Consider the following 72,089-nt stretch of genomic DNA (forward strand, 5'->3'; position numbering starts at 1 on the left):
CTGTAACCCGGAATTGTTTGCTCTTAATCGATTTATGACATTCGAACAGCGGTATACTACTGTTGCCTATCTGTTTTGGATTCTGGTCCTGAGATTACTTCTTTGTCAAACTCGGAGTACATGTATGACAAAATTAGGCGGAGGAATTCCTAATTGTGGAGGTTATATAAATGAAACCTAACAAGAAAACTTATCAATATATTTTAATGTCAAATTGATCTGGTTTATTTGATATTGTTGCTGTGACAAGTGTGTGAAGGAATGCCTACTCATTTGAAGTTCAAAAAGGAGAGCCCCCCTGTTCTTTCCCATAGAAATGCCGATAATTTGTTTGAAAACTATACCCCCTAATTCAACAACTATGTTGTCAATCAGACAATCAAGCATACTGATCACCTCTTTCTCGTTGTAGTATATTTTACATTTTTGTTCGCTATTAAGTTAAGGTGGCACGGTAGTATTTCCTGGCCCATAAGGGATAATGATAGCCTTTTTAGAATTTTCACCACTTTCTAACACTGCAAAAAATTCTACATTCACAGTTAACTGAAGTACTTTCATTTTACTATTCAGAAATGAATTTGAATATGTATCATGACCGTTTACTTTTTTTGCTATTTTTAAAAACCTAAGGCCACTAGTACTTTTAAGTCGTTTACGGTGCAGTGATTACAAAATTTAAAAAAATTCTCAAAAATTCATTTTCATCTGTATGTAAAATTATTTCATATTTTTCTACACCTGATTCATCCCTCAGTTTGGGAAAGTATGTTCAGTTGATACTGTATTTTTTGTCCAATCACACTGTTTAGATACATTTACCTAAGTAGGGTACATAAAAGAGCAACCTAAATTCTGGAAAGCAAATACTACCGTGCCACCTTAACCAAGACATAACAAACTTGAAAACAGTCATGACACCTATGATGCATAGACTTCTTACTTTGGAACATATTACAATAAAGAATACTAGTCTGCACTCATTTGTTACCAAAAAAAAAATGAAACATTACATCCCTACCCCATCTGGCAGATTTTCACTTTTTTTTCATCTTACCATTTTTACTTAAGGAGTGAACAAAACCCAAATATATGATGTTTCAAATCAACACAGAAGTCAAACATGGTGATTCAGGAGGAATTGTTGGATTGCCAACTCTGTTTATGGTTAATCTGACTGAAAGAAACAGTTTAAGCACCAAATCATGAAAACTGATATTAAAGTCCATTCCACATTTTACAGCATGCCTTATATTACTTTAAACATTTCCAGATTATGAGGGCAATACAACAAGAGTCTTTAGATTACAGTTAACTACTATTCCAAAATCTGTTTGACAATACATGTACTAGAATACATCTCTAAGTTGACTGTTTGTCTATTTCTCATGTATGCATTAAGTTAAATTATGTCCCCTTACATAATCAATTTGCCTTTATTGTGCTTTTCACTGTCAGAAAATCTTAACAACTAATGGTATTTGCATGGAAAATGAATAAACCATTTAATCTTGCTGATATAACATAATAAATACATTCTTTGTCAAAAATAATGTCTAGTCATTGTATAGAAACCCCTATTTCTATCTCTATTTCAGACCAATATGAGAGCTAAATGAATAAGTAAGGACCCCTTAACCACTCACTGGTTCCCCAAAAGCTCATACTGGTGTCATGTTACATCAGAACTACAAATTAAACCTCAAGAAAACTAGTACAGCTGTACTTGTGTTGAAAAAAAATAAGAAATTATGCAATTTATTTATTTCGGTGAAAATAATAGGATGTACATGCAACCGAAGAATGTCGCGTCTCAAATTTCAGTGGTTGCACATGTGTCAGACACTGCGAAAAGTTAAAGCGAGCATATATAAATAAAAATGTATTGCAAGTTACATAAAAATAATGAAGTTCTACTTTCTAGGTAAATTTTTACATTATTACCTACAGATCAGGCAAAATTTGCTGAATCAGCAATTTTTACTCTAAGGGGTGGAATTTAAGGCTTGTTTTTATCATAGTTGCCCTTAATCAACTTTTTATTGATAAACTTACAAATTGCATAGGTAAAAAAAGTTCCTTTATTGATTTAGTGTAAAAATATATATCCCCCTTAAGGTGGCACGGTAGTATTTCCTGGCCCATAAGGGATAATGATAGCCTTTTTAGAATTTTCACCACTTTCTAACACTGCAAAAAATTCTACATTCACAGTTAACTGAAGTACTTTCATTTTACTATTCAGAAATGAATTTGAATATGTATCATGACCGTTTACTTTTTTTGCTATTTTTAAAAACCTAAGGCCACTAGTACTTTTAAGTCGTTTACGGTGCAGTGAATACAAAATTTAAAAAAATTCTCAAAAATTCATTTTCATCTGTATGTAAAATTATTTCATATTTTTCTACACCTGATTCATCCCTCAGTTTGGGAAAGTATGTTCAGTTGATACTGTATTTTTTGTCCAATCACACTGTTTAGATACATTTACCTAAGTAGGGTACACAAAAGAGCAACCTAAATTCTGGAATGCAAATACTACCGTGCCACCTTAACAGTTTCACAGTATTTCATAAGACCCGCTTTAATTTCGGAAACACATTTTGGCAATCTTATAAATAATTCCTTCCTAGAACATGTACATGAGCCGGCAATGTACCGTTCTTTGAACGGAATTTTGCGAAGCTTAGGTATTCATTATCAATAAGGTTAGTCCTCAGATTTCAGCTTATTTACCTGACGATATCAGGATATAGGTATTTAGTCGGATCTTAACATGTATTTGTGATTTGTTTATAAATAAAGGCAACAGTAGTATATCGCTAGTATTAATAAAGGTAAACAAACTATGTCGAAGTGTTCATGACTTAATTAAATCTTTGTTTGGGTAAGTTGATGCAAGCATACGATTTTTATTGCGTCTTACACTGTTAGAAGCAAATAATCTTTAACTACTTTAATAAAATACTGTGTCAAAACGAAAATTATGAGCTATGAAAGTCAAGTGGCTCGAGCATTTTTCTGAGTAAGTTTTAAAAAGTTTCAAAGAAATATATTTTACATTGCGTTAGCTTAAATTAGTCTTCACTATCTATAGATTACCAACTTTTGGTTATAATAATAATAAGGAAACTTTATTGAAGGTGGAGCACGAATGCACAGTCAATTAAACATATGTATGTGCCATTTGTATGCAAGAGTGACATTCCTTTGTATTATGCTTAGATTCGAATAAGTCAATGTGGGATTGTCTCCCTTTAACAGGTTCATTATTTTATAATTAAGTATCGGTTTCTGATTTAATTTTGGAATAATTACGAAATGTATCAATTCAATAGATTTCAAGTTTTGTTATTGGTCTATCAAAGACATTGCTGTACGAATATAGTTTATTAAATACCAAAAAAAGATCCGTTCATCATTCTTCAAAAAGACTATAAATGAAAGTGGAAATATTTATCTCCCTTTCATGATAGATTGATTGGAAAATTAACCAGAGTTATCTGGTATTAACCACAGGGAGTGACTAACAATCATTTTATAATTTAGCTTATCTAACGTTAAAACAATATTCCAAAATAAACGAATGTTACTTTATACAAATATAAGGACTTTGTTAGCTAAATCTACAAATTTTATTAGATATTATGATTTTGTTTTTTACAATAGATAAACATGCTAAATTTGCTGTCCAATGTCATGTCCATTGGAGCCATGAAGGACCTATGATATCATTGACAAACCATTTGTATTTGTTACGTGGGATTTCATGACTTTTCGTTTATCACTGAAACAATAAATATCGAAAACTTTAAAATTTCAAAAGGCTTTACAGTATTTAGTATCATTTATTTTTTTATGAGAACTTTTTCAAGATCAAAAGAATCTAATTAAATTGATGATATAAAATGAGTTACAAAACCATAACAACCATCGAAATATGTTTTTTTTTTTATATTTAAGAACTGTCTTAACCATTAACTGGTAACAAATATAAAATACTAACTTTCATAATTTTTTGCGTTGGTAAAAACAAATCGTCAAGATCATTAAGTATTATTTAAAGTCATATGAAACCTCAATTTAAAACGAATGATGTATATGTTTTTTATAACTAAATGAATAGCTTTCATAATAAAACCCATGTACATATACTTTTTTCGGAAGAACATTCTTTGTCCACATTTAGATAAAGTTGACTTTTTTAAATTGCTTGCTTCGAGGAAGCAATTCGCCGACAAATTTTCCGTATGCACAGTGACCTTAAAGTGGCCCGTCTCGTTAAACTCCGGTGATCGCAATACCCATGAATATGTCATTTAAATAAACTATTATTTGATTGTACATGCTATACACGTTTTCAATATCCATACTTCTTTGTTGATTGTTTACTATAAGGTGACAATCGGTAAACTTCGACTTCAAAACACGATAAATAATATGCCTCCATATTTTCACATCATAACGGACAGAGAGAAAAAAAATTGACGATTGAACGATATGTTTGTGTAAAAAATGATAAAATCGTGCACAGAAGACTTAGTTTACGATAAATACATGCATTGGTTCAAGAATTGAATAAACATTATTTTTCACCAGTCACTTTATTTCGTTAAATCTTCTTCTTTTCAATTCAATAAAAATACCAAGTTGGAGATGCACGGTACGGTTTTTGATCTCCGTTCTTCTTAGTTACAGATAATTAATAAATCAAATCGAAACCGATTTCATAAACACATATTACTGGCATTGATAGCATCGTAACCCGGAAGTTTTCTTTTATTGGTTTCATTGGACATTGAATTTCAAATCCAATGAATTTGAATGAATATTCTAAAGATAAAGATAATGAATTTCAAATCCACGTTTCAAACCTCGTATTTTAAATCTGGTATTTCCGATTTGACTTAAGAATGATCCTTTTGGACTTATGTAAAAAAGGAAAAAGGAAAGAAAAGATCTTGAAAAAACAATAATCACTAAATCATAAAAGTGAAAATGAATAAGATACATTAATAAAGTCTTACAAAGAGCGATAACTGTGGAAATTAAGCAGCGATAGCGAATTTATTATAATAGCCTACTGTTTCGAATGGGACAACACAATACGACTGTACGAGGACATAATACAGGATTAAAACAACCAACCTATTTGATAGGACCTTTATTAACTAATGACTCAAAATAACCACTAAAAACTGGTCGAGGACAAACAAAAAATCTATCATATTTACATCTACTGTAAACCGCTATATAAACATATTTCTCCATACAAACCTAAAATTGCAGTATGATAAAACGTTTAATAAATTAAAATACAAAATTCAAAACGGAAAATGTCTTTTCAAATACCAAAATCAAAAGCTCAAAAACATCAAACGAATGGAAAACAAGTGTCAAACTCCTGCCTTGGTACAGTCATTTCTCTTTGATATGGAAAACACCGTTTTGTGTTGATCGGCAATTTCCATGACCTTCTATAAATAAGTGTCTTAAATTCGTGTTGTGATAATACTAATAATAACATATACAAATGTAAATATTTCTGACTGATTTAGAGATTACAATTCAACAAATGTTCGATAAACTATGTATAACGGGGAGTCACTCTTGCGTACCATTCTGCAAGTTAACCAAAAGTAAAAATGTATTTATCTTTATTTTAATGTATATTTGTTTCTTCTTAATTTGTTCCATTTTGTCCAAACGATGTTAACTGACTCTTAAGTTTTGCAGCATTAGATAGGTCTATAAATTCCTTGCCAGTCATATCGGTTATGTTTGTACAGTTAAATAAATCTTCATTTGCTACCTAATAATATACGAAAATGTTGTACAATTAATTACATGTTATATAATTACTGACCAAGTGTGTTTAAAGGTGAATAAATGTATGAATTTGTCAAAAGTGGACGAGACCATACTATACACAAAAGAGGTGGGTGAATACTTAAATGTTCAAAACGATAACAAAAAAAAAATAAATAAATAAAAACAAAAAATAAAAAAACCATCAATGCAAAGCAAAAATAGTAAAATGAACTTTCCTCGCTTCTACTCATGTTTTAGTGCTCCAACAAGTTGCATGTCCTGCGTGCATAGTACAGCCGTTAATACATGTTAAAATTTATCAAGTGGTTATGGTCAAAATGACGTGAAGTTTTTGAGTCGTTAAAAGTTTGCGACATGCTAATTGAACACGACTGACTATTTTCTGAGTTTCCACTACTCTTAGGGATGACATCAGTTGAGGTTATTAGAACTATGATTGTTCAATGAGAGTCACTTAAATGGACAGCTGTGATAAAATTAGTTTACTGACATGGAAATGTCAAAGTCTTCAGCAGGATCTTTTTTTATCTTTTATATTTATCATAGGTTTACAGAAAGAACAACAAAATACAGTCAAACCTGCTTAAGAGACCATCTGTATTAAGTAAAACCTGAATTAAAATACCACTAATATAAGATTCCTCTGTAGTGCATTTCTAATGGATAGAAACTGCCATAAAAAAAAGAAAAGAAAAAGACCACCTGTCTTATGAGAAGACTATTTTGCTCTCCCATGAGTGGTCTCTTAGAACAGGTTTAGCTGTATATAAGAATAAGGCATTTTAACCAGACGTTATATTACAATATATTGCTCAGATGTAGACTATTGGTCATCATCACGAAGAATTGGTCACATTTAAAAACTACAATTAAGAGCTTACTAGTCTGTAACGAGCATACAGTATGTCTATGCATTCTAAAAGACAACGGGTATATATTTCTTTAAGAATCGACAGTTTTAGTATTAATAGATTGTTACATTATTACCTTGCTAATCGGAGAGTAAGGCGGGTGGTGGTGTTTCTTCGTTGGGCTGTTACTTGCCCTGTTGTAACATATTGGAAACCCAATGCGGCGTTTGTCACTTGTGTTAATTTCACTCATATGCAAGACATTGCAATGGAAGAAAACGGCATCACCTATAGACAGAGATTTTTTTTTAAATGACAAGACTATAAAACCATAATGCACTATCAAGTCGTGGTTAAACAGATGATAACAACATTTATGAAATTGTGTGCGTCCGTAGGGCTCTCGTGCATTTACTTTCATCAATAACACTCAAAACCAAAAATCAACTGACAAAAACTTGAATGAGTGGGGAGCTATATGAACAAAGTGGACCTGAAACAGCAAGATTTATCTAAATTCAACTGCGCAGAAGGTTATCTTAATGTTATATATTTTTTTTAATTTATACGGTAATCAGCTGTTGTGTATCCGAGTGTTCCTTTTTATTGAGGGAGTTGGAACCTTAGTTTTATTATAAGAAATTAACAATTTATCAACCGGTGAGTTAAAGTACAATAAGCGTATCGGTACCAAAGAACTCACTCCTGAGTTGATGATTCCCTGGGTACTAACAAACCCCCTGGGTACTAACAATCCCCCTGGGTACTAACAATCCCCCCGGGTTCTAACAATCCAACAATAGTAGTATCGATCAATTGCTAAGTAACGAATTTACCACTTCCTAAGCGCAAGTCTGAATATACCTTCATCAGTAACAATCAAACACAAAAATTTGAAAGTCCCTTTGGTATCTACCGTCCTTGTGTCCCACATGGTTTTTAAAATATCATCCACATATTACGTTTGTTACAAAAAAAGGCATCGATTGTGTTTTATAGAAATAGATAAGTTGTTTTTATTCTGCTTCTTTTACAAATTCTTATAATCACATAATGATTTACCCGGTTTCATTTCTACAACATCTAGTGGAAGTATCTTTTTTAAAAATTCCAATCTTTCATTCGAAGGAGAGAATTGTCCGTCATCTTTAGTGTGATCCAGTCGTCCACATTTGTGAGATCCACGGAGAAGCTGTAAATATATAGTATGACAAGTGTGTATATAAAATTGTTTTCTTCCTTCTGTGCTTTGTCATGCAGAAATGTAGTCAAATTGATTATTTCTGTCTGGCAGTTATATTTACAAGGGTCGGAGGTCTGTTTGATTGTGTTAAATGTATCAGTTATCACAATGACTAGACATTACAAAATATACCTCATAAAGAGAGAGTAACTAGCTCTTTGTACGTTTATGGAACTATTGCAACAACTTTCTGAAAAGTCCACCATTATTTCTTAGAATGTCATGTACCAAGTCAGGAAACAGACAGTTATTATCTAAAGTCCGTTTCTATGTTTGTTGTATTCAGTGTTTCTGTTGTTCCGTTATTTACCTCTTATAGTTACTGTGTTTACCTCGGTTTTAGTGTGTTACCCTGGTTTGTCTTTGCCTTGTCGAATAATGACTTTTGAACAGCGGTTTACTTCTATTGCCTTAATTGTTCAAGACAAAATTTATTAACCATTCCCTTCTTTTCCAGTAGGGTACAATTTTCATGTCGATGTACTTAGCAGAAACTTTCCCTTAATTGAATATGATCATGTATTACGTATGCCCAATGATGACAAGAACGCTAGATTAATCAAAGAACACGAAAACTATTTTGAAAACATGTGAAAAAAATAAGAAAAAATAACAATTATAGCCTTATATGCATGTTTCATAAGAATGCGTACTTTCAATTGGCTGACAAAATTGGACAGCCATTTAAAAATTATAATATAACTCGTTAGTTTACGGTTGTTTTAAAACTGCATTATAAGAATTGAATACTTTTGTAATTATAAACGGTTATGAAGGTGATAATCGTACTACTTTTTTTGTATGAAGCGTTTCCATCCCAAAGAAATTACAAAAAAGAGCATGTAATTCTTTACAAAAACAAATACTTAAGCTCTGCACAGTAGGTAAGACTAGAATTGTGTCAAATCATGACGATCATTTGGGGAAGCATTGTACTTAACAAGTGATAGAAAACTTCGTTTGAAACAAATTATCTACGGACACTTAAATACAAGAAGTTGTTACTAGTGTTTCTTTTCATACAGAAATTGGGACATTCTCTGTAAATAGTTATCAAAGGTACCAGGTATATACTTGTTAGAGAGGCATCTGCTGTATTGTCCCATTCTTACTGGGTGTATATTCATGAATGCGTTCAACATGATCCAAGTTTGATGTCGATCTAGTCATTTCATTCCTTTTGGAGTTATTGTGTTTTCCATGGTAAACATAATGATATCTTTGATGAGTTTTACTTCAATATTCTTTATCTGGATTGTGGAAATTCAGTAATAGATTGATTACTACTTGTATACAACCATCATATTAAACAAACCTCTCGTGAGGTTTCAAATGCCTTACCTGTAAGCATCCGTTTTCGACTGTACACTCATCGATTGCAACAAAGAATGTACCCATATCAGGATAAAGATTTCCATAATCATACCAATATCTGACATAAAATAATTAGAGGATAATAAAAATCGTAAATTGTGAATATTCTAGCGTATTCAGTTAAATAATGTCCTCTTTAGCACAGCATCGATTACCTTAATGCAAATCAAAATATTGTAAACATTGATCTTATGATACGTTTTTTGGTTGTTCCATGTATACATTCGATCTATAGATCCGAATCCTTGATGACGACTCCCGACAGATTCTACATGCGTGGAAACCTCAGACGAAATATACAGACTATATTCATTAATTTTTAAACTTGATCATTGATTATTTGTTTTATTAAAAGCTAGAATCAGGTTGTGCATCCTAAAAAAAAACCCGATCGTCTCGTTTTATTTGCATAAGTTTCGTCAATCATCTATTGCGTTTCTGCCTTTGATATTTGTAAGTATCTTAATTATACTGTATAGAGGGATAGAATGACAAATATAGACCAGCAGAATACACTTCCGGAGCTTTCGGAATCGCCCCTAGTTCTGATTTAAAGGGGTTCTGGTTGCTTTTTATTTTAGGTGTGTTTTTGTGTTTGTTTTTTATTTCCAATGTCTGTGTGATTTATGATAGTAAAAGAGGAACGAAAGATCCCAAAGAGACAGTCAAACTCATAAATCTAAAACAAACTGACAACGCCATGGCTAAAAATGAAAAGAACAAACAAACAACAGCACACACGACACAACATAGAAAACTAAAGAATAAACAACACGAACCCCACCAAAAAACTAGGGGTGATCTCAGGTGCTCCGGAAGGGTAAGCAGATCCTGCGCCAAATGTGGCACCCGTCGTGTTGCTTATGTAATAACAGTAACACTTTAGTCTATTCTTTGTCATGCCAACGTGTTTCTATTTCAAGTTCTAAGATTTTGGGTAAGTACATATGTTTTACACAGTTTAGGATCCTTATTATTGTCATATTAATCTTTTATGTCTGTTGGTAAAATTGTAATACTAGTACTTTTAAGTGCATTTGCCTGACTGATGGTTTATTGATTTGGTGATGTCTTAATCACTCAATATAAATTTTCAGTGTTTTTGCGAGTATGTTCTTCATTTGCGAGTATGGTCTTTAGAAACGACAATAGTCCGTCAAAAGGGGACGATAAATGGCTGACCCGTGTTAAGAGAGAGCCATATCTCTTACACGTAAAAGACATCCTTATAGATTTCTAAAACGAATCGGCTAATGCCGCTACAAGGCAGCACTCGCACCCGCAAAGTGGAAAGGGATTAATATAAGTTGCAATAACGTGTTAAGCAATCCAATATAAATTAAAAACCAATTGTTCAGAGAACAATTGAAGGTCTTTCCACTAGTAAAGATCTATTTTGATATTGAAATATGAAAAATCAGTTTAAAATGTTAGTTCCTATGGCTTTATGATGTATTAATATCAATTTAAAGCAAAGGTCAAAATCTAGAACGTCCTATTAACCTATGACCTTGACCTCAATTTCAAGGTCACAAACCAAGGATCTTAAATCAAAAGACCCTAGGTCTTTAATATGTTTGGTTCAAGAGTAATATCACTTTACGGGTAAACCTAAATATAAGATGGGCAAAAACTCCCATTTATTGTCTGCGCACCCTTTCACCCAAAATATACAAGTAAGGATATGTCGCAACTAACAATTTATGAAAAATTATTTGTCGATATGTCATATGGTATTTGAAAATCAGTGAAAATAAGCAAAAATCAAAATTTAGAACATGACCTTGACCTTTGACCTTGACCTCATTTTCATTTTTTTTGGACCAAGGACCTCAAATCTGAAGACCCTAGGTCTCTATCACTTATGGTTTAGCAGTTAGAAATGCATAATACTTATATCATTTACATAAGGGGAAATAACTCTCATATGGAGTCTCTGGAAAGCTTCGGTCCAAATGAATTGCATAATCCTGAAGATGTAACGAGCAATTTGGTAAAATAAATTTGTCGTAATCTTTTACGGTTGTGAAGGAGTAGTGGCCACAAGAAAAACAGTGTTTGGGGAGATAACTCTTACAACGTAAAGTATTTTGTTACACGGTTGAAAAATTTTAAAGCGTATAAACTATACGATATCATATTCCAAATATCTAAGCGACATCTTTTGAAACATCAACAATACGCAAGAAAAAATTTTGGCGGAAGAAAAAAAAAAAAATTAAAAACCAATTGTTCAGAGAACAATTGTAGGTCTTTCCACTAGAAAAGATCTTTTTTGATATTGAAATATTAAAAATCAGTTTAAAATGTTAGTTCCTATGGCTGTATGATGTATTTATATGAATTTAAAGCAAAGGTCAAAATCTAGAACGTCATATTAACCTATGACCTTGACCTCAATTTCAAGTTCACAAACCAAGGACCTTAAATCAAAAGACCCAAGGTCTTTAATATGTTTGGTTTATTAGTAATATCACTTTACGCGTAATTCTAAATGTAAGATGGGCAAAAACTCCTATTTATTGTCTGTGCACCCTTTCAATCAAAATATACAAGTAAGGACATGTCGCAATTGACAATTTATGAAAAATTATTTGTCGATATGTCATAAGGTATTTGAAAATAAATGAAAATAAGCCAAAATCAAAATTTAGAATATGACCTTGACCTTTGACCTTGACCTCATTTTTATTATTTTCGACCAAGGACCCCAAATCTAAAGACCCTATGTCTTTATCACTTATGGTTTACCATTTAGAAATGCATATCACTTAATTTAAGGGAAAAGTGGGAATAACTCTCATATGGAGTCTCCGTAAAGCTTCGGTCCAAATGAATATCCTAATCCTGAAGATGTAACGAGCAATTTGGTAAAATAAATTTGTCGTAATCTTTAACGGTTGCGAAGGAGTAGTGGCCACAAGAAAAACAGTGTTTGGGGAGATAACTCTTACAACGTAAAGTATTTTGTTACACAGTTGTAAATTTTTAAAGCGTATAAACTATACGATACCATATTCCAAATATCTAAGCAACATCTTTTGAAACATCAATAATACGCAAGAAAAAAAATTAGGCGGAAGAAAAAAAAAAAAAAATAATAATAATTAAAAACCAATTGTTCAGAGAACAATTGAAGGTCTTTCCACCAATAAGGATCTATTTTGATATGAAAATATTAAAATTCAGTTGAAAATGTCAGTTCCTATGGCTTAATGATGTATAAATATGAATTTTGAGCAAAGGTCAAAATCTAGAACGTCAAATTTACTGATGACCTTGACCTATATTTCAAGGTCATAAACCAGGGACCCCAAATAAAAAGACCCTAGGTCTGTAATATGTATAGGTAATGAGTTATATCACTTTACGTTTAATTCTTAATATAGGAGGGGCAAAAATTCCCATTTTATGTCTACACACCCTTTTAACCAAAATATATCAGTTACGACATGTCGCAACTAACAATTTAGTAAAAATAATTTGTCGGTATCTTATAAGGTTAATGAAAGTTAGTGAAAATAGGCCAAAATCAAAATTTAGAATATGACCTTGACCTTTGACCTTTACCTAATTTTCATTTTTTTGGACCAATGATCTCAAAACAAAAGACCCTAGGTCTCTATCACTTATGGTTTTCCAGTTTAAAATACATTTCAAAATTTCAAATACAAAAGGGGAACTAACTCTCATATGGAGTCTCTATACGGCTTCGGTCAAAATAAAACAGAACATCCTGAGGATGTAACAAGCAATTTGGTAAAATAAATTTGTCGTAATCTTTTATGGTTGCGAAGGAGTAGTGGCCACAAGAAAAACAGTGTTTGGGGAGATAACTCTTACAACGTAAAGTATTTGGTTACGCAGTGGTTAGTTTTAAAAGTGCATACGCTTTACGATATCATATTCCAAATATCTAAGCGACATCTTTTGAAACATCAATACTACGCAAGAAAAGAATTAGGCGGAAGAATAAAAAAAAAATAATAATAATAATCAGAAGAAATCCAATAGGTCTTTCCACGGAAAGGTGGAAAGACCTAATTAAAATGTTCAGTGTTTTTTTTTTTCAGTAGTAACAAAACGGATGCCGCATTTGAAGCCGGATTTGTTTTTCTCTCCGGAACACATGATGTCTACTCCGACTTTTTTGGGGGCTTGTGTTTATTTTAGTTTTCTTTTTGATGTTTTGAATATTATTGTTTGTCTTCTGTTCGGTTTTTTTTGTTTTAAGCCTTGGCATTGGTAGTTTGTTTTTTACTTGTGGTAGTTTGTTTTTTACTTGTGGTAGTTTGTTTTGAACTTGTGAGTGAATATACCGTTGGTATCTTTCCCCTCTCTGTTATTCATGTGTAATTTGTAAATGAATATATAAATAATGGTCAATAGGAGCCACGATTTAAAGGTATTTCAAATTCCTTTTTATGACATCTATAAGATATGTGTGCTCTAGTTTTATTATTTACGAATGGTCTCTGCAACGATACCCTCAATAAAATTTAACTGCATACAGTGGGGCAAACTGAGTGCAGTCATAATGAATTTCATATTCAGAATAACAATTCATTCACTGCTTGCTTATTTCACTTACCCATAGTCCTGATGCCAGCGAAAACCTGCTCCATTCTTTGGCCACTTCATGGTGAACTTCGAATGGTATAAGTACACTTCTCCACCGAGACACTAAAAGAAAAACAAATCTATTGTTATATCGACGCAGATAATTTATTCAAAATTTAATGATCTTTAGTAACACAAATTTATAACAATGAAAGCTGTCATAATGATGTTTTCATTGACGCAGACATCTGCTATTGTAAAAATAAGGAGATGTGGTACAATGGCCAATGAGACAACTGTCCACCAAAGTTCAACTGAAGTGGTCTAGTTATTTATAAGCAACTGTGTAGCCTTCAACAACGCATACTGTGTGGTCGTAAATATAACCGACATATCAAACAACTCAGTTGCGAAAATTAGAAGCCTTTGTTATAACAAAACAATTAGACATGCAAGACATGAACCAACAACAAATACTGAACTACAGGCTACTGAATAACATGTGGCGGGGTTTAAATTGTTTGCTGGCGCCAAACCCTTCCCATAATATTTAGGAGATAACTGTATTGTATTTTAATCTCCGACGGCATCAATTGGGGATTTGATGGTCGCAAATTAAGTTTACTGGCGACTCGTTAGCGGAGACAGTAAACGGGTATTTGCGACCATCAAATCCCCAATTGATGCCGTCGGAGCTTAAAATACAATATTGTTATCTCCATTCTAATGAAACTGACAGAAGTTAAAACAGGTATTTAAAATCTGGCATATGCAGTCTGCGCTTGCGCGTACATCCAGTACTGTAAATAAGTGACGTTATCCAATCAAAATGAAAATTACAAACGTTGTTGCATTAGAATGGACAGTGGTGTAAAAGCACAACATAATAACAAATTATATAAATCAGTTGAAAAAGGCGTACTTGGACCTATAATGGTATACTCCTTTTATAAATTGTGACTTGAATGAAGAGTTGTCTCATTGGCATGAACATCTTCTTATATCTATAAATATAACTTTCCCAAAGGATATTATTCCTTCACATTCTGTGCCTACTAAATGTATCTGGTTTAGTGGAAACTTTCCGCAAATTCCCAGTAACTGAAAGTGGACTGTACAGGTGCCATATCCATATTTTAAATATGTCACCAGTTTGATGATTGTCCAGTTTTATCATTTTATAAAATAGTATATCATAAGTACGATCGTCCAAACAGCAAGCTATAAAGGGTCTCAAATATAAATAGTATAAAACCATTCAAACGGGAAAATCCAACGGTCTTATTTGTTCATTAAAAATTTTCAACAAAACTTTCTTGTAGTATAAGGTATAGAATAAATGTTGTCATTCGTCTCTGTATTTACAAAAGAGGGACGAAAGATACAAAAGGGACAGTCAAACTCATAAATCTAAAACAACTGACAACTTGTCTCCACATTGAGAATCTGAAACTTAAACTCCGAAACTGTTGTGATCACGTTGTTATCATTAACCACTATTGTACTAAGAAAGGCGTCGACATAATTGCTGTTCATGAGTTAGGAAAATATTAATCACTTGCGGTACGCTTTGATTCATACTTTGTTTTATGTTTTGTGTATGTCGGCCTGTCAGCGTATATTTGTTTCGCCTAACAGAAGTTCCAATGGAAACTTTGTTATAAATATTGTCATAATATCTATTCCTGTTGGAACAAATATTCTATCTTAATGATATATCTAAAGGTATAGTTCTCTAAATGTAAAATACCTCTAAAATACAAATGTTGTGGTCGAATTTTCTTCAAATCTTTATTCGTTTCTAGTGTTTTCTTTTAAATGATAAGATTATTAGTTTGATATGTAGCGGACGATTAAAAACAAATGTGATCATATCATTTTTCAACATATACCATTTGAACAGATCACATCCTACCTTTTCAACCAGATTTACAACTTTTTCACATCTTGCCATCATACCGCTTACGTCATTTCCAGCTTGGTTCCAAGCTATCATAGATGACACGTGACCATCTTTGTCGGGAATCTGATTGCATGAAGAGGATGTCATATCAGATATAATTTTATAATAAAAATTGTATTTCAAATTTTCCAACAAATGCATTTGTGTACATTATGTTTATATATGACCATTGGAAGGTTGTTTTGATCAAGTTACAATGTGAAGTTTCAAAAGTGCTTAAAGATTGACGACTTGTTTAATTTAAGGATGGAGAGATTGTCATTAATCTGACATATTCTTTCGACCATTGCTACTCGTTATACTAATGCTTTTCTACCTCAAGAATAGATTACCTTAGCTGTATTTGGCAAAGCTTTTAGGAATTTTTGTTCTCAACATTTTTGGATTCGAGCGTCACTGATGAGTCTTTTGTAGACGAAACGAGTGTCTGGCGTAAAAACTAGAATTTAATCCTGGTATCTATGATGAGTTTATTTAGCTGGGAAATGTATTCAAATAGTGTAAGAATTAGTTTGTTGGAATACTGTTAATCTGTTTTGCAATTGGTTGTTGATTAACAAACTTTTATAAGATATAGTATATGTCATATTTAGGTATAAGAAACCACCCAAAAAGTTGAGATCATAAATAGAATAACACAACCTCATACCCTACAGAGGAATCTGTGCAATATTTGGGGAAGTCTACCAATCCGTTTTTGATAAGTTGCTGATTAACAATTTATTAGCAGAAATGAGTTAGTCTATATTTTGGCATGTTAAATTCAGATTCTAGTTATAAGAACCAATTATTTGATCATGAATATGTGTGACAAATAGGTCAATTGAGGTTTAGAATCTTTTATAGTGCATGTATAAAGGTGTTCTCTTTCTGCTAAATCATGCCATAAAGGCGAATACAATTCTAGAAAGTGGTTAATTTCAAAATTACATTTATGAGAGTGTTTTGTGTTGCTAGATCAATTTCGATTGTAATGTCAAACAAGTAGGGGGAAACTCAGTCATGGACCCGCGATATCACGGGTGTGTTCTACTTTACTCTAAATATTTCAAAGTATTTGCAATAATAATGTAGACAGTACACAAAATAAACAGTATATTTTTTTCAAATTGATCAGATTTGTGTACACGTACGTCACACTTATACTTAAGCATCTGATCATTGCTCTGTATCATTTCCTTTACTCTACTTATCACTTCAGGCTCAAATAATTTCCTGCAAAATACAACGATTGATTATATTTTTGTTGCATTTTAGTCATAAACTTGAAATATGTAAAATCATGTATGTGTTGCATTTGTTTGCACCTGTCATAAGTCAGTGCAGTGCATGGTTGTCAATAGTTGACATGGTACATCAGAAGTTCTCATTTTTTCGTTTTTATATATGATAGACCGTTGTTTTTCCTGTTTTACACTAGTCATTTTGGGGTCCTTTATAGCTTGATATTCGGTGTGAGCCAAGGCTCTGTGTTAAATGCCGTACTTTGACCTATTATTGTTAACTTTTAACATATTGTGAATTCGGAAAAGATATGTCTTATTGGCACTCATACCACACTTCTTATTTATAAATAATTATGATGTGTTAGATAAGCGAAAGAAGAGAGTGTACCCGTAAAAATGCAAATAATGCTCAACGACAAAAAACGTTATAACCGAAGAAGTAACCCACTTGGTGAATTTAACCATTCATGTTCTTTTTTCAATTTTCGGTAGCACGACATTGGCAATTCCAACTAACATTTTGGTTTGTTTAGTTTAAAATATATATAAGTACCTGACTAATATATATCCATATTCATCAAACTTCTGCTTTATTTCATCATTAATCTCAAACGATGCATTATATTCGTATTCTGAAATAATAAAAGGAATGAAATAAATGTACAAAGTAAAATCACAAAAATACTGAACTCCGAGGAAAATTCAAAACGGCACGTCCCTAATCAAATGTCAAAATTCAATGATAAAACACATCAAACGAATGAACAACAATTATCATTACCCTGACTTGGTACAAGCATTTCCAAATGTAGAAAATAGTGAATTTAACCTGTTTCTATAGCGATAGACTTTCTACTTGTATGACAGTCGCATCAAATTCTATTATATTTACAACAAGGTAGTCTAGTTGTTAAATAAACAATGTATATAACAAAAACAGAGGAAAGAAGACACAATTGAATATTTGAAATAATTTGAAGAAATGTTAATCGGATGATGTTTAATACAAAAGCACTATTCGAAAAAGAGCCAGTGAAACGTGCTGTTTCGACTTTTTGGTTAATTAATTATAATTTGTATATAAATTAATTGAAAGAAGTGTTACCTATGGGTAAGTCAACACAAAAGATGCAAATAAAGACAAAGAAAACCTGAGAATATCGCATGAACTTGAGGAGAAGCGATACATGGTTCGTCGACAGCTATGGAAATTATGGAGGTCAATCTGTAATAGGACATGATCAGAAAGATGTAAGACTTCGAAAAGATGTCGATTGTAAGCGGAGACAAAGTCATATCATAAACGCATCCCAGTTAATGAAGCCTGCTTGATATCAACATCCAAAAGCGTTATGTTAAAATTGAGATATGTATACACTCATCGATGGAGCAGACGATATGTTACTGACGAGAAAAGGGAAGTTGACTATTGTAAAATTAAAATCATAAGCATTGCACTTCTCGTAAATTTAAGTTTGAAATCTCCTATATGTGTTAATAGTGAGGGAGAAAAGAGGTCGAGATGTAGGTAAAGCATCTAGTTTTGATAGATACCTTCATTTCAAGTTCACTGTGTTTTATAAGACGCAAGCACGCAGTGTAATGTAGGTTTTTGACTGAAAGGTTATGATCAAGATATTTTAAAAAATACTGAAATTTGCAAAAAGGTATGCATGCATTCATATGAGTACGTATTAGTTTCGTTCAATTTACCACATCCGGAGAGGTCTATCATTTCTTTTGCATTTTAGACATATTCAATAAAGTTTCATCTGCTGGTCCCAAGCTGAAATGCACACTTTATAAATTAATATTGTTTGTATTTGACAAAACCATTAGGACTTTTGGTCCTCTTCAACTTTGTACTTTATTTGGCTTTTTTTTTAACTTTTTTGGATTCGAGCGTCACTGATGAGTCTTTTGTAGACAAAACGCGCGTCTGACGTAAGAACAAAATTTAATTCTGGTATCTATGATGATGTGTATTGATATTACATACTTCATTAATGTTTGTAAACATGTTGCAATGATTTATTTTGATTTATGAGGTTGACGAAATTTCTAATGACTATCAACTTTGTGATGCTGGTTTTTATTATATTGGTTGCAATGATTTACATAGATTTCTCAGTGAAATAAAAACAAATAATTTTACATTTGAAATAAATGTAAATATTTCACTCCTCTAACGTCATACAACAGTAAGCGTTATCAAGACGTCGATAACGTCGGATCAAAACAAATTGTGAATGCGTACACAAAGATAAAGTTCCTATCATTTTCTTCTTTAATTTCATAAAAAAAATGTAATAAAAAGAATAATTAATCAAGGAATTTAAATAGAGAATATTATTAAACTCGTGACCGAACAACACGGATAATTAACTCATGCGCTACGCGCATTCGTGAATGAATATGTTGCTCGGCCACTCGTTGCATAGTTTTCTCTATTTGAATTATATAATAATAATTATAATAAATGCTTTATTTAAAGAAATTAAAGTCAGCTAGTGCACTACTAATCTCCCTGATGCCCTCTGAATAATTCAAAATGTTACGTTAATATAACGTATACATTTACATGCATATCTTATATTAATACATTAACATGCATACATATAAACAGCTTTCTATGCAAAACAAATGGCGAAAAACATACAAAATTGTTTAATGAACACATTCTATTAATGATATATAATAGCCAAATATATGGATTTTTTAAAGTTAGATAAATTTCATCTGATAATTACATTTTTAATTTAGAAACAAGAAATTATAATAGCTTTGTTTGAACTGTTCTGTCGTTTCTATATTTTCTATTTCTACAGAAATAATGTTCCAAAGAGGTGTACTGGAATATTGAAATGTTGTGTTTATAAAATTTACTCTTGGATGTGTAATGAAAATACAATTATTGTCCGATTAACGTCTTGCATTAACATTTTGGTTATTGTTCAATAATTGACAAAGATAATCGGGTGCAATACTATTTACACACTTATACATCAATACTCATTTGTGATATGTGATTCTTTTTTTTTTTAATTTTACCATCCAAATTGTTTAAATAAAGTTTTTGACGGTGTGTCATATGATATGTTCAGATTTATTCCGACTGCCTTTTTTTTGCAATTTTAACATTTGTTTCCATATTTAGATTACATGTTTCTGTTTACATTTTACAACAATACTCAAAAAGCGAAAGTACATAATAATTATAAAATAATTATACACATTTTTGTGGAATATAATGCTTCAATCGATTAGTTATTCTATAATTCACCCTATTTGTACAGGCTCTTGGGTTATATCTCTACTTGAAACAGTTATCAAAGTTACCAGGATTATAATTTAGTACGCCAGACGCGCGTTTCGTCTACACAAGACTCATCAGTGACGCTCATATCAAAATAGTTATAAAGCCAAACAAGTACAAAGTTGAAGATCATTGAGGATCAAAAATTCTTAAAAGTTGTTCCAAATACGGATGAAAAGTTGTCATTTTTGGTACAAACGCTCGTTTTCTGTATTTCGTCCTTAAATTAAGAAAGAGATTACATTATATTAATACAGACAGACCAGTTACTCTGGTAGTAAATGAGGCCATACATTTGGATAGCGGTGACCCGAATTTCGTTATGACACACATTCATTAATGTGCATGTATTTGCATAAAATTCCTGGTAGCATGGATCCTTACAAATAACTGTGTGGTTTGAATTCACAGAAGTTGGTTTAGTTTCATCGTACTGTACCTTACTATACTTTACGTATGTATACATGCGGTGTGGAGGTATGTTTGTTTGTTCTAATATGACAAATAATGTTTCATCTGCAAATACATGGATTTTTTAAAGTTGGATAAATTTCATCTGATAATTACAGTTTAGAAACAAGAAATTATAATAGCTTTGTTTGAACTGTTCGAAGTGTATTGTAATATTGAAATGTTGTGTTCATAAAATTTACTCTCGGACGTGTAATGAAAATGACAATTATTGTCCGATTAACGTCTTGCATTAACATTTTGATTATTGTTAAATAATTGACAAAGATAATCGGGTGCAGTACTATTTACACACTTATACATCAATACTCATTTGTGATATGTGATTCTTTTTTTTAATTTTACCATCCTAATTGTTTGAATAAAGTTTATGCTATGTTCAGATTTATATTTTACAACAATACTCAAAACGAGAAAGTACATAATAATTATAAAATAATCATACACCTTTTTTGTGAAATATAATGCTTCAATCGATTAGTTATTCTATAATTCACCCAATTTGTACAGGCTCTTTGGTTATATCTTTACTTGAAATAGTTATCAAAGGTATCAGGATTATAATTTAGTACGCCAGACGCGCGTTTCGTCTACACAAGACTCATCAGTGACGCTCATATCAAAATAGTTATAAAGCCAAACAAGTACAAAGTTGAAGAACATTGAGGATCAAAAATTCTTTAAGCTGTTCCAAATACGGCTGAAAAGTTGTCATTTTTGGTACAAATAGATAAATGATGTACACCCCCAATCATTTTGCATATTGATATATACTCATAAAAATACAATATATTACGGAACACACAAACATCATTTGTATCATCGAATGTTTACGTGGTTTAAACATTAGAATGAAACTCTTTAAACTGAAAATTTTGTTAAAAAGTTGAAATATTACAACTTACCATTCATATCCGCCTATTTATCTAAATCGATGTAATACTAAGTGTATTATTTGATAACCATTGATTTAAAGGTTATGTCACATTTTAGTACTTGTTTTATTATTGTTAGATAAAGCTGAAGGTAGGGTAAAAGCCTTGACGAAAGGTGAAACAAACTAAAATTATTTCTAGTTATATATAGTTCAAAGTTATTGTACCTATTATCCAAATATCTAAATGCGGTTGTACCTGTCTTCATCTTAAACATATTCAAATTTGAATTTATAGACATAAGAAATTATTAAACTTCATAAAGCAAAATAGATAATAGCAATTTTAAAACACGAATGAAGTATTTAATATCGATATTCATTTTTAGAGTTTTTCGTTCTTTTTTTTTTTTTTGTACATTTATTTGGCCTTTAATTTTCTCGTTTGAATTGTGACACACTTGTTATTTGGGGGTCTATATCTAACTATGCTTTTTGGGCTTTGATCATTTTGGAAGGCCGTACGTTAATCTATAGCTGTTAATTTCTGTGCTATTTGGTCTTTTGTGGATAGTTGTCTCATTGGAAATCGTACCATATCTTTTTTTTTATATAAGTTTATATCTTTATTGATAAAGGAAAGTGTCCGATTAACACCATCTGAATATAAATATCTGTTAACTGTCTACTGTTAGTTTCGTATGTTTTAAAGCCAATCCTCTGGATTTACTAAGAATTTTTATCGGCTCTGGTAAAATTTATGAGTAAGAAAATATCACATGTGACTGACAATGACTAGGCAATTTTATTGGCCCTTTTAAAACACAGTGTAGTGAGACTGTCTGCTATATTTTTCGGATTTATATCTGATCTAGTCATGTTTCTTTGATTTTAGATACCATACAAAAGTGAACACCAGTAATTTTTGTTTTCGTTTATATATGAACAAAAACGATGTTCTTTTTAGTGAGGATAATGTTTCAGTTCCGAAATAGTTTAATTCGCCGTGTCCGATTTCATTCAATGTTAAAAACAAATTTTAAAAATCACTTGATAACTACAAAATTATATGCATTAATGAGACAAAACAACATCTTCTTTATCAAAATATCAACTTTAGGACAATGTCGCCTTGTCCTTTTCTCCGGTCTTAGGACGCCTTTTTGGATTATTAATTTTGATATAATGTCTGTAATAAAAAAACTACGCTGATGCATAGAAAAAGGTAAAAACACAAAAGTACTAAACTTCATTAAAATTCAAAACAGAAAGTCACTAATCAAATGACACAATCAAAAGATCAAACGAATGAGTAACAACTGTCATTTTCCTGACTTGGTACAGGCATTTTATTGTGTAGAAAATGGTGGATTAAGCCGGGTTTTATAGCTTGCTAAAACTGTTTTTTTCTAACAGTCGCATCAAATTACATTATATTCACAACGAATATTGAAGGATACAGTCCAGTCATAAAATACGGTCAGTTAAAAGAACAACAAATTTTGAAGTAAGAGAAAATCTTAATATCTCAGAAACCGGGTTGATAATCGTCTTTGTGATTTTTCATGTTCGTTGAAGTTTTACTAGTATTGTCTGGTTTTCGGTATGGATATGTCTTTTCTTTCTCGTTTCTTTTATATTTTTACGGTTCCCAGTTTAGGGAAAGTAATATCCTCTGGTAACGTAAGATCTATCGGTTAAATAGCAAACGCTTTCGATGTAAGAAAATTCCTGATTCAGAATTAATAAGGTCTCATGCTACATGAATCGTCTGTTGAATTCATTGTAGATCTGGTGCTTCTGGTTATTAGTCAGATTATTGATTGACAAGGTCTAGTTTACGTTGAATAGGATCTGAAGTTTTGTCATGAAGATTGTTTCGATCCTAACTGTCATACTGTCAAATATGGCCTTGGTTAATTCAAATTCTGTGTCTTTTTGTGTTTTGAAACGAACTTTACGGTAATCTTTAGCAAAATGTTTCCACGCATAGTTATCTGCTCCAACGCAAACTCTTGCTATCTTGTTCAAATTCGGTCTCCATCTCGGTTTGACTATATAAGGCTTGTTCTCGCCCTTTACCGACTTTGATTTAGTGGACTTCGCATGGCTTCTCTTTGAACAAGGCATCTGATTTAACGTCAATGTCCCCATTGAACTTGGCTCTGTACTAAAAATTTAACAAAGCTCCACTTTTACAAGAAAATATTGAAAAAATACCGAGCTCCAATTAAGGAATGACTGTAATTTTTTTTTCGGTCTATGAAGAAATAACATAAAAGAAATGTGGTGCACACTGAATAATTTGCGTAGCGGGTTATTTTAAAGTGTGCAACACATTTTGTATGTTATTTCGAATAGACAGGGAAAATATTACATTCATTCCTTATGATTTAATTCTCAATTCCATTTTAAACCGGAGTAAATCATGAAAAAAACGTTGATGACGTCGCGGTCACATGACAAAATTATGTCTATGAGCTGATAAACAATACAGCATCAGCCAATCAGAAGACGCGTTACATCCAAAATTAAATTATTGTTGATTAATAAAGTGTAGGTCCACAAAATCAAATGTTCGACTATATCAACGACTGAAACTAATGAAAAACAATGCTCAAACTTCTAACATGGTATACATATATATTTCGAAGTAAATGCAATATTTTTCAGTCGGACGGGAAAATATCAAGGAGGCCATATGTGGACTTTTATATACGAGCATCAGTCAATTTTTAGACAGTCTTCAGATTTTAAGTTCATTGTCAATACATAATAACACTATCAAAGTTTTGTTTAAGTTTTCATAAAAAAAAGTCAAAAAGGACTTTTTTGTGTTTTGATGACGAACAAGCAGCTTCAGTAGGCTTTGTTTTACAAACTTGTAAAATAAGATAGACAGACCTATAGTTTCCTAGGATTTTGCAACCATAGATCGTTTTATTTAACACATTGGATGCAATAGTTTTAGTCTGGGAATGATAAAAGACAAGTATATTTAGATCTACGAGTTCGTTAATATTTCAGAGATAACATATTTTAAGACAACTCGTTCAAAACCGGCTTGAATTCTGGTGCTGTTAGGTTTTTCGGCTCAAAGGGTGGCATTGTCGTTGACGAATTAGAAATAAAATCTTAACATTGCTCTAAACATGTGAAGTGATTACCAGTTCTTATAGCGTTGTTTCTAAATATTGCTGTCAAATATGAATGAAAGACTATAAATATTATTCTTCTTATATACTAGGTAATGAATACAAGTACATTGCATAAAAAGTAAAATTACGAAAACACCGAACTCCGAGGAAAATTCAAAACAGAAAGTCCCTATTCAAATGGCAAATATAAAAGCTCAAACACACCAAACAAATGAATAACAACTGTCATATTCCTGACTTGATTTGATGGGTTGTTGTCTGTTTGACACATTCCCAGTTTCCATTTTCAAGCTTTTCCAAATGTTTCTGATGAATATATTTTAAAATTTAAGTAGGATTTGAATATCGACAAAAAAAAACTTTTTTATCGTAGGGCTAAGGAAGTAATTCCTGTGTTGATGCATTTTGATTATCTTTGACCTCGTTATCACATTTACCTCGTTATTTGCTTAAACAACTATATATAAAGTCAAATATTCAAAATATTCAACAGAAACAGGGCTTGAAATGTGCAGAATGAGTTTTCTTTGGCTAATGTATTCAGTAACCGTCTTTAATTATGCATTTTCGCTTCTACTGGATAATACAGAAAGCATATATGTTTCTAAGAGTGAATTCAATGCACTTAAATCAGAAGTAAGTGCACTACGGGCAGACCTGACTAAAGGTAAGATGATTAAAGGTTATAACAACGCATACGTATTATCAAATTTATTGCATCTAAAAGGACAAAAACTATGAAAATTATCGGTTTAAAATAGGGATGTGTTATGAGTGCTAATGACACAAATATCAATCTGATCCAAACGTGGATTAAGACAAAAAAATCCAAAATTAAGGCAACAATGAGCAAAAACAATACCGTTTGCTAGAGAATACCCTTGTTTCAATAATAACAAAACGGAAAACGCCAACGGTCTATTTATGACAAAACAATAAACGAAAAACTTATTTAAAAGACTTGGCATTTTCGAGACTTGGGACTGATACATGAGTCGGACATTTCAATTGTTCTTCGTCGTCCAAAGAAGAGCTTTTAACAAATATCAATTAATCAATCCAGACAATAATAAGGCTCAAATACTAACTGCTTTTCATCAGTTGTCTTAAAAAACAGTACACCAAATTCATTCATATATCGACGGTTCTGAAACACAAAATCACCTACTATAATAATGTCTTTGATTTGTTTCCTTTCGAAAGGAATACAGAACATGGCTATTCATTGTGAAGCAAAACGAGTTTGGATTGGAATACCGCTATCTGCTGCACTTTTTTCGAAGAGACACCAATATTGTAGGCAACGTCAATGCAGTTTTAAGATGTCTTATAACCACTGTTACATGATTTGTTCAAATATACAATGCAACGTTTAATAATTCCAAAAAATGGTTTGTTACGGTAACCCTTACATTTTACAAATATCATGTATCTTTCAGAAAAGACGATAATAACTTTTGTTGCGGAGTTAACAAATAGTATTGTTAACCCAGGAAATAATGTCCATATTGTTTTTGATCACTCGATTATGAACATTGGGAACAATTATAATTCACGACATGGAGTATTTGTTGCACCTATACCAGGGGTATATCATTTTGCAGTAGAAATAACAGCCCCTCCTCAGTCCACTACCAGCCATAGCCTTCATGTTCGCATAATGAAAAAAAATGAGGCAGTGGCCATTACGTTTGTGGATTCAAATACCAATCAGTATCTCAGACGAACGGCCTCTATCATTCTTCAACTGAACACAGGGGATGATGTGTGGTGCCAGACGGAATATATCGGGGGTTCAAATACTATTATTGGTGGAAATACATATTCAATGTTCTCAGGATTTCTTATTCAGGCTGTGTGATTTCGCTCGATCTAGCAGTGCGTGAACTGGTGACAAAATATTATCGCCCCTGTAAACAGTGGGCTCTTCTGACTAGAGGTAATCGATAAAGAATAGCGGAAAATGGTGTACATTGTTTACGAGCTTGAAATGAGCTAACACAGACGAACTGAGACGTGTCAACGTAATGTGAATATGATAATGCACCAGGTAATTTATTAATTGTTAAGTTTATCACATCATCGTATCTTCATATGATAGGTAAATAAGTGAATTTTCGATTTTGAGTGTCGTCAGGGTTCAAACCTGGAATCATGCCAACCTTTCATTATTTTTTTTTAATACTAACCTATAGTCGGAAAATCTTGATTTTCTCCCAATTTGTAAAGTTAATTATGCTGCTTGACATATATTTTTTTTGGGAAAAAAAATTGATATGCAGTCAAATGTGGCAGTTTTGAATATTTGTTGCTATGTGAAATAAAGGGAAGTAAATTAAAGTAAAAGAAGGCGCGCTTTTTCAAATAGTAAACAATTTAATTCAGATGCATAGTATTTTGTCAAATGATAAAGATTATCGTAGAAACTTGCTAGAAATTGACCTAATTTATAAAAGATATACAACGTGACATACTGAAATCTGAAAAGGGGTAAAACCACCATACCTTGAACAAATTCAGTTAAAAAAAAAGGGGGGGTAAAATGCTACGAAATTTAGATTTTATATATTTTTTGTCGACAGCCAAAAGATGATTTGATATGTAACTAACTACTTTTTCAATTTCATTGTAAAGTAAAATTGGCTTTTTTTGGGGTCTCTGTTTATTGTGGTCTGATGTTTTCAGGTTCTCTTTGGATTGCCAAATAATATTATAATCATCTAATTGAATGTTCAAATTATTTTGCAGCGATGGTGTGTATGGAAGGAAGACTGTCATAAAACCCAACAGATCCGGATGGCCCTTTAAATAATTGCTTAACATCAATAGCGATGTAAGATTCGAGTGTTTGATTTAGCACAAGTTTAGCCAGGTTTTCCTTGTAATTGTGGCAGAGAAACCACTAGACAGTGTCATGCATTGAAAGGATATCAAACGGATATTTCATGGAATGATTCTCATACATATAAAATCATATGCATAGGAATGTGGAGCTAGTGTCTTTCATGCAGCAATTTTTAATTTCCAATATAAACTCTGAAAAGACAAGAGCATAGAAATGTATACCAATGAGAAACATTCTTTGTGAATAAAATCATTCCAAAACTTAAATGTGTCATTAGTGTTGCATTATTTATCAGTAGAGATAATCAGATTCCAGTAAGATTGTCCAACTGATGGTTTTTGTTTGTAATCATTTTTGTAAATCTTAGTTGTTTTGACAATCCGGGCTGTGCATGTTGCCCGGCTGCCCCTTTCAGTGTGAGACAATATTTTGTTTATGATAAACAAAATCACTGATTCAAGACTGGAGCGGACCCCTTTTAGGCAGGGGGAAGATTTTTTTTTACAGAGTCAAACATTTTTCCTAATAATAATACATTGAGATTTAATATATACTTTGTTATATGTAGTGTGTATATTAAAGTATTGCCAACAAAATTCATCAAATTTGGGATCATAATACTGTTTAAGAAAAAGCCCCTGTACATCATAAAAGTTCATAATCTTCTGTAACACACGTGCATGGTTAATTCGGATCACATATTTTCTATTCCGATGTTATAAGAATTCGAAGGTTCATATCATTTACAATATCATTCAAAAAATTTCTGGGATTTTTTTTTACTATCAACGTTGAACCTCGAGGTTACATTGTAGTAAAAAAATAATCCAATAAAAACGTTGAATGTAAATGATATGCACCTTTAAATCCTATATTGTAGGACTCGTGTTGTTCAAACATAATGTGTTGATCAATTATGTTATGATGATTTTGATAAACTTCACATTAGGTAATCTTTCACGTATATTGATTACATTATATCGAGTTGTCCCAACGATATACTTGTCGGTGTGCTCGATCATACGAATTTACCGACATTCATATAGACAAAATGACACAACTTTGAAAAATTCTTGTGACAAAACTACATTTCGGAACACGTTAAAAATTGGATACCCAGAAAGCTACATTATTAAGGTTTGATATATAATTTTTTCAAAAAAAAAGAAAAATATGCAGGCAAATGTGGCAGTTTTTTACACACCCCTATGTTGAACAATAGGTTGTTCAATTAACAGCATGTTTGGCAATTAAAAAATCATATATTAACACATTTAGCTTTAACATATACTTTATTTATAGTGGTTGTATAAAAGTTATATAATGGTTTTGTGTTTTAAGAGATATTCATCCCTATGCATATCGGGTTTTATGCGTAAATTGTCTCTCCTGTTTTTAGACCTTTTCTATCTCTTTCATAAGAAGAGTGACTTTTCTATTGTTCTAGTGTCACTGGAAATCCCACTGCTAGCGTATAAAAAATGTAGCTTTTTTTCATAACAGTAAAAATCTTTTACGTCATGCTTATATAGTTTCACGCACCAAGTTACAAGTCAATACCATTTACATATTTCTATTTCTTATATTTCATTTAAAATATAAATTCTAGGGTCGTTGATATAGAGAATTTGCACTATGCTTGATTATATTTATTTCAAATCTGAGCATGGTTGAATCATACCAACATATATCTTATAGCACAATTTGGTAATCAATTTACTAATAGGTGTATAAAAATGTGAACAGATACTATTTTTATATATGGAGACAAATAAAGTTAAATATTTGGTCCTCAATTTCGATTTTGAATAAGGATTTTCAAAATTTTCTAATTTAGCTCTACATTCAAAATTACGGTTTATAATACAATTCATGCTATCTATTCAATTTTAATAACATTTGACACTTTTGACTACTGATTATTTAAAAGAGGTGTTATTGTATTTTCTTTATTCTTATAATGGGATGAGGAAGGACAAATTATTAACCTCAGTTGGAATGTCTTTCATATTACTGTCAACTAAACAATACAAAAATAGAGAGATGTGGTATGACCGCCAATGAGACAACTATCTATCAAATTCAAAATTACGCGCATGTTAGCATTTCAAATCACCGTTCAGCCTTCAATAATGGACAAAATTCATACCGTATAGTCCCTGAATGACAAGAGAAAAAACATAGTGAGAACAACCACGGTAATTAAATACAGCACAAACAACATTTTCCAAAAGTCCAAAAGTGAAAAAGTATCATTAAAATTCAAGAGTCTATCCTAAATTGAGGTAAATTATATGGCCTTCCAAATACTGCTCGATCCCTTACATCACTGAAGACATTAATTGTTGAAATCCGTATATAGTGTACAAATTTCAGCACCCCATGTTTGTGGTTTACCATCTTTGCCCGCAAGTTTATAGTTTTCTATTTGGTATCAAATTAATATAAAGATCCAGTTTATTACATCTTGTGATCAGTTTATTTGGAAATCGTCAAAAGCAGTCAGCAGGGTTAAAGAACATCAGTTGTTCGACCTGTTATTCAAATGTGTTTTGTTCAAATATACTTTTTCACTCTTTTGGTCTTTCGGAAAATGTTGTTTGTGCTGTATTTAGACCCCTCTACAACGGAATTTGTTTTACATGCGCACGTATAAAAAATGCGGTTTTATCCAACACAATCATAGGTTTGAACGTTGTTTTCAATTTAGACTTTCGACTGAGAAATGTTAGTAGTTCCTCACATACATATAAAGAAGATACCAAGTATAGCTATAAAATCAAAGATTATCAAAAACAGACAACACTATGGCTAACACGAAACGATGCACAATAAAAATGTACTTTGGTTAAAAATTTTGGCTCCATCAGTTGCACCCGTTCCTACTCGGTGTAATTAAAATACATTGATAGGTCGAATTCGGTAATGTCACAATGAAAGACGTAAGAATCATGTATTCCAGTGTGACCTTAACAGCTAAACAAAGTATTTTAACTTTTAATTACCCAGGATTGAGGCGAGAAAGTTTCGAGAGACGCATTCAACACTTCGTCACTTTAATTTGATTAAGCTATAACTGGATGAGAAGATTTGGAGGGGATATCGTTGGATTGCTGCATTTCCTCCACATATGTTCTTTGACACAACTTTGAAAAATTCTTGTGACGAAACTACATTTCGGAACACGTTAAAAATTGGATACCCAGAAAGCTACATTATTAAGGTTTGATATATAATTTTTTTCAAAAAACAAGAAAAATATGCAGGCAAATGTGGCAGTTTTTTACACACCCCTATGTTGAACAATAGGTTGTTCAATTAACAGCATGTTTGGCAATTAAAAAATCATATATTAACACATTTAGCTTTAACATATACTTTATTTATAGTGGTTGTATAAAAGTTATATAATGGTTTTGTGTTTTAAGAGATATTCATCCCTATGCATATCGGGTTTTATGCGTAAATTGTCTCTCCTGTTTTTAGACCTTTTCTATCTCTTTCATAAGAAGAGTGACTTTTCTATTGTTCTAGTGTCACTGGAAATCCCACTGCTAGCGTATAAAAAATGTAGCTTTTTTTTCATAACAGTAAAAATCTTTTACGTCATGCTTATATAGTTTCACGCACCAAGTTACAAGTCAATACCATTTACATATTTCTATTTCTTATATTTCATTTAAAATATAAATTCTAGGGTCGTTGATATAGAGAATTTGCACTATGCTTGATTATATTTATTTCAAATCTGAGCATGGTTGAATCATACCAACATATATCTTATAGCACAATTTGGTAATCAATTTACTAATAGGTGTATAAAAATGTGAACAGATACTATTTTTATATATGGAGACAAATAAAGTTAAATATTTGGTCCTCAATTTCGATTTTGAATAAGGATTTTCAAAATTTTCTAATTTAGCTCTACATTCAAAATTACGGTTTATAATACAATTCATGCTATCTATTCAATTTTAATAACATTTGACACTTTTGACTACTGATTATTTAAAAGAGGTGTTATTGTATTTTCTTTATTCTTATAATGGGATGAGGAAGGACAAATTATTAACCTCAGTTGGAATGTCTTTCATATTACTGTCAACTAAACAATACAAAAATAGAGAGATGTGGTATGACCGCCAATGAGACAACTATCTATCAAATTCAAAATTACGCGCATGTTAGCATTTCAAATCACCGTTCAGCCTTCAATAATGGACAAAATTCATACCGTATAGTCCCTGAATGACAAGAGAAAAAACATAGTGAGAACAACCACGGTAATTAAATACAGCACAAACAACATTTTCCAAAAGTCCAAAAGTGAAAAAGTATCATTAAAATTCAAGAGTCTATCCTAAATTGAGGTAAATTATATGGCCTTCCAAATACTGCTCGATCCCTTACATCACTGAAGACATTAATTGTTGAAATCCGTATATAGTGTACAAATTTCAGCACCCCATGTTTGTGGTTTACCATCTTTGCCCGCAAGTTTATTGTTTTCTATTTGGTATCAAATTAATATAAAGATCCAGTTTATTACATCTTGTGATCAGTTTATTTGGAAATCGTCAAAAGCAGTCAGCAGGGTTAAAGAACATCAGTTGTTCGACCTGTTATTCAAATGTGTTTTGTTCAAATATACTTTTTCACTCTTTTGGTCTTTCGGAAAATGTTGTTTGTGCTGTATTTAGACCCCTCTACAACGGAATTTGTTTTACATGCGCACGTATAAAAAATGCGGTTTTATCCAACACAATCATAGGTTTGAACGTTGTTTTCAATTTAGACTTTCGACTGAGAAATGTTAGTAGTTCCTCACATACATATAAAGAAGATACCAAGTATAGCTATAAAATCAAAGATTATCAAAAACAGACAACACTATGGCTAACACGAAACGATGCACAATAAAAATGTACTTTGGTTAAAAATTTTGGCTCCATCAGTTGCACCCGTTCCTACTCGGTGTAATTAAAATACATTGATAGGTCGAATTCGGTAATGTCACAATGAAAGACGTAAGAATCATGTATTCCAGTGTGACCTTAACAGCTAAACAAAGTATTTTAACTTTTAATTACCCAGGATTGAGGCGAGAAAGTTTCGAGAGACGCATTCAACACTTCGTCACTTTAATTTGATTAAGCTATAACTGGATGAAAAGATTTGGAGGGGATATCGTTGGATTGCTGCATTTCCTCCACATATGTTCTTTATTCATATATATTTATATTTCTTAATCGAAAATCGTTTATATTTTATGAACTCTCATTCATTCTATTCATTTGAATAACCTAATAAACCAAGTTGAACTCATTCATATTTACGATAAGTGGACGCCCCATTTATGATTGAAGTGGGGGATGGGGCACAAAAACAGAATCATATTCTGACACTTTTTTATTCAGTATCATCTTTTTTTCCCAAACGCCACCACCCCAGCATATTTAGTAGTCGTCCCCTAATCACGTTTCGTTGTAAATAAAATCGTTAACATATTAAAAGAAGTCTCTGAAACTAAATGCATCAAATTTGAACCGGTCGAAACGCATATTGTACTACAAATTTACCTTCACCGAACTCCTAAAGATTCGGGTACCACGATCAAAAACTAACTGATTAACTTTATTTGTTTATTATGTATAAAATACTGTACAAATAAACTGATTACTGCAGTGTCTGCTTGGCATATTTTGTCAGCTTACTTCAATCAGTGCTGTTGCTGCTTGTTGGGAATGTATTTAGACGACGTCAATTTGGAATTTCAGGGTTGTGCCAGTTCATATCTCTAATTACTTTTTTTTTAATTTGAAGCATGTCTTTGAGTCGTTTTTTTGGAAATTTTAAAATTGTACTAGCGTCTCTATATTTGATGTTCGGGTGAAACTGTTTCAAGATCGCTATAGTTCAATAATCAGAATTGATTGATCTGATTCATTTAAAATATATATAGGAGCCAAGGTGGTCGAGTGGTCTAGCGCGTCGGATGCAGTGCAGGCGATTTTGTGTCACGATATCTCAGTAGCATGAGTTCGAATCCCGGCGAGGGAAGAACAAAAAATTTGCGAAAGCAAATTTAAAGATCTAACATTGTTGGGCTGATGTTTAGACTAGTTATATATATATATTTCTACAAAATTCTTAGATTCAATTGAATACTATTATATTTGTCTTATTCAATTTGCAAATCGTGATTAGAGATTCTTTATGTCATATAAAATACTGTCTAACATTCAATTTAGACATTCAATTTTGTTGAAGTCACAGGTTTAATCTCTTACTTTTGCCAGGTAAGATTTTGTCATCATCTGATAAACATGGTAAGAAAAGTTTTCTTGTATTTTCTTTTTCCAAGCATATATAAATGTTCCATCTGACATTGTACTTTTGCAACGTTATTCCAGACGTGGTAAAAAGACAATTAATTTCAGAAACTTAAAATCATGTTTGTTGAAGATACATTGAAACAATTATTTGGATAGCCTCGTATTCTAATTTTTACATTTTTAAAAGAAGGTCTTATATACTTATAAATAAAACCAGTATTTCATGGACTGCAAGGTTAGAATGAAAATGGGTAGCGACAAGGTCTGCTATACTGGTTAGGTTTGATGCATATTTATAATTAAAAGGGGAACTACTTTACCAAAAACGGACTATTTAAAGTGCATGACCTAATCATTCAAAGATCAAATATGATTTCAGCTTTCCCCTATTTGTTTGTTGGGGTCTGATATGAGTTGTAATTGTTTTGACTTCCTCCCTATATAGTCGACAATACTTACAACTTTCTAATTTAACACTTTAAACCAAACCTGGAAAAACAGCAATGCGTGATATTAGTTCTTTATTAATCTGTTTTGGAAATATAGATTCCTACACTACAACCAGTGTGTTACGATATTTCTCCTATCGAGACAGTTAAATGTTATTATATAAGGCGCAAGGCTTGTCGAACTTTTTAAAATTTAACTGTTGAGAGAGGAGAAATATCGTAAAACACGAGTTACAGTGGTGGAATCTGTTTCTCTAATGATTTTTTACATCTTTTTCCAAGATTTTCAGAAAGTTGTGTTATATGCGATTATATGCGATCTGATCAGGCATGGTCGCCTATTTTTTAAGACGACACAATATGAAAATTCAGAAGAAACCAAGAAATTTGGACGTCATAATCAAATGTCGACTATTCATTTGCCGAAAACAGATATTAGTGACGAGAAATATTTTTCTCACACCGCTCATGAAATATGAAAATACCACAAAAATTAAAGACATTGACATCCCGAGAAAAGTGTGTTTTTCAAAATTGATATTGTAATATAAGCGGTTATAAGAAATAATCATATATTATATTTACATCAAATCACAGCGCTCCAAAGTTAACGTGCTACACCTGCCGATTGAAATCCTGGAAAATGTTAAACTCTTTTTCCTTCAAATGATTATCTCGCTTATACTATAATAAGAAGTTACAGTGATAATCATATTATACAAACATGTATTAATAAAGACAAGTAAACATATACTGAACGAATAAATTTGATCTATGACACAATCTGAAAACAATATTAAAACAATGTCAAAAAGTCAGCTATAAAACCGAATGCCTGTGCTCTTCTGATTTTAAAAAGTTATACCCCAGTCCCACTAGGCCACGATCGCATTACGATCTGTGAAAAAAATGAAAATTTTGATGATCGTAGTACGATCGTGTAGATCGCAGTAAGGTCGTATCACGGTCGTGGTGAGGTCTTCAAGATCGTGATGAGCGTGGCCAACTTTAAACATGTTCAAAACAATCGTGGTGCGGTCGTGGCCACATCAGGTCGTAGTAGAAGCGTAGTGAGAGCGCACTAAGATCGTAGTAAGATAGCAAAGGTCGCTGTACAATCGTAGTGAGAGCGTGATTCTATTCGGAGAAACTGCGCTACGATCTCATTGCGAAGTTATTACGACCTCACTACGATCAACACGTTCTCACCGCGACCAAACGACTATACCACGCTGTTCACGACCATAGTACGATTCTAGCACGCCCTTGCCGTCCTCATCACGCTTTTCTTACGACTGACTACGTTCATACTACGACCATTATTCTCATTTTCATTTTCCCATAATTCTCACCAGGTTTTGTTTGTCTATATGTTATTGGGACTTCTTGTCCATTTTATCTAACGGCTCAATCATGCTTCTTGTTTTCATATAGATAAGACCGTTGGTTTTCCCGTTTGAATGGTTTTACACTAGAAATTTTTGGGGCCTTTTATATTTTGCTGTTCGGTGTAAGCCAAGGCTCCGTGTTGAAGGCCGTATCTTGGCCTATAATTGTTACTTTTAAAAGTTGTTACTTGGATTGAGAGTTGTCTCATTGGCACTCATACCACATCTTCCTATATCTATTGACACATCTGTTTCATATCTGCTATCGTTCACTAAAATATCGTCATCTTAACTTTATGGACCAGCAATAGGTTGTAATTTAGGTCGGATTGATCGGTCCTACATCTCTACTTGATCAAGATTCGTTACTATCAGAGCTCTATCTGCCTCTACATCAACCCTAACACCATCACGACCACGTCTTCTAGTAGATTTTGGTGGCTTGATTGTATTTTTTTCGAGAAATCTACGTATCAATTACAAATAGAACAGAAGGAATGATACTGTATTGATATGGAACACGATGTTGACGTTATTGTTGAGATCGTAGTAAGATCGCGGTTTGAGCGTAGTGTAATTGTGGTAAGAACGTGCTATAATCGCAGTAGAAGCGTGGTAAGGTCGTGTTGCAATCGGATAACTCGTGGTATGGTCGTAGTGAGAACGTGACGAGCGTAGAATGATCTTGATAAGCGTAGTAAGGTCGCAGAATAAGCGCGATGAGAACGTGTTATAATCGTAGCGGCATCGTTGTAGAAGCGTAATGAGGACGTAGTAGCATCGTGAAAGCAACGAAAATTACATTTTCATGCCGCTCATATACCTTGACCTCAACACGATCTGAATTTAATTTAGATCGCGGTGTGCGTGGTGCGATCGTGGTCTAGTGGGACTGGGGCTTGCCACGACTTATCCGATTGCAACACGATCTTACTGCGATTATAACACGTTCTTACCACGATTATACTACGTTCATAGCGCTATCTCACTACGTTCTCAGCAATAACGTCAACATCGTGTTCCATATCAATACAGTTCAATTCCTTCTATTTCTGATTAACTACCAGAACACGTGGGCATGGTGGTAGGAGTTGATGTAGAGGCAGAGGGAGCAAAGTAACGAATCCTGATCAAGCAGAGATGTCGGACCGACCAATCCAACCAAATTACAACCTATTGCTGGTCAATAAAGCTCAATGACGATATTTTAGTGAACGATAGCAGAGATGACATAGATGTATCAATATATATAGGAAGATGTGGTATGAGTGCCAATGAGACAACTCTCCATCCAAGTAACAATTTATAAAAGTAACCCATTATAGGCCAAGGTACGGCCTTCAACACGGAGCCTTGGCTCACATCAATCAGCACGCTATAAAGGACCCAAAATATTACTAGTGTTAAACCATTTAAACGGGAAAACCAACGGTCTAATCTATATAATAACGAGAAGCTTGGTTGAGCCGTTAGAGCAAATGGATAATTACATTCAAACAAACACAATCTAGGGAGCTTTTTTATACATTTTATGTGAAAATGACAATGAGAATGATGGTCGTAGTTTAAACGTAGTCAGGTCGTAAGAAGAGCGTGATGAGGACGGCAAGGGCGTGCTAGATTCGTACTATGGTCGTGAACAGCGTGGTATAGTCGTAGTGGAAGCGTAGTTGGGTCGCAGTGAGAACGTGATTGTCGTAGTGAGGTCGTGATAACGTCGCTCTGTGATCGTAGCACAGTCTCTCCGAATAGAAGCACGCTTTCGCTACGCTCTCGCTACGATTGTACAGCGACCTTTGCGATCTTACTACGATCTTAGTGCGCTGTCACTACGTTTCTACTATATATAATAATAATAATAATAATAATAATAATAATAATAATAATAATATCTTTATTTAGAGAGAGTAACTCATTTGGATTACACCAATTTTCAATAAGGCTCTCTTAATACAATATTACGCATCTGCCACGACCGCATCACGATTGTTTTGAACATGTTCAAAGTTGGCCACGCTCTTCACGATCTTGAAGACCTCACCACGACCGTGATACGACCTTACTGCGATCTACACGATTGCACTACGATCATCAAAGTTTGCATTTTTTTCACAGATCGTAGTGCGATCGTGGCCTAGTGGGACTGGAGTATTAATACCGCAGTCCCATTAGGCCACGATCGCACTACGATTTTTTTCAATGGAACTATATTGATATGGAACACGATGTTGACGTTACTGCTGAGAGCGTAGTAAAATCGCGATATGAACGTAGTATAATCGTGGTAAGAACGTGCTATAATCGCAGTAGAAGCGTGGTAAGATCGTTTTGCAATCGGATAACTCGTGGCATGGTCGTAGTGAGAACGTTATGAGCGTAGAAAGATCTTGATAAGCGTGGTGAAGTCGCAGAATAAGCGCGGTGAGAACGTGGTACAATCGTAGCGGGATCGTTGTAGAAGCGTAATGAGGACGAAGTAGCATCGTGAAAGCAACGAACATTTACATTTTATGCCGCTTATACCGCGACCTCACTACGATCTGAATTTGTTTTAGATCGCGATGAGCGTGGTGCGATCGTAGTCTAGTGGGACAGGGGCTTTCAATAAGAAAATACTGAACTCCGAGAAAAATTCAAAACGCAGTGGCGTAGCTTGCATGTATGTTCAGATGCTCAAGCATCCACATCATTTTGACAGGAAAAAAATTATAAATAAAGATATGCATACATGCAAGCTACGCCACTGGTTAAGATATGAGGATAACATCCAATTATTTCCGATGAAGTATGCGTGGTCTTTTATTAAGGATAATTTAGTTCATGTTATAAAACAAGATGGATAAATCGCAGAAAAGTGTTCTCGATTTTTTTTCGTAAAAAGATTATACGTCGTCGGCTACGGCAAGTGCAGAGGACGATGCACAGATCCTCGGACATGTTTCATCTGAAATTGAGCCTAGCGGAGCGATTGCTTCTACAACTGACTAACAACATGACTGACAACTAAACCACCATATCCTGATATCGTTTCCAGTGACATGAAAGACGACGTGAAAAAAACCTGATCATTCCTAGGCTTATCAGTAAATTCCAGTTTCTATCTAGGTCCACATATTAATTTTATTTTCAATAAAAGAACAAAGTTCATATGTCCCCTGCATTGCACATATTTTATGTAACCAAGGAACAAGGGCAATAACTAATAAAAAATAATGTTTTTCCTTTTCCTTTTATTTTTAATGGAGAAATAAAAGCTTCAGAGAAAATGCAATGGGATTTCCATTATAATTTATATTTCAAAAGGTCAAAGCTTAGGACTTATTTTCGAAATTGTCATTGCTGATGATATAAAAATCTGGCAAGAATTGTACACATGAGAGTGCAAACAAGACCGGATGGACGGACACCAGGAATTTCGATGATGTCCCCTGCGACGCGTTAATGGGATCACTTCAGTTCCTATATTCCGAAGTGCCGCTGTGATGGGGCTGTTTTTTGAGAAATGCTCGGAAAGGGGATCACTTCAGTTCCTTTATACAGAAGCTGCTGTGGTGAGACCGTTTATGAGATGTCAAATATAAGATTGGTGGGAAACTTTTACATCAAATAAATTAATTATGAATTACATTCAATTTCGAGAATTTCGAGAAACATTAAAATTTTGTTTGAAATATAATTATATGAATTGGTGGGTATTTTGAAATTAAACAAAAATCTAACCAGTGTCGGATTCTAGGGGAGTACATGTGCTTACAGGAACAATTAATGTCTGAAAAAAAATATAATTTTCTGCATAAAATAGTCCAAAATTTTTTTCGCCTCGCTCCGCTCGGCAAAGGCATCCACACCATTTCAACCCTGGCTACGCCACTGAAACGGAAAGTCCCTACTCAATTGGCAAAATCAAATGATCAAACACATCAAACGAATGGACAACGACTGTCATATTCCTGACTTTGTATAGGCATTTTCAAATGAATAAAATTGTGGATAAGATACAATGTATATTCACCAATCTTCTAGTGTATAATGTGTAATCATCTGATATTCAGTGTATTTTAAAAGAAGTAACACGACGGATAACACCAGAGGAACAGGAACAACTTACTCTTCCGGAGAACCTGAGTTCGTCCCTAGTTTTAGTGGGTTTTGAGTTGCTGTTTGTCGTAATGTTGTTTAAAGAAATTTATTCCACCACTTTATGCATGAGGAAATGCCTTTTTAAAATCAGCAATATCATAATGTATTTTTTAATGAATTTCCGTTTTGATTTTTCCTCGGAGTTTGGATTTTTGCTAGTTTTATTTGACTTGGACTTGACCAGATTATTTAGCAAATTCAAAATATGTTGAAACAACATTGCTGATATGTACCATACTGTAGAAATTAACTGCAAAATCGAAAGTTGTTTCATAGTTTGTACCCTCAAATTGAAAATAACGTCACGTTATTGGTTGAACGTTTTCAACTCATCGAACGTTGTGGTGCATACTTTTGAAAATATTACCCAGAATGCATTACATGCTGACACTGCATTAAATATTTGCCTCAATTTACAGGGGTTATGACGCTTCGTGATATCATGCTTAAAGTACAAATAAAAATTGTGAAGAGTAACCCTGGCTAATCTCTCATCACAGTAACAATTTGTGCATCATACTTTATGCAGTTGCACGCATTAAGTTATAGCTAGTTTGAGGCAATGCCATATAACTTTCCCTATATTCCCATTTTGTAAATAATTTCCACCAAAAGTCGCAAATCAGGGATTTCACTTCTATGATTTAACTCTCTACAGAGAAATAAACTATCCAAACTTAGTAACATGAGAAATGGCAAAAACAAATGATGAAAAGAAACATTCACAATACACTTTGGGTGCTCCGACGAGAAAGCAGTTCTTGCTCCGCCAGTGGCACCCGTTGTCTTACTCGATGCAATTAAAACCACAATGGTAAATCACAGTCGGTAATGTCAAAATTCTCGACTGTGCCACTGTCACTACTTTTGTCAGACACTTTTTTTTTTAATTCTATCATATGCCTCACATTTACCACAGAAAATAACATCATGATGGTATGACGGTTTAAAAATGGTGTGACGGTTGATTAAGTGGTGTGACATATGATACAATGGTAAATAACAATTGGTGTGACGAATTAAAATTGGTGTAACGGATGGATGAATGGTGTGACGAATTATACAATGGTGAATACCTCTATTTTAAATATATACGAATCATGTATATACGTTTCAATGTTTGTCAGTTTTATACTTGAGATTAATTATAGTTGGTATACTATGGCAAGCTGTTCTCGTCAAAACTATGTTTAAACATTTTTCGAAAATGTTACACACTGAGAATTTAAAAAAAACACATTGAGATTAAAAAACCTAAAAACACACACTGAGAATAAGAAATTACACACTGAGATTTCATAAAGACGCACTGAGATTACGAAAAATGAAAAACACACACTGAAAATTGAAAATTACATACTGAGAATTGAAAATTACACACTGAGATTTCAAAAAGACACACTGAGATGAAATAAACTGAAAAACACACACTGAGAATTTGAAATTACACACTGAGATTTGTGCGCACTTTTTATGCGCACATATCTAATAAGCATACGTAATCTTAATATATTACAAGCTTAAAACAACTAGGGGACTAACTCGTTAGTCCTTCAATCTGGTGCAAAATGTTTTATAAAATACATTAGCAATACAACGTTAAAGACCAATAGAACAAGAAAAATACCCACTTACTCTCATTACAAAATATAACCAGAGACATGTATTATATGTCTCTGATATAACCAAATGTTGAAAACTTTATTAAAATTATAAGAAATCATCGGAACAATCTACAAAAAGACAAACAATGCAATGACATGCTTATCCAAGTGTCTATTATAACATATAAACGTAACAAGATTACCTTGCGAAATCAGGGTAACAGTTGAAAGACTTTTGAAAAAGACCCATGCTTAAACAGTTTTAAGCAAACCATCCCGATACACCGTTAGCAATAATATTAATCTGAATTATATTGACAAATAACTTATGAATATGAGTTAGCAAAAAACGATGTTAAGTCTTGAAATTTATTATGAACGTTGGTTGAAGGAACCGCATTTCATTATAATGACAAGAGTTCTAGAGACCATGATATGAATCTGTTGAATTATTCATCTCATGAATATTCATTAGTAATTTGCATATTAATCTCAATGTAAAATTGAGAATGGAAATGGGGAATGTGCCAAAGAGACAACAACCCGACCATAGAAACAAACAACAGCAGAAGGTCACCAACAGATCTTCAATGTAGCGAAAAATTCCCGCACCCGGAGGCGTCCTTCAGCTGGCCCCTAAACAAATATATACTAGTTCAGTGATAATGAATGCCATACTAATTTCCAAATTGTACACAAGAAACTAAAATTAAAATAATACAAGACTAACAACTTGTATTTTTGAAATCTCAGTGTGTATGTAACAATTCTCAGTGTGTGTTTTTCAATTTGTTTAATCTCAGTGTGTCTTTTTTAAATCTCAGTGTGTAATTTTAATTTCTCAGTGTGTGTTTTTCATTTTTTTTAATCTCAGTGTGTAATTTTAAAATCTCAGTGTGTAATTTCGATTTCTCAGTGTGTCATTTTAGGTTTTTTAATCTCATTGTGTAATTTTTTCGAAAAAAGGGTTTAAACATAGTTTTGACGAGAACGGCTTGTCATAGTATACTACCTTTATCACAAGACGCCGTATTTGAAAATCAATTTCTTCTCATATACGTGTGGTTATTGTCATTTAATTTTTATATGTCATATGCACAGTATTTATGCCTTTTTGTATAACTAAAAAATCGACAGAAACGTTTTATCTTTAACCGGCCACTTTTTAATTTATAGTAATTCCTGTGTTGATGCATTCTAAATTACTTTGACATCTCAATTTATCAGATACGAGTCTTTTATTGATAAAACAACCTGAGAGAGTAAGATATTCAACTAAAACAGAGCCCGAAATGTGCAGCATAAATCTACTTTTGCTAATAATTCCAGGATTCATCTTCAAACAGGCACATTTATTTCTACTGGAAAATATAAAAGGAATCACATGTTTCTAAGAGTGAATTCAATGCAATTAAATCTGCGTTCAATGTACTAAAATCTGAATTCAATGCTCTTCAATCTAAAGTTAGTGCATTAGAGGCAGACAAGACTGAATTCAATGCTCTTCAATCTAAAGTTAGTGCATTAGAGGCAGACAAGACTGATTTCAATGCACTTCAATCTAAAGTTAGTGCATTAGAGGCAGACAAAACTGATTTCAATGTTCTTCAATCTAAAGTTAGTGCATTAGAGGCAGACAAGACGGAGTTCAATGCACTTCAATTTAAAGTTGGTGCATTAGAGGCAGACAAGACGGAGTTCAATGCACTTCAATCTAAAGTTATGGCATTAGAGGCAGACAAGACGGAGTTCAATGCACTTCAATCTAAAGTTAGTGCATTAGAGGCAGACATGACTAAAGGTAAGACTAGTAAAGATGAATACGGAATATATACGGATTTATTGAATTTATTGAATTTCAATGAAAGTTTTCGGGATAAATGTGTACCTTATGAATCTTGGTTGCTAAGACATATTCAACTGAGTAGTGTCATCCTAATGAGATCTTTGCGCAAACAATACTTAAATATTTATTTAAAATATTTGTCTTTCAAACGGAATAAATTTTAAGTTTGGAGAATTTACATAGTTATCGATTGATTTGAATTTGGTGATATCAAATTGTTATAAAGAGAGATCTCAACATCTACTATTGTATTCTGGGTTACACTAGTCCAGCCCTCGTTTTTCAGAGAGATTTGAATTTTCTTTGGTCGTCGTGCTCTCATCCTATCCGGTTAGAACTAGATGTCATATTTTAGTTCCCGCGTTCCTTTCGGTTTCTTCAAGCAGCATTTGACATTTTTCGCATCAACATGCCAGAATCTGCTGTTTGCTATAAACATTAACAGAAAGCCCATATCAAGCGAATTATTAAAGAAAAAGAGCAAAAATCTATATCAAATGCCTTTCCATATCGATATGTAGCTCCATTATCTTAAAGGAAGAACCTGGATTTAAGACTCAGAGATTGATGAGTAAATTCGTAATATGTTGAAACACCTGGAGACGTTGTTGATGCGAAACACATTAATTATAGTTTTAATTAACTTAAAATATAAAGTAATTCCATTTTGCATGTCCACAAATTGAAAATAACGTCAATTTATTGGTTGAATATCCATTGTCAAAGAAGATGTCAACTGATCGAACGTTGTGGTGCACACTTCTGTGCAAATATAACCCAGAATGCATTACATTCTGAAACAGCCAACTGGTGCCAATTTTGACGTTACATATGTATTAACAACACGTGTTCAATGATGTCAGTGTACGAGTCGCTAGAAAATTTCCTATGTTTTTTTGGTATACTTTTTTATTTTATCATTTGAAAAGTTTTGAGTTTTTCAAAATTACGGTCCAATCAATCTTCCTTCGGGTCAGCCGCATATTCATCTATTGGTACTCTCAAACAATGAACATCCGTAAAAAAACAACATTGGTTTCATATGACCTGTTAGTCTGAGATTTAACATTCAAATTTAAGTTTGTTATACATGCATACCACATCTTCCTATACCTATATAACACCCCATATAGTTCCTTCAAAAGAGTTCCATTTGCTTTAAGCTGTCGCAATAACTGCCGCTAAGTAGATGTAGTTTGTTGTTCTACAATAATTCTAATTAATGATTTCTTATTTCTACCTTGTAGATTCTTTAACTCATGAATAATGAAGGTTCATTTATCTTTCAGAAAAGAAGATATTAGCTTTTGTGGCAGAAGCATCAAATCATATTGTTAACCCAGCCAATAATGTCCATATCGTTTTTGATCACTCGATTTTGAACATTGGGAACAATTATAATTCACGAAATGGAGTATTTGTTGCACCCATACCAGAGTTGTATCATTTTGCGGTAGAAATAACAGCTCTTCCGCAGTCCACCGGTCATAACCTTCATGTTCGCATAATGAAAAATAACGAACCAGTGGCCGTTACGTTTATGGATGGAAATAAAAACCTGTTTCTCAGAGGAACGGCTTCCGTCGTTCTTTAGCTGAACACAGGAGATGATGTGTGGTGCAAGACGGAATCTATTTGGGGTTCCAATACTATTAATGGTGAATCTACATTATCAACGTTCTCGGGATTTCTTATTCAGGCTGTGTGATTTCGATCGATCTTGCGTATGAAAAAAAATGTAACATATTCTTCATAACAGTATAAACATCGTTTACATCATTCTATGACTGTCTATATATTATAAACCTGGGTATGGTAAAAGAACATATCTTATGTATATATACTAGCAAGATTTGGTAATTGATTAAAGCCCAAGTCACACTGTCACGTTTCAAGTGCTACGTTTTACTACGTTTTGAAAGCGTAGCGAAACGGGAATATAGGTAACGAAGCGTATCGAAACGTAGTGATCCTTTGTTCAAAACGGGACATGCCCCGTACGTTTTGACAAATTCAACAACAAACGTAGCGAAAATTGAAACGAAGTACAAATCTAGTAAATACGTATCAAAGCTTAGCGGAACGTAACAAAACGTACTTACTACGTATCGAAACGTATCAATGCGTGTTGGAAACGTGGGTCTACACGTACTTATTCGTAGCAAAACGTGATGAAAACGTAGCACAAACCTAGTGGAACCTAGCTTTAAAAAAAACGGGACATTTTCATTCAAAATGTAGTTGAAACGTAGCATTTTAAAACGTAGTCAAACGTACTACGTGACAGTGTGACTGGGGCTTAACTGACAGGTTTATAAAAATGTAAAGTGACAATATTGTTATATGTGGAGACAAAGTAAGTTAATTCTTTTGTCCTCATTTTCGTTTGAGTAGAATGACGATTTTGAATGAGGATTTTGGAGCATAGAAAGAAATTTTTAAACATGACTTGTATTAAAAACCGTAACTTTAAATGTGGAGCTAAATTAGAAATGCTATATTTCAGTTCCTGTTTCTCTTCGATTTTGTCTAGCAACATTTGACATTTTGTAAATATCAACATGCAAGATAAACTGACTTGTATTTGATGTGTTGATCAAAAGAAATCACGCAAAATGCTAAATCTCATCTACAATAGATATCTTACCATATGTCTGTGTCATTTTGGTCTTTTGTGGATAGTTGTCTTATTGGCAATCATACCATATCTTCTTTTTTGTATATTGATATGTAGCTGTCGGTTACCGGTTTTAAGACTCTGGGATTGTCGAGTAAATTCGTATTATGTTGAAACTAATGACTATGGTGCTGATGCGAGAAAATTGCCTCCATTTACATGAATTTTATACAAAAAAGGTCTTGAATAAACTTTTTTCTATAACAGACAGTTCGAAATTATTTCTATATAGTCAAATAAAAACTGAGATAAAAATTGAAAATTATTTATTAAAAGAATCAAATTTTAAAACAAGACAATTAATTTCTAAATTAAGGGTTAGTGACCATAACCTAGAAGTTGAAATGGGAAGATATAAAAATGTACCCAGAGATCAAAGGTTATGTAAACTTTGTAATAAAATTGATGATGAATACCATTTTTTTTTCTATATTGCAAACTAAACTCAACTTTAAGAGATTGCTTATTTTTAAAGATTAATAATATAAATCCTGATTTTACAAATTATCAACCACTTTTAAAGCTAAAACAACTTTTAAATCCTAAATCTGAGCTTTTGACAGAAATTGGTGACTTTATAAAGCAATCTTTAGAATTGCGAAAATGAGGTCCATGTCCATCAAAGGTTATATTAATTACCATTTATAACTATGTTTTTTTTTATGTTTATATTTGTAATTCTTCACTGTCTGTATTAAATGTTGTATTTGTGCATGTTTGCTTGACCCATATGGGTGTATTTTGCAAATAAAATTATTATTATTATTATTTACTCAGCCATATTTGGCAAAACTTTTGGATTTTTTTTATCCTCAATGCTCTTCAACGTTTTACTTATTTTTATATCTAACAATTTTGATCTGAGTCCAAATTACGCGTATTTCAGTTACTAAAGGTCGCCGTTCAGTCTTGAATAACAAGCAAACCCCATATTCGACTGAGAAATATCCGTAATTCTCTTTTCGTGAATTAAAATACCTTCACTGGTCAGAATTGATGTATATTCATTAATTAAAAGGGAGCATTATGACATATAACGTACTATTTAAAGTAAATGACCAAAATCAGTAAAAGATCAAATATGTTTTCTTCTTGTCCCTATTTTTTACAAAAAAAAATCTAATGATTATCTCGCTTATAGTATAATAAAAAGTTAGAGACATTTACATGAACCTACATACTCTAAGGGTAGATAAATCTTGTTTTCCTGACAATTATTTTTCGTTAGAGTTATAGTTCTTGTTACTTAAACGTAACTCTCTATTCTATAATGCAACATTTCTTTTGTGAGAGGGGGAGGGATCTAAAAATGTCATCTCGAACTTCATTAGGATTACCATGGTAATTTGAACACAAAAAAATTTGACTTTAAAATCCTCAAGTTTGTATTGAAATTGATTCTTGTAACTACAATTGAAGATTATAAATCGTTATTTTTATACATTAATGCCATTTAGGGCTAGTTGTTTGCTATGCGCCAAGTGAGTGGCAAATATTTTCAAGCATACTTAATGCGCTTCTGCGTGGTATAGCATAGACTGGACACCTTTAAGGCGACATCAAGATTTTAAATGCTAATGAGGATTTCTGCATTAAATTTGATAGTAGGTGTTCAAACAAATGTTATAAGAAAAGTATTTATAAAGTAGAAAAATATTATTCCAATTGATACTGTTTAAATCTATATTTGGATAAGCCCATTGTTTATCGAATTCAGAAATCACAATATATGTGATATTTTGTTTCGTTGAATTCTGAATAGTAAATATAGAGTTTATAACACAATGGACACTGATGTCATTAATAAAATCGGAACTAATTCTCATGTGACAAAGATGTTTCAATCACAGGATAAATTATTCATGTTTTTGGACTTTAAATATCCGACAGTTTTCATGTAATATGAGATGTTTCTTTCTTCCTGTATTTTTCCTATGGTTTTCACCTTGATTACTAATAAATTAATATTCAAAACCCAATATGTTTATATATTTATTCCATCTCGAAGATAAAATTTATATTGTAAAAATCCACTGAATAAACAATGCCACGTTTACATATTTTTGATAATATCAAAGGTCGTTTTTTCTCAACTTGTTTGTATGCCACGTCGTGTCAATACTCGTAGTAAATAGTAAACACATGACCTACTTTGTCACTAACCTTTTTTTCAATTCATCCGGCTTAAAGGATGACGTTATTTAAAGAGGAAAATAAGTCGGGCATGTTGCAGAGTAAAACGTTGTTTAATGGTAAAACTAAGTCTCAAAATAAATGTTTTATTAGATTAAATCTACAAAGGTTAAAAAGTCTCCTTAGGGATGATTAAGTGAAATGAATCAAATATGAAATGCTTGTCAATGAGAAAAATGTGACAAAAAATATCTCAAAATGTAATTAGAACGAATATCTACTAGTTAAAGGAACAATACAATTGATTTTCTACTCCAAATCAAATGAAAATCATGGGTTCACCTGTTACGAAATTAACAACTAGGTGCAATTGAATTCAAAAGTCAAAGAACAGACAGCACACTGACCGAAAGAAAGAAGCAGAAAATTAAGGAAAACTGTACTCGTGTTTGTTAAAGACTTCAAATTTTCCAAAATAGATTTCTTGTTCTGTATTAAATGTTATATGATGGTTGTCCTAGTAGTAAAATGAAATCAATTGTATCCATTGTATCCATTAATTAATGTTTAAGTCCAGCGGCAAATATCACGTGCAATGTGTATGAAAGTATTTTTTATCATAAAACTAGTTTGTACATGTATTTATTCATTAAATTTGATGATTTTCTTTAGCCGTGTGATATGACGTTTGTTATCAACTGCTTCCGGTTTATATCAACTGCTTCTGTTTCATACCAACTGCTTCCGGTTATTATCACATGCTTTTCTGTACATAACGTTATCGCACGACATTTCGACGTCATTCGGCAAATTCCGAAATATTCTTCTCAATGGTACGGTTGCATGTGTAAAACATAACACAGTTGGGATAAAAAAAAATATCAAAATCAGGGAAATATACTATAAAAAAATGCAAAACAAATATTACAACAAATGCATTTTTTCAAAGGTTTAAAAAATAGTTTTTGTCCGTGTGTCTTCTGCTGAAATATATGATAGAATAGAATAGAATAAAAAGAACATTACATGTCTTTCATATCAGACCCCTTATCATCCCATGGTCAAAATCATCCCTCGAGCCTATCGGCTCTCGGGCTGATATTATGACTAGGGCTGATAAGGGGTCTGATATGAAAAATGCCATGTTATAATCTATATATAAAGTATAAAGTTATCATATTAACCACAGAAAGACGTGATTTTTTCCCTACTTTGACATGGAAGTCAGACTCTGAGCAGTGGTACAGTACTATATGTTATATCCCCATTATGCTAGGTGCTGGGATATATATATATATATATATAAAGCCATTACAAGACTTACCTTATACCAGACCACGGGTTTAACCATCACCTTTAGTACATAAGGCAAGTGACCTATAGTTGTCAATCATGTACGTCATTCGGTCTGCTCTCTAATGGAACAGTGTTTCATTGGCAATCTTACCATATCTTTATATTTATTAGCAATCCAGTGATTGCATGCCAAGTCTTATGCTAGCATTATCTGCGAATTGAACCTTTCGGATTATAATGATTATAAAAACTACAGATAAATAAGCGACTAGATATATGAGCATGATGTGGTCACTTAGGGTTTTCAGAATATGATGATCCTGATTATACAGTATATATGTAAAAGCTGAAAATTGTCCTTGGCGTGTTGAATCAGGCAGGAAATAAAAAAGAATCAACATATTGTTTTCAAGGTAACCTTTGACACTACATAAGCAAACAACAACAAATAGAACTTATAACGATCTTGAGCTTGTATGAGTACAAAGGTGTCATTACAAAATACAACATGAGAGTTGTCTCTTTGGCACTCATGCCACATCGTCCTATGTCTATTTATATGGATGCATAACATACAATGAAGATTCAAACCACTGCACGTTAAGCAGCAAATAAACAATCAATTAAAGTTTTTAATTTTACAAAAGAATATCTTGCAACAAGTAAAATTTTGCCATAGCGTAAAGATAAATATATACTGCTTTATTTTATAACTTAGAGCAGTAAAATCTTCAACAAAAGCCACAGTGAGATATACAACCAGAAAACAAAAGAAACTCACACAATTAGAGCACCTGTTCAAGGAATAATGTGCGACAAAGGTATACGATTCATTCCTGGAAACAATGTCATTATATTCTTTGTGTAATTCTATCGGCCTTTTAATTACCAACGGTAATGAAAATCAATATTTGATGACAGATATAATTAAAAGTCAAAGATTAATTAAAAATATAAAGATTAACAGTTTTTCTTTGCTTGTCTTTGCAAAGTCAAAGTCAAAGATTTTATCGATATAACATCCAAAATCTGGATCATTGTCATTAACGCGCAAACAAAGAACAAACTTAATCATAACAATCAAGTATATGCACTTAAAATGATAGTGTATATGTTTAATAAAGCAAGAAAAAAAAATATAATAGATGAATAGATTTGTTGTTAAATTTTCCCCCTTCTATCTAATTAACTGAGGAGGTTCATTTTACATAATAGTAATACAATTAATTTATATAAGTCAGTGAACGTCTGAACTTGTACATCTCAATTTAATTAAATACCTTTTATGCAACATTTACTGACATTATCAGCATTACTTCGAAATATGAGAAGCACCTTGAGAAGAGTTGTGTGTTATGCATTCTTCTCCTCCATTAACAGTGCACAACTAAAGTACAAGTTTGTTCTTTGTTTGCGCGTTAATGACAATGATCCAGTAATCGTTGACATACAATTGTAAAATCGGGAAATATATATTTTGAAGTTGGTCTCTTAAGTTAATAGCGTTTGTCTTTTTACCTGAAAAATGTCGAACAAAAGTCAACACAGGTTCTGCAAATCAAACCTAAGTTGTTTCAGTTTGAAGGGGGTGTTCGCGACGTCGGGTTTTGTATTGTCACTTTCAAATTGGTGTCTCCTGTGGATTTCCCAACAAAGTCGTTTAGGAGTTTGGAGTGCCTGTTTTTTTAACAGCTATGTTGGTGAAATATTCGTATTAACTTTACTTGATGACTGAAAGAGGAAATGAAATGATTATAAGCATATAGCTCGAAGAAGACTACGTTGGAAAACAAATCAAAAGATTGGCAATTCATCGCACAATGGAGGACTGGAAAAGGTTTAAAGTGCAATTATTAAGAGTTTTGACAAATTTATATATGCGAAATGTCATAGAGACCAAATGTTTTCATCAACGAAATTTTACAGTCCATGAAGAATAATCAACGTTTTAGACAAAAGTTATATTCACCAAAGATTAACAGATTAATTCATCCAAAAGTGGCACTCCCAAATCCAAAACTCATGGAGGGGGAAAACTACCGTCTTTTCATAATCGACTTTGGCTTAGCTTATCTGCAGATCGTAAAAATATTACAATATATTGCGATGCTGTAACCTTAAAATACCCACTGAATCAGCAAGATGGAATGGTATTCCTAGAGATGAAAGACAGTGTCATATCTGCTCCTTGTCGATTTGAAATGAGTTTCACTACTTATTTGAGTGCCATTCTGATATTGTTAAAAATATCAGAAAAATACATATTTTAGAATATTACAGCATTTATCCATGAGTTGAAAAAATGAAAGGACTGCTTTCACTTTGCAATATCAAGGTTCTTAAAAACTTATCTCTGCATTATTAAGAAATTAGTTGAAATATTTTAATTAATATGATTATATGTTAACATTCAATTTGTTTTGTAGTAACCATAAATATGACTATGTATTTTGCCTCTTGTTACACATATAAATATATGTAGATAAACTCATCATAGATACCAGGATTGGAATTTTATATTTACGCCAGACGCGTGTTTCGTCTACAAAAGACTCGTCAGTGACGCTCGAATCAAAATGTGTTAAAAAGGCCAAGTAAAGTACGAAGTTGAAGAGCATTGAACCCTACAAATTCCTAAAAGTTTTGCCAAATACAGCTAAGGTAATCTATTCCTGAGGTAGAAAAGGCTTCGTGGCCTTTTATAGATGACTATGCGGTATGGGCTTTGCTCATTGTTGGAGGCCGTAAGGTGACCTATAGTTGTTAATTTGTGTGTCATTTTGGTCTCTTGTGGAGAGTTGTCTCATTTGCAATCATACAACATCTTCTTTTTTTATAATTAGGCAGCAACCATTTGATTTTCTGGGGGGGGCTATGGTTTTTTTTTCTGTACAAACTTTTTTTTTCGCCTGCGGCGAAAAACAATCTATTTTTTTCGCAACAAGTCGAAAACAATTTTTTTCTTTCAATTTTAGCATTACATATAGTGGCAGCTGAGGGTGAAACAAACTATTTTTTTTTATCAGAATCAAAAACAAATTATTTTTTTCTCCAAAAACTGGAAACAAACTTTTTTTTCCAAAAAAAACCATAGCCCCCCCCAGAAAATCAAATGGTTGCTGCCTTAGTATTTCAAAAATTCAAAGTTTTGTTAACAGTTAATTTATAATTATGAACATATCAATGATAACTTAAGTCAACACACAAGTTGCTGACTATACTGGGCTGGTGATACCCTCGGGGAATCAAATCTCCACCAGCAATGGCATTGACCTAGTGGTTGTAAATAAACTCATCATAGATACCAGGATTGAAATTTTATATTTACGACAGACGCGCGTTTCGTCTACAAAAGACTCATCAGTGACGCTCGAATCGTCTGAGTGTTTCAAAATAAAGTATTTTGTTATTGTTATTGTTGACATGCGGATTAAGAAATACCGTTGGAAGAAGTGGGTATATTTCCACCTTTATCTCAAAGGTCAGGTCAAAATCGTTGCAATGTTAACAGCATCTCAAATCGACATTGTAATAAGGAAAACCACTATATAATATAGGTCCGAAACGAAAAGAGATCAGGATAGACTCAATAAATTTCGAAATTAACCTCTGGATTACATATTAAAATAACATTCAAGATGTAGCATGGTTGCCACTGAGACAGCTCTCCACAAGAGACCAATTGACACAGAAATTAACAACTAAAGGACGCCGTACGGCCTTTTACAATTACTAACAAATGTATCCCATACCGCATTGTCAGCTATCATATATCGTGTTTTTTTTATGCAAGAACAACAACAACACTGATAGCCAAAAGTGAAGTACTTGACCTTATAAACATTAAGTGTAGTATACCGGTGTGGACAAGTCCTCTTAAGAAGGTTAACTAGCAAACAAAGAATATCCAAGGCTTTTGGACAAATATAGGTATTTTTGAATGTCTGTACATTGAAATCGCCACCCAGCACCGTTTTGATTTTTGTTTAAAAATATCAATGAATGTTAACTTTAATTATTTTCGAAGTTTTTAAAATAAGTCCAGTTAACTTTCCAGGGCCGTAACTACATTGAGGCAAATGAGGCAAATGCCTCATATTAGAAATTAAAAAAAAAAAAACTGAAACAAAAGATTGTCTTTATATCAAAATTGTTTTCAAGGAAAGTGTCTAGCGCGAAGCAAGTTCTCTTCACTCTCTGGTGTCGCCCCTGCATGTTTTTCGTGATGCATGCTACTATTTTACTTTTAGTTTTCAAAGTTGATGGTCTATTGTTTGTACTTCTGTGTCCCGTGTTTGTCTTTTGTTCATTTATTGTCCTACTTTATGACTATAGTCTGAGTGTTGATTTTCATTTGTAAACGTGTGGTTTTGCAATGTTGCATGCCCACCGATGTCCAGATATTGTGCGAGAGAATATTTTAAGAGTAGACGATGATACAAGACACAGAAAAAATGGTAGTTTCTGAATGGAGAATTGAACTTAATATCAAAGAATAAAAAACTGGCTTTTTTTGTAGATAAAGCTAGATAGTTGACATGGTTTAAATTAAAGTAAAGTCACCAATTTCCCGATATCAAATAATTTAAAAAAGAACAATAATGTATTGCCATATGACCTTGAATATTGAAGGGTTAAACTTACACTAAGTCATGTTCAGACCCTTTAACAGAAAATAAAGGAATATGGAGTAAATGTTCACGAAACCTAATCACACACAAAGTCAATGCATAGAAAAACACTAATGAAAAATGGTCAAAGTTGCTGGAGTGTTCTTCAACAATAAGAAAATCATTAATACCAAGATGGTCCCTAGTGTCGACTTGAGCAGTGCTAGTACTTAATGTATAATACTGCAATGTCACTATATTTAAATCTAGTCATAAAAAATCACCAAAGTCTAAGCACAATACAAGACAGAACAGACAGTCATGCAGATCCGGTATTAATGATTATGAGAATTACGATTTTTGCTTTATTCTACATATCGGTCTTTCAATGTTGTCCATAAAACTTAAAAGTCTCAAATTATAATGAATCTATGTTTTTGCTTTGAGACCAGAATTTTGTGGAGAAAAAATAGCTAAAACTTAATTGCGTTTCAATGTCAGAAAGCGTCCGGGATACGCTCAGAATGCACGCGATTTTGCGTTATTTTTCTCAGAGCTTCTGGGGCCTTGAGCGGCCCCCAGACCCCTCGCCAAAAAAAAAAATCGCCTCGCTCCGCTCGGTGAATATATTTTGCCTCACGATTAGAAGAGGCTAGTTACGGCCCTGCTTTCCACAATAAAATTGAGGTGAAACCCGTATTATTTACATGAAACAAATTGTAAACATTTTTACTGTTCGCATGAATACAAGTATATGCGCTGCTTATAGAATGATGGTTACACTTTTTTTGCGTTGGTGGCTTTGGCTAACTCGGCTGTGAATTTTTATGTGCTGGTTAAGGTTGTTTTATGTATCCGTTTTTATTCTGTAGTTCACCATTTCGGTTTTATCATGTATATCTATTATAATAGTCATTTTATAAAAAAAAATACTGTTTGCAAAAGTATGGATTATTCTAAATAATAAGGATGTTCTCATCCCAGGCAGAAAACCCTACCCGTGTTGGGCACAACTTTTTTGGAACTTTTGTTCCTTAATGCTCTTCAACTTTGTACTTATTTTGGCTTTCTGACTTTTTTCATCTGAGCGTCACTGGTAAAACAAATTTTTTAAAGAAAACATTTACATATTCAGGTTCTCAAATATGGAACAGTTTACCAAATGAAATAAAAATGAGTAATACACTTGTATCTTTTAAAACAAAATGTTACAAATTTTTCATCAATTGTGCAAATTAATATGCTTTTTCATTATTATTCAAATACAATTGTATATTGTGTATAATATAACTTTATAATACTCTATGTACTTTTTAATATGTTATTATTATTTTGAGGACTCTCAGGAAGATTAGTTTTAACTAATGGGATCATCCTCTTGAAATAAAGATTATTTATTTATTTATTTATTTACTGGTTGTTCTTGTGTGGACGAAACCGTGTCTGGCGTATCAAATTTTAAACCTGGTACCTTTTGTTAGCTATTATTCGTGTGTTTCTCTGTCCTATATGTTCTCCACTTTATTTGTATTGTTGTCCTGCCATGTCATGTTGTCATTTTGTTATATTTAACATTGCCATAAAAGAGGGAGGTTTGGCATGCCACAAAAACAGGTTCAACCCACCATTTTTTTCTTAAAATGTCCTGTACCAAGTCAGGAAAATGGTCATTGTTATATTATAGTTCGTTTCTGTGTGTGTGTTACATTTTAATGTTGTGTTTCTGTTGTGTCGTAGTCCTCCTCTTATATTTGATGTGTTTCCCTCAGTTTTAGTTTGTAACCCGGATTTGTTTTTGTTTTTCTTAATCGATTTATGAATTTCGAACAGCAGTATAATACTGTTAAAATTGAGAATGGAAATGGGGAATGTGTCAAAGAGACAACAACACGACCATAGAACAGACAACAACAGAAGGTCACAAACAGGTCTTCAATGCAGCGAGACATTGAAGACCTGTTGAGAGTATTGCATTTATTTATTATGACTATTGATTTGACGAAATACAAACTACAATGTTGCTAATGAAACAGTAATCAATCATTAACTAATATAACGATGATGTAAATGACTTTAGCTAGGTCGTATACGTTATTCAACAATAAGAAAAACTATCGTATGTATAATAAGCTTCAACATGCCAAGGTATTACAAAATGTGAAACAATAGAGAAAACCAAACGGTCTGATGTATGTTAAAATCAAGAAATACAAATATGGCAAACACCAACCCACGTCACCAAATAAAATACAGAGTCTTGACTTGTGATGCGTTCATATAAACTATAGCGGGGTTAAACATAGTTGTGGGTGCTAGGCCCCTGCCTTAACTTTAGACAGTTGTGTAACAGTATAACATACGAACAAGCGTTTTCTGCCTGTTCCAAGTCAGGAGCCTCTGGCCTTTGCTAATCTTGTATGTTTTTTTTTTAAATTTTAGAGTGTGAGATTTTCCCGCTACTTTGAAAACCCATTGGGTTGACTTCGGTTGTTATCTTCTCCTTAGTCGGGTTGTTGTATCTTTGACTTATTCCCCATTTCCTTCTCAATTTTAAATCAGTTGTAATTCATCAGATAGGCATAAAACACCAAATTAATCCAGGTCAACCAATTTAATAAAGGAACCTGTACCCATGTCTGTTTTTCTTTTTTTTTGTTTGTACCAAAAGTGTTGCAGCCTTCCTGGAAGAAAAACGGATAAAAAATGAAAAGGCTATAAACATAAACTGAACATTAGAGTTTGAAATCACTTTGCATCATCAAAAATATTCTAATCATGTAACCTTCACATTCGTATATTTTTTTTAGATTTTGGACCAAAAAAATTATCAAACTCCTATACATAAGGCGAAAGTTCAAAGGTTAATGAAATGGTCGTGGTTACATCTGTTTTCTTTCATTTTGTGCAGTAATTGATGATTTAGTTGGGTTTGTGTACTTCAATATACATTGCTCTGTATGTAAATTTCAATAATACATTGGAATATAATGTCTAAATGTGAATCGCATCCTGTTAAATTATGGAAATTGTATAATGTTACTTAATACTGCATTTGTAGTATTCAGGACAATACACCAGTTATCGTTTTTTTTTTTTCCTAGCAGCATCTTGTTTGGTTATTCATTGGTCAATTCTATTGACGATGAAGAAATTAATTTTAATACTTTTACAAACAATGTTTTATGGCATTTCTAAGGGATATAGGAAGATGAGGCATGAGTGCCAATGAGACAACTCTCCATCCAAGTACCAATTTATTAAAGTAAATTATTGTAGGTCAAGTCACACGGAGCCTTGGTCAATTTATGAAAAGGAATTTATTTTCCTTCAGGCAGTATTGAAAAAAAAAATGTTTTTGGCGGCCCTCACAGTATGCCTTGTTTGTGTTGACTTTAAGGCACACTACGATTTAGAGCTTAGCATTTGCTAAGCGTTACACAAAACGTGTATATTTGTTTGTGCTGTTGGTTTGCTGTCTTGTTGACGATTCTTTAACACAGGAGAGGTTTTTAAAATATATATGTGTGGTATATAATTTTGTACTTTTGTGGTAAGACTGGGTCAAATAAAATCGCCTTCTTTTTTGTAAACTACCTTTCGGGATATAAAAAGTAATGTGTGTCTAATTAGAATATGTCGTCGTCACTCTCTGTCTCTTTTAATCAAGTAATGTCTTCAGTATAGATTTTCAGAATTGAGAGAGAAGGTTGGTGTCTCCTAGATTGATGCCTTTAGATATTGATTTATTCAGGTGAATGGCCATACATGACCTCCACTCCTTTCTGCTGAACAGAACATCTAAGTAGAACAAAAACTGGAAAAATTAATTGCGGGGATGTACTTTTCATCGATGTAGTATTACTTTAATATTCAAATAAAGGTGGCGGATGTCATTGCAGTGATATTATTTGCCTTAAATTACTGGAGAATTGAGGCTTTTTCCCCTGGAGAAGAATCACAATTTGAAAAAAAAATGGCTTAAAATTATTCCCAAAAAGACAACTTTTTATCCAAACAGTGCAGTCTCAGTAGTAATTGTGCATGAATACGAACTGAAAAACAATCATTTAAACCATTTTCATGCCTATAATGACTATATGTGCAGATTTGAGGGTCTATTTATGTATCATCACTGACAATAAGGGGTCTTATTTCAAATAGGGGTTTACCACTTGAAAGCAGAGGCGGATTTAGGGGGGGCAGGGGGCCCGGGCCCCCCCCTTTTTGGGAAAAAATTTGGTTGTTTATATAGGGAATCACTGAAGCGTGAATGTAGCGGTCCCACTCTTAGGTCAGTCAGTGGGCCCCCACTTATGAAAATTTCTGGATCCGCCACTGCTGATGACTCGAGGCTGATGAGTTATGTACCCGTGTATAGACGGTGGTAAAAATTTCAGTACTAGTATCTTTACAGTTTGTGATTTGGCGACAAAATTGTTGTTGACTGCATTTGTTACATATAATACCATGTTCAAAAAAGGTTTCGACGAAATGTGTTTTTTTGTTATGAAAATTGTATACAATGGCCTTATTTTAAGTTATGTGTATATTACACCCGCAACATGTAGGCTTAATTTCTATAGAATTAATTCAGAGGCGGATTTAGGGGGGACCAGGGGGCCCGGGCCCCCCCTTTTTGGGAAAAAATTTGGTTGCTTATATAGGGAATCATTTAAGCGTGACTGGAGCGGGCACCCTCTTAGGTCAGTCAGTTGGCCCCCACTTATTAAAATTTCTGGATCCGCCACTGGAAAGGGGGTCTGCAAATTGAAGTTCCAGTCAAATTCATCTTTCATTATAAAATTCCCAATTTGATAAAAATGACGCATATTTTCCCAATAAAAAAGGGTAGAGGTAGTTTTGAAAAAAGCCAACAATATCACTGCATTGAGACAGCAACCCAAACGTTCATTGTAAACAAACCCAGAGAGAGAGAGTTAAGAATACAAATTAATATAGGGGGTTAAAATGTAAATAAAGAGAGAGAATAATGGGCATATATATATATATATATATATATATATATATATTATACAGAAAAATTAAATGATACAGGAAAGTAGAAAAGCAGGACCCCCCCCCCCCCCTTATTCAGACCCTCATACTATAAAGTCTGTATATTTCCATAGTAATTAAGATGTCTTTCTATTATTTATGTCGTAGGGCTGCTGTGATATTAACTCATAATATCGCCAAACAAAAAAAAAATGGCTTTGTTTATTTCTCTGTATGACGGATGAATATCTAATAACTGAGAGAGAAAAAGAAACAACGACAGGATACATTGACATCCAGTAATATCATTAAGATTATCATGAAGATTATCGTGTAGTAATAACGATCGAATCATAGCTAGTTGTGAGTTTTTTGTGTGTTTTTTAGTGTTGTGTGCCTTTTTTTTTTTTTTTTTTTGGGGGGGGGGGGTGTTTACTACTAGTGCCTGAGATTTCAAAATGGAAGATGCAAAAGCGGATTGAGATGGTCAGTAAAGTAGGCATATGAAAGGACTATAAGATAAATATAGAAAGTATTGTATGGTCACAAAAAGACAATCGAGTTTCCAATTGCTTAAAATCGGTGTCAAATAGTAAACAAGGCCTAGTGCATGCAGAGGATGGTTTGAGACTTCTCAAAAGAGGCAAGATACTTTTTTGTGGCATGCATGGTTAGGCAGTTATAAGCTATAACTGCATAGTTGCCTAAATGTGAAATAATTACTTGAACGACGATACGACGATGAGCAATATTAGAATAAATCTGAATGTCTGTATCCTCTTTTTTTACGTTGTATGTGACTCCAATGAAAGGATAATATAATGTTTTAGAGTGTTGATTGGCGATATCAGCATCATAATCATCAGAATCCAAACAAATGAAAGTATACCATCCTCATCATCCCTTCAAAATAACAGTGTTAATTTATTGTCGAATTGATGTATCCTTCCTAAATATTTATTTTCGTCCGATGAATGATAAAACTCAAGTGAATATATATATATATATATATATATATATATATATATATATATATATATATATATATATATATATATATATATATATATATATATATATATATATATATAATCTCCACCATTATAACATAACACATAGTCTCTTTGTTTTAACAGTTGTTTAATTTAACACTAATTCTTTAAACTGCGTTGGCGGAAATTCGGAAATAATTAATTTGCATATTACTTATAATATCATTTATTAACATCTTCATAAAACACAAGTTCTTACAATCGTGTTATAAATTCTGACTATTTCCGCTGTACACCTACGTATGAGCGTAGGAGGGGATGGGAATCGATAGAAATCTGTAAATCTGAAATATCTAATTGCTTTGTCGTTCGAATCAAGTTTTACAGTGTATAAAGTTATCCAAACCACATTTCTATTCCGTTACATCTACAAATCATCAGGTTTAAACTCAAATAAACACAAACTTTTATCAATTATGGTCAATTTTCGAAATATAATGCCATAAGCATGATGTATTTCTCATGCACATTAAATATTATACCATGTAGTATTATGCGAGTTAACATGTTTACGACAGATGCATGTTCTTTTTATTTATTGATGAATTGGCGAAATATAGTGACATATTTTTATTCAATTATTCAAGAATGTCAGATGTTTTCTCATTGTCATCTTAAATATATATCTACCTAAGATTTGTTTTGTTTTGTTTATTTTTTTATGTTTTTTCTTCTACAGCGCTTGAAAGCATATTTATTTTTTCTTCATTTTTTTTATAAATAAGAAAATTTAATTAGTGGCATATGTATGTATTCATGTTAAGACTATACGATAGATTATTAAAGTAACAGTGTATAGGCTAATAAAGAATTATTTCCTTGTCTTTGTAGTCCGACTATTTCCGGGAACAACCACAAAACATCATCATTGAAATATGACTTGACACATTTGACCAAATATAGGGTTTTTTATACATATATAGTCTTACCTCAATTTTTTTTTATCTTGAATCAAAATCTTTGTTTACTCAAACCTCAAAAACCTTTCATATCTTGATTCAAAGTCTTTTTTTACGACGTCCTGTGGAAAAATATGTTTTATGATCATTAGCATTGTTTTCGTTTATAAATATCTAAACATAGTATTTTAATGCAAAATGTCAAACAAAAAATCAAACCCATCCTTTTTTACAGGCTATTATATGACTTGTAAGCATATCTGAATGATATCGATGCTGTGTGATTTTTATTCATTTTACTTTCAAATCAGCAAGGGTGTTTATCATATGCAGAGCGCCTCGTTTTGGCACGTTTGTCCTATGAGTCTCCAACCCAAAAGTAGGATGATCATACTTTTCTTTTAAAAGATCTATAGATAAGTTCAAATATAAAAAAAAGAAGATGTGGTATGAGTGCCAATGAGACAACTCTTCACAAGAGACAAAATGGCACAGAAATTAACGACTAAGGTAACCGTACAACCTTTAACAACGAGTAAAGCCCATACCGAAATCCTCGCCGAAATCAGCTATAAAAGGCCCCGAAATGACAAATGTAAAACCATTCAAACGAGAAAACTAACGGTCTAATTTATGTACAAATTCCATCATTACCGAACTGAACAAAGAAATAACACGACAGGTGCCGTATTTGGTGCGGGAAATGCTAAGCCCTTCTGGAGCACCTGATTTCACTCCCGGTTTTTAGTGGAGTTCGTGTTGTTTCTTAATTATTATTTATAACTGTTGATGTAAATGTCCTTTGGTTTTGTGAGTTTTTGTTTACTCCTTGGTTTTGATTGTTATTGTCTTATGTACAAAATAATGATCAATAATTAATGAAAAACAAATATGTAACATAGCAACAAACAAAAATCACTGAATTACATGCTCCTGACTAGGGACAGGCACACATACGCGGGCGCCCAACCCTTCCCTAACATGGGACAGTGATGTACCAGTTCAAAAGAAAAACAACCACTGAATTACATGCTCCTGACTGGGACAGGCATCTACAGAATATGGCGGGGTTTAATAAGTAAGTGGGTGCCAAACTCACACCTAACATGGGATAGTGGTGTAACAGTACAACATAAAAACAAAAAACTATAAAAATCAGCTGAAATCACATAGTGAATGTGGCCGGGAAGTTTTACATCCCGACGACAAAAAGACACTGCTAGTATATACAAGTACAGATCTGCGAGTACTTGCGGTTATTAACAGCTAGTTAGTTAGTGACGTAAATGTCTTTTCGGTTCGGAGTATTTAGTGACGCACATGTCCTTTTGCTTCGGGGTACTAATATTTAGTGGCACACATGTCCAAATCTGTTTGGGGTATAAAGTGACGGACTTGTCCTATCTGTTTGGAGTATTTATAGTTACGCACAGGTCCTTTCGCTTCGGAGTATTTAGTGACACACATGTCCTTTCGGTTCGGAGTATTAAGGGACGGACATGTTCTATCGATTCAGAGTATTTAGTGACGCACATTTCCTTTTCGGTTTGTGGTGTTTAGTGGCGCTCATGTCCTTTCGGTTCGGAGTATTTAGTCACGCACAGGTCTGTTCGATTCGGAGTATTAACTGACGCACATTTCCTTTTCGGTTCAGAGTATTTAGTGACGTAGATGTCCTATATCTGTTCGGGGTATTCAGTGACGTGCATGTCATTCCGTTCGCAAACTTCTACACCAGATAAAGGATGAGTATACTTTTCATTGATTTTACTTTCAGTCAAGAGTTAAAATCATTCCTTATTAAACAGAACTGTGATTATTATATATAATTGAACTGATGATTGAGTATCCCAAATCATTGGAAACCGATTGATCTCATAAAAGTAAGAAAGAAGATCAGTTCCTGGTCCATGTTAGGTTGAAATACGAAAATGAGAAGTCGCAATCGTTAATGCTCTCATGGAGGGTGAAAATATGGGAATCTGAATACTTCCGTGGTCATTTGTGGCACACCTATTATATAATGGCCGACCAAGTCATAATGGCGTCCGAAAAACTTTATCGGACAACTAGAAATCCTTTAACAGCTTCCTTGTAAGCAATACGCCTTTGGAAATAATGATAGGAAACGTGAGGCCAGCATGGAATAGGAGATAGACAGTACCATTGTTCTTTACAATATTTACTAATGCATAAAAAGGATAGCAACTTGGGAAGCAAAATATGGAACGTTATCATTATAATTCATTATTGTAGGATACAAACAAAGGGGTTCTGTATAATTTTGATTTTTTTAGAAAGACGTTGTCACAAGTATAAAGCAAATAAATTGTCAATACAAAGTCTATATAATTTCTGACATAGATTTTAAAAATATCTCACCCTTCATACATATTTATAGTAACTTATGCTCATGTTTGTATTCTAACGAAATGCGGCTATTTATAGGATTTATTTCAAAAAAATCCCTTAGTTTCCGTAACCACGAACAACACCAATCAATGCATGTATATTGTTCTTATTAAATACCCGGACGGTTAAATATAGACAATATACATTTTGGACTTCCGCGAAACATGTTACCTGTATTACTTTTATGAATTACGTACTTGTATACTATATATCAGTCAATGACCCATTTCTAGTACAATATGTTGACGTGTACAATTTATGGTCACAATTTATACGTAAATAATAACTGACTCCCTTTGTTATATATAGGTATACAATGTAAGCAGATGTGGTATGAGTCCACCAAAGTTCAAATAAAGTGGATGTAAGCAATTATAAGCATTTTTGTATATATATTAAGCCCCAGTCCCACTAGACCACGATCGCACCACGCTCACCGCGATCTAACTTAAATTCAGATCGTGGTGAGGTCGCGGTATGAGCGGCATGAAAATGTAAATTTTCGTTGCTTTCATGATGCTACTACGTCCTCATTACGCTTCTACAACGATCCCGCTACGATTATAACACGTTCTCACCGCGCTTATTCTGCGACCTTACTACGCTTATCAAGATCTTTCTACGCTCATCACGTTCTCACAACGACCATACCACGAGTTATCCGATTGCAACACGACCTTACCACGCTTCTGCTGCGATTATAGCACGTTCTTACCACGATTACACTACGTTCAACCGCGATCTTACTACGCTCTCAGCAATAACGTCAACATCGGGTTCCATATCAATAGAGTATCATTCCTTCAGTTCTATTTCTAATTAATACGTAGATTTCTCGAAAAAAAAAATAAACAATCAAGCCACCAAAATCTACTAGAACACGTTGGCGTGGTGTTAGGGTTGATGTAGAGGCAGATGGAGCTCTGATAGTAACGAATCTTGATCAAGTAGAGATGTCGGACCGACCAATCCGACCTAAATTACAACCTATTGCTGGTCCATAAAGCTGAAATGACGATATTTTAGTGAACGATAGCAGATATGAAACAGATGTGTCAATAGATATATATAGGATGATGTGGCATGACGGTGCCAATGAGACAACTCTCAATCCAAGTAATAATCGGCCTTCAACACGGAGCCTTGGCTTACACCGAACAGCATGATAAAAAAGGCCCCAAAAATTACTAGTGTAAAATCATTCAAACGGGAAAACCAACGGTCTAATCTATATGAAAACAAGAAGCATGGTTGAGCCGTTAGAGAAAATGGACAAGAAGTCCCAATTACATACAGACAAACAAAACCTGAAGAGAATTAATATATTTTATGGGAAAATGACAATGAGAATAATGGTCGCAGTATGAACGTAGTCAGGTCGTGAGAAGAGCGTGATGAGGACGGCAAGGGCATGCTAGAATCGTTCTATGGTCGTGAACAGCGTGGTATAGTCGTAGTGGAAGCGTAGTTTGGTCGCGGAGAGAACGTGATGATCGTAGTGAGGTCGTAATAACGTCGCAATGAGATCGTAGCGCAGTTTCTCCGAATAGAATCACGCTTTCGCTACGCTCTCACTACGATGGTACAGCGACCTTTGCGATCTTACTACGATCTTAATGCGCTCTCACTACGCTTCTACTACGATCTGATTTGGCCACGACCGCACCACGATTGTTTTGAACATGTTCAAAGTTGGCCACGCTCATCACGATCTTGAAGACCTCACCACGACCGTGATACGACCTTACTGCGATCTACACGATCGTACTACGATCATCAAAATTTGCATTTTTTTCACAGATCGTAGTGCGATCGTGGCCTAGTGGGACTGGGGTATAAGATTATACCACGTTCTCACCTCCGCGCTTATTCTGCGACCACACTACGCTTATCAAGATCTTTCTACGCTCATCACGCCGATTGCAACACGATCTTACCACGCTTCTACTTCGATTATAGCCCGTTCTTACCACGATTATACTACGTTCATATCGCGATCTTACTACGTTCTCACCAATAACGTCAACATCGTGTTCCATATCAATACATTTCCATTCCTTCTATTTCTGATTAACACGTAGATTTTTCGGAAACAATACAGTCACACCACCAAAATCTATTAGAACACGTGGGCGTGGTGGTAGAGGCAGAGGCAGCTCTGATAGTAACGAATCCTGATCAAGCAGAGATGTTGGACCGACCAATCCGACCTAAATTACAACCTATTGCTGGTCCATAAAGCTCAAATGACGATATTTTAGTGAACGATAGCAGAGATGACACAGATGTGTTAAAAGATATAGGAAGATGTGGTATGAGTACCAATGAGACTCTCCATCCAACTAACAATTTATAAAAGTAAACCATTGTAGGCAAAGGCATCTAATCTATATAAAAACGAGAAGCGTGGTTGAGCCGTTAGAGAAAATGACCAAGAAGTCCTAATTACATACAAACAAACAAAACCTGGAGAGATTTATTATATTTTATGTGAAAATGACAATGAGAATAATGGTCGTAGAATGAACGTAGTCAGGTCGTAAGAAGAGCGTGTTGAGGACGACAAGGGCGTGCTATAATCGTACTATGGTCGCGAACAGCGTGGTATAGTCGTAGTGGAAGCGTAGTTGGGTCGCGGTGAGAACGTGATGGTCCTAGTGAGGTCGTAATAACGTCGCTGTGAGATCATAGTGCAGTCTCTCCAAATAGAATCGCGCTTTCGCTACGCTCTCGCTACGAGGGTACAGCGACCTTTTCAATCTTACTACGATCTTAGTGCGCTCTCACTACGCTTCTACTACGACCTAATTCCGCCACGACTGCACCACGATTGTTTTAAACATGTTCAAAGTTGACCACGCTCATCACGATCTTGAAGACCTCACCAAGACCGTGATACGACCTTACTGCGATCTACACGATCGTACTACGATCATCGAAATTTGCATTTTTTTCACAGATCGTAGTGCGATCGTGGCCTAGTGGGACTGCGGTATTAAAATTGAGAATGGAAATGGGGAATATGCCAAAGAGACAACAACCCGACCATAGAGCAGACAACAGCAGAAGGTCACCAACAGATCTTCAATGCAACGAGAAATTCTCGCACCCGGAGGCGTCCTTCAGCTGGCCCCTAAACATTACTATACTGGTTTAAACTATGATATCTGTAAAAGTGTACAGAGTGGGTTATAGAACTGGGTCTACCTTTAATCTACTGGATACCCAAAGTAAATATAAAGGCTCTTACAAACATTTCCATTCCAAAGTGTGGAGAGGTGAATCATAATATTTCCACTGATGTGTCAGATAAACTGTGATACAATTAAAATCCCTCTCATCATATACAATAGTATAAAAACATTGACTTCTCTATTCCTTACTTATATTCCTACACATTTCACTCGACAATTTTCCCCATTAAACTTACATTGAAAAATTCAAACTTTCATTAACGGGAAGCAGCGTCACACAGATATAAAATAGCTCGTTGGAGTTAGAATCTCCACGGAGCCTGTGTCGCTCACCTGATACTTCGTTTAACAATATTGATGTATGAAACAATGCAACCATTATACTTTTATTTTAGTTTCAGAGATATAAGCCAAAAACAGCATGTTACCCCTATTTTATCTTTTTGGTCACTCATCAGAGAAAATTTGTTAAAAATTGACTTTAAAGGGCAATAACTCCTTAAGGGTTTAATTGACCATTGTGGTTATGCATGCTTATTTGTAGATCTTACCTTGCTGAACATTACTGCTGTTTACAGTATCTTAATCTATAATAATATTCAAGATAATAACCAAAATCTGCGAATTTTCCTTAAAATTATCAATTCAGGAGCAGCAACCCAGCAAAGGGCTGTTTGATTCGTCTGAAAATTTCAAAGCAGATAGATCTTAACTTGATGAACTTTTTAACACATTGTCAGTTTTGCTCGAAATGCTTTAGTTTTAGAGATATAAGCCAAAAACTGTATTTTATCCCCTATGTTTAATTTTTAGCCATGGCGGCAATGTTCAGGTGGGGTCGTGGAACACATTTATTTAAAACTAGATACCCCAATGGTGATTGTGACCAAGTTTGGTTTTTAATTTGGCCCAGTATTTTTAGAGAAGTTTCTGTAAAAGTTAACGGATGACGTACTACGGACGTCAAGTGATGAGAAATGATTATTACTTACAGATGGTGGTATTTTGCTTTTCTACTGTTATATTCTCTTGACTGCTCATCTTCCCTCCTCTCTGAATCTCTCTCCAGTGCTTTGATGTCTTCAGATGGTGCAAACCGTCACCAAATATTTCGACCCTGTACCATTACATTCTGCGATTGGCGGGTCAGTAGAGATGTCCAAACATCTACTTATCAGCACTCGACTTCCAGCTCATATCATTTCAGCATGCCATAACCAGCAAGATGAACGTTCTGCTGCCTCCCCTAGCTGTATTACTGCTGTCTGCATTGCCTTTCCGACTATTCCCAGTGGCTATAGCATCCTCCATACTGACTTGCAGGAAAACCTCTGCAGCCTACTTCTACAGTCATGCATTCCAGCCTATCTCTCTACATGTTGTCATCAGCTCTGTGTACTTTTCATTCTTCGGCTGATATGCCTCTTCACATCTCTCTTCTTAAGAAACTGACAGTTCTATTGCAACTATCATCTTTGACGACTGTGACCAAACTACAATGTCTGGGCGTAGGTTTGTCTGTATGCATTCGGGAAACACAAGCGTCTTGCCAATGTCAGCCTCATGTTCCATTCACTGCACTTGTGTAAGATGAAGTGCTGTTGTGACTTTGTTGCATGTCCCGTATCTCCCTCTCTAACAGATCTGATCTGCTCTGCCTATTGTTGATGGTCTCTTCTTCCTTATCTCAATATCAAGGATATCTGCCAGATGTGTTAGGACCTTGTCGTGTCGCCATCGATATCTTCCCTGTCTCAGAGCAACCTTTCAGTGTGAAAGTGTGTCTGCCATAGTGCCTCCTCCACCACACTACTTGCAGCTTTGGTCTTCTATCAGTCCCTACTAGGGAGGGGGAAGGAAGTGTATTGTACACTGACATAAGAAGGAATGAAATTCTGAATGGTTGCATCCTCCATAACTCTGCTCATGTGATCTTTATTTCTGGCATTTTCCACTTCATTCACGAGCCTTGACGGCTAAGCTCTACTGATTTTGCCCTTCTTTGTTCTTCTACTGTTCTCATTTCTGTCTGCACCATGATGATCTTCTCTTTTGGTGTTGCCTTTGACCACTGTTGGAAATGTGTCATTCCTAAGCCTTGTCTACCAGTACAGGTGTTGCCCACTATATATATTTGTGATGAAGAATACTTTCTGCTTGATCTACTACAGTTTTCGCTGACCATTTTTGCCCAGTACGTGTATGGATTCCAGTTTACTGATCTTTCTATCCTTTGAGTCTCTGAAATTCATAACATTTGATTCCTTGTACCTTGTTGTCCTCCAAAGTTGATGTTAAAGGTAGCTGGAGTTGTGCTGATCTACTGTAAGGACCTATGGCTGTAAAACTAGGTGGTACACCTAGCCAGTCTCTGATCTTTCTTTCTATGGCTTCGACTATTGTTGGTGTCATTTGTTAGATCACGAGAAGCCATGTCAGCCATGGAAGCTATTCATGTTGATAAATCAAAGCTTTAAACTCCCAAGGAGATACACCCTTGTCTACTTTCTTAAGCCTTTCTGCAATCTGTGTTTGCACTGTCTTCACATTGATATTGTCTTTAAGGGTATCATCCAACCATTTTCGAAGGCACTTTATATGGTAATCGACTATTGAAGGTATTTCGTATCCTTGGATCTAAAGCTGGAAGTAAGTGTTATCTGACACGTTCTCAATATCATTGATCATAAATTTCATTCTGACCCACGTGACTACCTCTTCCAGTGATAACAGTATCCATCTTGCTTGAATAAGGGATTACGTTTTTATTGTAAGGGCATCCATGAACCCTCTTTGTCCAATGGTCCAGATGAGCTAAAAGAAAAAAAATCATAACCAGTAAAAAGAATATGATTTAAACAAAAGGTTACTTGAAATTTACATCATCAAATCTATATTTCTGAATATTTCAAATGTTTGTGTAATCTTAATCACTTGCAATATAGAACTAAAGAGACCACAGATAAAATATTCTACGTCTATCTCATATTTTGACTTATACCTAAATTGAAAAGTGAAAGTTAGGGTAAATAGGGAAGCAAAACTAAATCACAAAAAAATATCGATATTTTTAGCGGATTGACTATTCATTGTTATACTCATTTTTGTTCTTCGTGTCCTCATTTTAATCCTATTTTACGCAAGTAATTCAATTTTCAGCTCTTTATACCAGGTCATATATCAGTTCGAATCATAAAACAAAAATATGAATCACTTCCGTCAGGGCCGTAACAAGAGTTCGAATTCAGGTGGAGGCAGGGGTTTGGGGGCCGCCGATTTAGGCCCCCAAGAGATTTTTCTCTCGCAGTAACATGACCCGTTTTCCTTCGATCGATGTACTTACTTTAAGAAACATCAGTATTGCTTGAACCTGGAAATAATTTTTATGCAAAAACAAACTGAGATTGCTGTTTGGGGTGAGCCAAGACTCCGTCTTGAAGGCCATACTTTGATCTATAATTATTAACATTAAATACATTGTGACCGCAGATTTTGTTCTCAATTTGGCTAAAAATCACCCGTTTTTCTTGGATTTCCTTACTTGAAGAAACATCAGTATTGCTGGATCCTGGAAGCAATTTTTATGCAAACAATTATTATCTGTATTTAAAAATATTTTTGTTAAAAATCAAACTGGTAAGTTGAAAAAACATATAAAGCAAGATCATAGAAAGCAAGATTTTTTTTTTGTGGAGGATCTTGAATTAAATAGTGTTGAAAGCTGAACAGACATGTATGTAACTACAACCAGGGACTTTCTAAACTAGTATATACTTAGTTTAGAAAGTCTATGCTTCAACGATTGGGAGTGTTTAACTACTAAGGCATTGACCATAATGTTTCCGTACGATCGGCCGGGAGACGTTAAAAAAATGACCCAACAGCTGATTCAGCCGGTAAGGAATCTCCAATATCATAAAAGATTCACAATACAAAGGGAACTTCCTCTGCTTAATGGCGCCCCTAAATAAATGTGAATAGTTAAGTTTTAGTCAAAATTGTCGACAGCAAAGTTTCATATGTGTTCTCGTACGAATATTGAATAACAGACGGACGGCCACACGAAAAAAAAATATACTGAAAGACAGTCAATCGGAACATAAGGTAAGCAATTCCAGATATATATATATATGAATGATCCGTCATTCGATTCAAAAGACATATCTAAATGTATAACAAGAGTTGCGACCAGTGCAATATATTGGTTCTTGGTGTTAACACATTTACTGTATAATGGTGGCCAATTTTAACTGGCGGAGGAAGTCGGAGTAACCAGCGAGAACTATCGATATTATTCTGAAAAACTTATTCCAATTTTTTTTCATCCGGCAGTTGGACATGACTGATATATAAGGCTATCATCTGCATGGGTGTTTCCCCGTTGTGCTCCTATTTCATTTATTTGTCATCTGGTTGACCTCTGTATATTATTTTACGGATGTAACATTTCAATCCGCATGACATTTGTTTCTCTGATTTATAGTTGTACAATTATTAACATGAATATAAAAGTAATTCATAAGCTAATATTTGCGATCAAAATATATCATTGGAATTGTGTCAGCACCTTTAAGCACTGGTTCTTGCGTGGAAAGTACAAGTGCATGGAGACTGACGGCTATGTCTTTTGGTGTTTGTAGTATTCTTTGCAAACATATATTGGGTTTCGTACTTTGTACAGTGATGGTCAAATATTGAGCACGAGCTGTGCCTTAGGCGTACCAACCGACGGTACTGGCAAAATCTGGCGCGAATAAATTACATTTCTTTTTTCTTCTTTTGTTTTAGCTTGTGCACTCGGCGCCCTAAAATCTGTGCCTTAAATTTAGATATATAGGTGCTCACTGCGTTCTTATAGTGATCTGGTACGTAAAAGATGGGTGTCAAGATATATTCTAAAACTTACAGTATAATAAGATTGCAATAATATTACTCATTTAGCAAATATATAAGTGTTATCTAACAGTTGTCAGTGGCGTAGCCAGGGTTGAAATGGTGTGGATGCCTTTGCCGAGCGGAGCGAGGCGAAAAAAATTTTGGACTATTTTATGCAGAAAATTATATTTTTTTTCAGACATTAATTGTTCCTGTAAGCACATGTACTCCCCTAGAATCCGACACTGGTTAGATTTTTGTTTAATTTCAAAATACCCACCAATTCATATAATTATATTTCAAACAAAATTTTAATGTTTCTCGAAATTCTCGAAATTGAATGTAATTCATAATTAATTTATTTGATGTAAAAGTTTCCCACCAATCTTATATTTGACATCTCATAAACGGTCTCACCACAGCAGCTTCTGTATAAAGGAACTGAAGTGATCCCCTTTCCGAGCA

At 33.6% G+C, this 72,089-nt stretch overlaps 2 protein-coding genes and 1 long non-coding RNA gene across 4 annotated transcripts; 2 read left to right on the plus strand and 1 right to left on the minus strand.

Moving 5' to 3' along the window:
- Positions 1-5,151: 5,151 nt before the first annotated feature.
- LOC143063339 (L-proline trans-4-hydroxylase-like) lies at positions 5,152-21,806 on the minus strand. 2 transcript variants are annotated; one of them, XM_076235439.1, is made up of 9 exons: positions 21,745-21,806; positions 17,606-17,684; positions 16,960-17,041; positions 15,779-15,889; positions 13,895-13,986; positions 9,271-9,361; positions 7,749-7,878; positions 6,823-6,974; positions 5,152-5,815 (listed from the first exon to the last, which is right to left on the minus strand). In XM_076235439.1, the coding sequence occupies exons 1-9, from the start codon at positions 21,749-21,751 to the stop codon at positions 5,687-5,689; spliced, it is 873 nt and encodes a 290-aa protein (XP_076091554.1). In that variant the 5' UTR covers positions 21,752-21,806; the 3' UTR covers positions 5,152-5,686. The 2 variants fall into 2 exon arrangements, with proteins under 2 accessions (XP_076091554.1, XP_076091553.1); XM_076235438.1 differs by lacking the exon at positions 21,745-21,806 and adding an exon at positions 18,766-18,823.
- A 3,513-nt stretch (positions 21,807-25,319) lies between these two features.
- Positions 25,320-27,983, plus strand: LOC143062201 (uncharacterized). Its single transcript, XR_012974602.1, has 3 exons — positions 25,320-25,538; positions 26,311-26,921; positions 27,620-27,983. It is a non-coding gene; the product is annotated as an uncharacterized LOC143062201 (long non-coding RNA).
- A 12,978-nt stretch (positions 27,984-40,961) lies between these two features.
- On the plus strand, positions 40,962-48,137 carry LOC143062013 (uncharacterized). Its single transcript, XM_076233866.1, has 3 exons — positions 40,962-40,967; positions 43,013-43,436; positions 44,771-48,137. Exons 1-3 carry the CDS (start codon positions 40,962-40,964, stop codon positions 45,073-45,075), a joined length of 735 nt encoding a protein of 244 aa, XP_076089981.1. The 3' UTR covers positions 45,076-48,137.
- Positions 48,138-72,089: the final 23,952 nt, after the last annotated feature.

The sequence above is a fragment of the Mytilus galloprovincialis genome, chromosome 2, assembly GCF_965363235.1.
Source record: "Mytilus galloprovincialis chromosome 2, xbMytGall1.hap1.1, whole genome shotgun sequence".
Classification (NCBI taxonomy): domain Eukaryota; kingdom Metazoa; phylum Mollusca; class Bivalvia; order Mytilida; family Mytilidae; genus Mytilus; species Mytilus galloprovincialis.

Excerpts from the sequence above, each read along its gene's own strand:
- LOC143063339 (XM_076235438.1), bottom strand. The coding sequence starts at position 18,787 with ATGATAGACCTCTCCGGATGTG. Across the intron at positions 9,362-13,894 it reads CGCTGGCATCAGGACTATGG|ATATTGGTATGATTATGGAA; the intron begins GTAAGTGAAATA and ends ATTTTATGTCAG. Across the intron at positions 6,975-7,748 it reads TGTTGTAGAAATGAAACCGG|GTGATGCCGTTTTCTTCCAT; the intron begins GTAAATCATTAT and ends CTCTGTCTATAG.
- LOC143062013 (XM_076233866.1), top strand. Across the intron at positions 43,437-44,770 it reads AGAGGCAGACATGACTAAAG|AAAAGAAGATATTAGCTTTT; the intron begins GTAAGACTAGTA and ends TTTATCTTTCAG.